Below are 53,946 nucleotides of genomic sequence, written 5' to 3' on the forward strand. Positions count from 1 at the left end.
GCTTCTAATCCTCCTACCTCCACCACCCTGGGACTGGACTGCAGGAATGCATCACCATGCCTAGTGTGTGTGGTGCTGACTGAACCCAAGGCTTCACATATGCTAGCTACTAACTGGGCTGCTTCCCGGGCCCTAGGCTCGTCAGCCCTCACCACAGCTTTGTGAGGTTCAGTAATCTTTCAGTCCTGGCTTGGCAAGTGAGGGGACTGAGACCCAAAGAGATCTGGAAACTTGGTCAATCTTTGAGGTTGCAAGTGTCAAGCTAGAGCCCAAGCCAGGACTGTGTCTCCATAGCCTGGGCTCTTGGCCCAGCCAGAGCCCAAGCCAGGACTGTGTCTCCATAGCCTGGGCTCTTGGCCCAGCCAGAGCCCAAGCCAGGACTGTGTCTCTATAGCCTGGGCTCTTGGCCAGCCAGAGCCCAAGCCAGGACTGTGTCTCCATAGCCCAGGCTCTTGGCCCAGCCAGAGCTCAGCCGGGGCTGTCTCTATAGCCCCAGCTCTTGGCCCAGCCAGAGCTCAGCCGGGGCTGTCTCTATAGCCTTACCTCTTGGCCCAGCCAGAGCCCAAGCCAGGGCTGTCTCTATAGCCTTAGCTCTTGGCCAGCCAGAGCTCAGACCAGGGCTGTCTCTATATATAGCCTTACCTCTTGGCCCAGCCAGAGCCCAAGCCAGGACTGTGTCTCTATAGCCTTAGCTCTCGGCCCAGCCAGAGCTCAGCCGGGGCTGTCTCTATAGCCTTACCTCTTGGCCCAGCCAGAGCCCAAGCCAGGGCTGTCTCTATAGCCTTAGCTCTTGGCCAGCCAGAGCTCAGACCAGGGCTGTCTCTATATATAGCCTTACCTCTTGGCCCAGCCAGAGCCCAAGCCAGGACTGTGTCTCTATAGCCTTAGCTCTCGGCCCAGCCAGAGCTCAGCCGGGGCTGTCTCTATAGCCTTAGCTCTCGGCCCAGCCAGAGCTCAGCCGGGGCTGTCTCTATATCCCCAGCTCTTGGCCCAGCCAGAGCTCAGCCGGGGCTGTCTCTATAGCCCCAGCTCTTGGCCCAGCCAGAGCTCAGCCGGGGCTGTCTCTATAGCCTTACCTCTTGGCCCAGCCAGAGCCCAAGCCAGGACTGTGTCTCTATAGCACGAGCTCTTGGCCCAGCCAGAGCTCAGACCAGGGCTGTCTCTATATATAGCCTTACCTCTTGGCCCAGCCAGAGCCCAAGCCAGGACTGTGTCTCTATAGCACGAGCTCTTGGCCCAGCCAGAGCTCAGACCAGGGCTGTCTCTATAGCCTTACCTCTTGGCCCAGCCAGAGCCCAAGCCAGGGCTGTCTCTGTAGTCTTAGCTCTTGGCCAGCCAGAGCTCAGCCGGGGCTGTCTCTATAGCCTTAGCTCTTGGCCAGCCAGAGCTCAGCCGGGGCTGTCTCTATAGCCTTAGCTCTTGGCCCAGCCAGAGCTCAGCCGGGGCTGTCTCTATAGCCCCAGCTCTTGGCCCACCCCCCACCAATGTCTTTAGGCACATCAGCAGATTTCCTAGGCAAGAGTTAGTTTCTCTTCTAGCGCCCCATTTAGAGGATTGTTCCGCTCAAGATGAGAACCTAAGGAGGTGGCTTCTTTCCTAGGGCTCGTTGGGACAAGTGTTTGGAGATGAGAGGTGCTCGCAGGAGGTGGTGACTGGATCTCTGAGCAGCTCTGCTATATTTTCTACCACATGGGTCCTTTCCTATAGCCTGGATACCGTCCAGTACCCCATGAGCAGCTCTGCTATATTTTCTACCACATGGGTCCTTTCCTATAGCCTGGATACCGTCCAGTACCCCACCTTACACCTTTCACAGGCTCCCTTCATGTGCCAAGATCCTGGCCACCCAGACCTTTTCTCAGGACCTTCCCTGGGCATCCTCAGAAGTTACTTGTGCTGTTCTGAGGAGTAAATGAAGCTGGGATGAAGTCTACCATGTATTTACTCAGGACAACCCCCCGGAGCAAGGGCCAGGCACCCCGGATCTGTCACCCCTGTGTGACATCAGGTGAATTCTTTCCTTTCTCAGGTCCCAGGGTCTCCGGTTTTAAAAATGGAAAGTAGCCTGGTTAGTGTTTGTGCTGTGGCCGACTTCGGGTAGCGGAACTGATCAGCAGGTGTGGCGGGCCAGGAAGGCTTGTCTAAGGAACCCAGTATACCACAGAAGGCCTCTCTGCCAAGAGAAGCGAGGTCAGGCTTGAGAGAGAAGGAAATGAGCTGGGTTGGCGGGGCTCGAGGAGATGGCCCAAAAGAGGTGAGGTTGTGGGTAGAGCCGCTGGGCCAGCTCAGCCCAAATATGCTGGACAGTGATTCGTCCTATGTGGGCAACTCCACGGACTATTTGGGGGATTTGATTGTCCTGTGCCCAAATACCAGCTAATCTCACCCACAGGTCCTGTTCTGAGCAAACTGAGCACTAGTCTCAGGGTGACTGTGAAGGTCTGCCATGTTACCTGCGTCAGTTGCGCCAACTGGCTAGTCCGAGGTGATAACAGCATCTATGAGCTGTCTTCAGGAAACCAGCAACTAACCCCGCTAACCCACGCCAGTGGTTGCCTTGCTTCTTGGAGACTGCCCTTGGATCTGACACATGTCCTGAGCTCAGGACTGGGTGCCACTTAGCCAAAGCAGCTGGCTTCCTGAGAAGACTTGGGAGGAACCCCTATACACACCGGCCTCTGGGACTCAGTCTCCCCCATCGGTAATGTGGGAGGGTTGGACTACAGTAGGCGTGGCCAGCACGTGGTGCCAACGGTGCCACTCCTCGGCTTTCACCCACGGCAGACACCTGCCAATCAATTGCAGCCCCCACCCCCCACCCCAGGGACTGAGATACGTCAGAATCGTTTCCAACACAGAGCTTCAGGCCACCCTTACTAATCAGTTAGATTTGGCATGCATGATAAAAAGCATTTATCCTTGGGATATTAGACAATGGCCATGGCCAAGCCTTGTTCCAGCTGTGGCGATCTAGGACTGTGACTGATGGGGTACTCTGCAGACTCAGCCAGGGCGGAGACTACCCGGTCTCCGGCTGTCCCTGGGGCTTCCCGGGCCTATGGAGTGGGCCTTGCGCCGCTGATCCTTATTAATTTTCCTCACTGCTCCTAACTGTAGATGGCGTCAGCAGAGACTTTTTTAGAAGTCTCACTGAAGGAGCCGCCAAACCCCTCCTCCCTTCTTTCTGAGAGGCTGGGGGAGATGGGTTTGGGAAGACTTCACAGTGGAGGAATGCACTCCACGGGGAGTTGGAAGTTGTTTTCCTTGAGAAAGGAGATGAAAAGGAAGGAGTCATCTTGTAGTTTCCCATCCAGCCCTGGAGCACAGCAGTGGGGACTGGGAACCAATCCCGGGAGGATAGCAAGCCTTGTTAGGCTGTTGACAACTAGGTCCTGAAGCGCACAGCCTTAAGGAACCACTTGCTGGCTCCCCGGCGGGCTCCCTGGCTGATCTGCTCTATTTCCAAGGGGCCAAAGCCTTCCCTGCCGTGGGGCGGCTACTTGGGCTTCTGTCTGCAGAGTGGAGGTTTCGCTTTCCCCAGTGTTGTGCTCTCGGGTGGGCTCATGTTTAGCACAGATCTGAATTTGCTGGATCTGGCAGTTTGAGGTCTGTGGTTCTGCATTCTCCTGCTTCTCAGTTTACAGACGAGCTGAGCCTTGCAGGGGGCCTGGGCAGGGTGCAGACCTGTCTTGGAAAGAGGATGCAGCTCAGAGCTGTAGGAAACTCAGACATTGTCCAAGCCCAGAGCCTCTTGGACTTGAGTGACAACAGTGTTCCAAACCCCTGGATTTGAATTAGACTTTTCCTTCTTTTAAAAAAAGATTTTATTTAGAAATTATGTTTTAGTTCTAGGAGGTCACATTTATGTATTTTTTCTCCCTATGTCTGTGCTATTGGTGTTATATTTAGGAAGTGGATTCCTGTACCCATGCAATGAAGGCTACTTCCCACTTTCTCTTCAGTGTGGTCAGATTTATATTGAAGTCTTTAATACATTGGGAGTTTTGTGCACAGGGATAGATATGGATCTATTTGCATTCTTCTACAGGATGACATCCAGTTGTGCCAGCACCATTTGTTGAAGGGGCTTTCTTTCTTCCATTGTATAATTTTAACTTCGTTGTCAAAATCAGGTGTTCATAGGTGTATTAATATCTGGGTCTTCGATTCAATTCCATTGGTCAACCTCTTTGTTTTTATGCCAATACCAGGATGTTTTCATTACTGTAGCTCTGTAATAGAGTTTGATGTCAGGGATGGTGATGCCTCCGGAAGTTCCTTTATTGTACAGGATTGTTTTGGCTATCATAGGATTTGTCTATTTGTTTTTCCATATGGAGTTGATTATTGTGCTTTCAAGGTCTGTGAAGAATTGTGTTGAATTTTGATGGGGATTGCACTGAATCTATAAATTGCTTTTGGTAGGATTGAAATTTTTACAATGTTTTTCCTGAGAATGTTGAACCTACCTATCCAAGAGCATAGAAGACTTTTCCATTTTCTGGTAACTTCTTCAATTTCTTCCTTCAAAGACCTAAAGTTCCTGCTGAACAGGTCTTTCTTTCACTTCTTTGGTTAGTGTTACCCCAAGATATTTTATGTTATTTGTGGCTATTGTGAAGGGTGATGTTTCTATGCTTCTGTAAAGCAAAGGACATGGTCAATAAGACAAAAAAGGCAGCCTACTGAATGGGAAAAGATCTTTACCAACCCCACATCAGACAGGGGACTGATCTCCAAAATATATAAAAAACTCAAGAAACTAGACATCAAAATACCAAGTAATCAAATAAAAAATGGGTACAGATCTAAACAGAGAATTCTCAACAGAATAATCTCAAATGGCTGAAAAACACTTAAGGAAATGTTCAACATCCTTAGCCTTCATGGAAATACAAATCAAAATGACCTGAGATACCACCTGTCAGAATGGCTAATATAAAAAACACCAATGATAGCTTATTCTGGAGAGGATGTGGAGTAAGGGGAACACTCCTCCATTGCTGGTGAGAATGCAAACTTGTACAAATGCTCTGGAAATCAATATAGCAGTTTCTCAGAAAACTGGGAATCAACCTACCTCAAGACCCAGTGATACCACTCTTGGACATATACCTAAAGGATGCTCAATCATACTACAAGGACATTTGTTCAATTATGTTCATAGCAGCATTATTTGTAAGATCCAGAACCTGGAAACAACCTAGATGCTCCTCAACTGAAGAATGGATAAAGAAAATGTGGTACATTTACACAATGGAGTACTACTCAGTGGTAAAAAACAAACAAACAAAAAACAATGACATCTTGAAATTTGTATGCAAATGGATGGAATTAGAAAAAACATTCTGAGTAAGGTAACTCAGACCCAGAAAGATGAGCAGGGTATGTACTCACTCATAGGTGAATACTAGCTGTAAAGCAAAGGATAACGAGCCTGTAGTCCATGACCACAGAGAAGCTAAATAAGGAGAACCCTAAGAGAAACATATATACATTTCCCATGGGAAAGGGAAATAGACAATATCTCCTGAGAAAATTGGGAGTGGAGGGAGAAGGGAGGGCAGAAGGGGAAGAGGGTAGGAGGAAGAAAACTTGAGGGAACAGGATGGTCGAGATGGGGAAGGACAGAAACTAAGAGCAAGGAAAGAGATATCTTGATTGAGGGAGCCGTTATGGGGCTAGCAAGAAACCTGGTACTAGAGAAATTCCCAGGAATCTACAAGGATGACCCCCAGCTAAAACCCTAAGCAACAGTGGAGAGGATGCCTGAATTGAACTTGCCCTGTAGTCAGATTGATGACTATTTTAAATGTCACCATGGAACCTTTATCCAGCAACTGATGGAAGCAGAGGGAGAGACCCACAGCGGAGCACTGGGCTGAGCTCCCAAAGTCCAGTTGAAGAGTGGGAGGACTGAGAATATGAGCAAAGAAGTCAAGACCATAATGGGGACACACACTGGAACAGCTTACCTGAGCTAACGGGAACTCACCAACTCCAGCCTGACAGGGAAGGAACCAGCATAGGGCCAAACTAGGCACTTTGAATGTGGATGACAGATGTATGGCTGGGGCAGACTGAGGGGTCATTGGCAGTGGGACCAGGATTTATCCCTACTGCTTGTTCTGCCCTTTTGTAACCCATTCTCTCTGGAGGGATAGCTTGCTCAGCCTACATACAGTATGTGTAGGTATGTACTGTATGTATGCCTGGTGCCCATGGACGTCAGGAGAGGGAGCTGGGTCCTCTGGAACTAGAGCTACAGATGGTTGTGAGTCGCCACATAGGTGCTGGAAACCCAGGACCGCTTCATGAGCAGCAAGTGCTCATAACCTCTGAGCCATCTCTCTAGTCCCTATTTTTAAATTTTAAATTATGTTTATATGTGTGTGGGGAGTGCATCAGTGTAGTTGTCCGATTCCCTGAAGCTGCTGTGACCAGCTGTAGTGCTGAGATCTGAACCCAGGTCCTTTGCAAGCTCAGCATGTGCTTTTAACTGCTGAGCCACCTTCCCAGCCTTTCTTCTTTTTGAAACAAGGTCTCATGTATTCCAGCCTGGCTTCCAGCGCCCTATGTAGCTGAGAATGCCTTTGTGCTTTTGCTCCTCCTTCGTCCACCTCCTGAGCTGGGATTACAGATGTGCACCACGTGCCTAGTTCATGCAGTACTGGGCTGGGACTCGGCGCTGCATGATCTCGAAGTTCTCTATCAGCCTAGCCAACCCCACCTCTGGATTGCATAGTCTGTGCTTTTTTTCCTTTTTAAATATTTACTGCTTTACCTGTATGTGTATATGCCTGAGTGCGTATATATGCACCATATGTGTGCAGTTTCCGGAGGAGACCAGAAGAGGACCCTGGATGCCCAGGAACTGGAATTGTAGGAGGTGCTGAACAACACAATGTGGGTGCTAAGACCTGAACATGGGTCCTCTGGAAGAGCAGCAAGTGCTCTTAGCCACGGATCCAGCACCTCTCCAGGCCCCCTTTTTTTCTCTTATATAACCACAAACCCCAAACAAACCAATAAATGGACACAGGCTTAGATGTTCAGTATTCCTATTGGCCGCATGAGTGACTACGGTAGGTTCGACCATAGGCAAACACCCAGGAAGAGCAGACAGCCTCTCTGCCTGCACCCCTCAGAGCTTCTCCATTGTTGGCCCTAGGAAGAGGAATGCAGAACAAGTCCTACACTTCAGCAGTGAGGTCAGGAAAGGATGAGGGCACGGCGTGCCAGGGAAACTGGGTGCCTGGAGACGTGGTTGCTCTCCCTTCATCTGCCAAATGTCCTCTTGGCTGACAGTGTGTCAGCCTTGGACAAAGATCCCTGCAGCTGAAGCCATCCCATCATTTCTTAGCAGAGCTCGATTGTTAGAGTAGCACCAGCCACCTGCCTTGGGGGTTTGTTTGCCCCAGACAGTGCTCCATCTGCTTTTCCTACTGCTGACCAGGGAGCGCAGACCATGAAGTGTAATGTAAAGGAAAAGCATGAGCTGCAGAAGGCTATAGGCTGAGAAGGGCCAGGGCTCCAGTGGCGAACAGACCGAGAGGACGCCTCTGTTCATGGGCCAGAACAGCACAGGCAAGAAGGAAGAGAGAGAGCAGGCCAGGGGTATGGATCCTCCAGGCAACTCCTCATGCCTTCCAGCCCCATTCGAATGCCCCTGCTTTGAAGAAGTACCCCAGATCTGTTCCACCGTGCTCTATTTCCTGCACTCTTCTGGGAGCATGCCATTTTGCAGAAGGTCAAACTTAGCCTTTCTCCAGAACTCTGTAGTTCTACTGAGGTCAAGGGTTTGTCTCTACTCACTGCTGTATCCCCAGCCTTAGTAACAACATCCCAGGACTACAGATGCTCAGAGGAATGGATGGGAACTACCTGCCCTTAGGATGTTGACTCCTCATCAAATTTCCTCTGCTAGTCAGCGCCATCACGGCACCTGGCTCAATCTGTCCAAGCTATGAACGGCCACTGATTTTCACTGTTGTCTCCTCCTCAATTTATCACAGCAGGAGAATGTCTTAGAGGCACCACGGTGCTCCCCGCAACCCCCAGCAGAATCACAGGGGCCTCTAGTAAGGGCTCCAACTGGCAGGAAGCTGACACAGCCAGTCCAGTCCCTGTAAAGCACACAGCCACTTCCTAGGCTGCATCAGCCTGCCCAGAACCACTGCTCTCTCCAGGGACACACAGAGAGACGGATTCCGTGGAAGTCCTCAGGACACTTGAGCAAAGTGAAGTCACTGGGATGATGACATGTGCCATCCCTCCTCCCTTTCCATCATGCTAGGAATCAAACTCAGAGCCTTGTGCATGCTAAACAGTCACTCTACTAAGAAAGACACCCTACTCCTCTTGGTCCTCTTCTTTCCTTTTCCTCTGAATTTGAGTCAGGAGAAAGCCTTCCACCCCCACCCCACAGACTGTGCCCTTCTCCAGAGAATCTGCTCCACTAAGGACAGAGCACACTCAGGACAAAGATACACCCACAAGGTCTCAGAGAACGGCTCCTTTCCCGTCTCCTGAAGAGCCCCAGCACCCTGTCCTAGCCTCGAGACCCTCCGTTTTCTGTGGCTGGATGCTCATCCCTGGATCCAGCGTCTTATTGGCTAGCAGCAGTTCCGTGGCTATGGCAGAGAAGAGCTTACATGGATCCAGGGTAATCTTGTTCTTGCTCTCCAGTCCCCACTGGTCCTAGGCAGGGCTGCTGTGAGACAAAGGGCACTATTCACATTGAATTCTATTTGCACCTGGCTGTCCAATTCTCGCTTCTCCCCAATTTCTCTAACGGGATACAGGCACTGTGGAACCATCTAAACAGCCAGAGATAGACTCCGTGTTCAGGAATGTAGAGTTTCGTGCGGCAAATATTTAAGGTCCTTTCTCACCCGGCCAAGAAGACAGACATCACGGAGCCCCGTCCTGAAGCACTGTCCTGTCCTCATAGGCTGTGCAGTGTGCCAAGGACCCCTGGGGAAAGTTCCACTCGGCAGCACAGAGGACAGTAGTGTATGGCTACTATGATTCAGGCGTTTTGAGCCGGAGACTCCCGACTGTCCAAGGTAGGGCTCATGCAGACATCAGGCGGGGCTAAAGGAGACCTGTGGCTGCAGCTTCTACTCAGACTAGAACACAAGCTGCGGTGGGCAGCTGTCAAAGAGACCAGTCCCACTGAGGGCCCAGCCCCTCACCTCCAGGTGCTGGTCACTAGGCTCTCAAGGAGCAGAGGACGTACAAGAGTTCACAGAGCGCAGGTTTCAGGGTCAGTTGGTCTGGATTCAATAGCCTTTCCCTCGCGCCCTTTCTGCTGGCGACTTCTTCCTCCAGAAGCCTTGTTTCTTGTGAGTAGAGCGGGTTTGCGCCCCTGTGCCGCGAAGATGAGGGACATAAAACCTATGCTTTTGCTCCCTACGTGGTGGTAGTTATCAGCTGGCATGTCTCTCCTGTGGTGTAAGCCCTAAGCATTCTCCTTCCACTCCTTCAGCTTCACTCCTGTGCCATGGACATGGAACCTTCCAGAGGTACCACTGCGCTCTTCCAGTGTCACCTCAAAAGCTTGTCCCAGAGGGGGGAGGTTTTACTAAAGGATATAGATTTTCTTGGCGGGTATCTGCGTCATTTCCTATAAAGCGAGGATGGAGAACTGAGAGCCTCTTTATCTCGGCACCTCTTTGGCTTTGTGAAATTCTGTCTTTACAGGGCCGCTCCTGGAGAGCCGTCAGTAGTGTGGTGAGTCGCCTAAGTTTTACACCACCAGGGGGCGCTGTTCAGCTGGTTTCTGTCCAGCTTCTCAAGGAAGCCGACGGGAATCCGGAGTACTGTGAGTACTTAATGGGAAGGGACAGGCTTTCGCTCAGGGATGTGCGCAACTGCCCTCATCCTGCAGTCTGTCTCCTGGTGGACGGAGAAAGACACTCTTCCCATCCGTTAGGTCACTTACATTTTCCCCTTGTTCCTTCGAGCACCCTTCTATATTGTGACGGATGAGACAGTGTTAGCTAAGGAAGGGACACTTGCCCGTTGCCAACTCCAGATCCTCAAGTTGACCAGAAGGAGAGGTGGCAGAGTGAGGGGGTGGAGGAGGCAAGATCTACCCAGCATAGCTGTCATTCCCATCCTTCCATCCCAAGGGATGACAGTGGTCTCTCCCTCCTCTTGGGGGATATCAGGAAAGGGCTGGGGTTGAGCTTTCATGGAGCTCAACAAAAGATGTGTCTTCCACGAACACTGGCTGCCTCTTTAGGAATGGTACCCTACCAAATGGAAGCTTCCAACACACTCCAACGGCTATGGGCAACTCATTCTGCAAGTCTGCCCAACTCTGGCTGGATCCTGAGCTGCACTTTCACCACACCAGTGAACCCCAGGCCACTATTCACTTGACTTTGGGCATCAGTCAAGCTAGACGCAAGCCTCCTCTAATCCCTTTAGTACCACTTGCCTCAAGGAAAAAGGATGCTGGAAAGCTCGGCGAGAAGAGGAACCCTGTGTGACAGACAGCACATGGAAAGAAGGCCTTTGGAGAGGATCTCTTTTTTTCTAGAAGGATCTCCAGTGGAATGGAGGAGTGGCAGGAGAGGGAGGAGCAGAGGGGGTTCGTTACTGTGCCCAGCTCATTCAGTAAAGGGCAAAGCTGAGCTCTAAAACTAAGAACTTCACCTTAGCTGTCCTGCGGTGGTCCAGTAGCATTAGTACAGCTACTGTGGAACCTGCACCCATGCACATGGGGCCCTAAGTCTTCACAGCCAGGCTGTGACAAGCATGGATGTTCTCCGGATTTCTCATTTCATAGATGAGTAAACCTGGGTTTAGCAGGGCGCCTCGGGTGAGATGACTTCACATCTTCACAGATGTTAGGTCTGCTAAATCAGAACCGTCCACCCTCCTCAGCCTCCCGTGTACTTTGGTGCCTCCGTTTCCTAATGTCAATGTGTCCTCTTCTGTTCCTGGGATCTCTGCTCCTGCTAATTGGAGAAGGGAGAAGGCTTTGCAATGGGATGACAATGTCCAGTCACTCTGGGGTTCTAGACTCCCACTTACCTACCCCTCCCAGAAGAAGTCACAGCTCTAAGATTTCTCCCTCTGTTGGATAGTTTGGGTGGGAGGTAGACAGGAAGGTTCTGGGTGGGGAAGGTCGGCGCTGCGTCACCCCCAGACCAAGAAGGCAGGGCAGTGAAGGGTCAGAGCGATCAATAGTCACGTGCTTAGGACAGTAGTGGAGAGAGCCGACTGTCTTTGGGGAGAGGAGGCGCGCCCCTAACATGAGTAGGGGGCGGGGAGGACGAGCAGGAGGAGGCCGGTTCCGGCAGAAGGCATGGGGTAGGGGGAGGCCGAGAGCACGCGGACAAAGGAGGCGGCCCTCAACCCAGCTGTTTTGAAAAATGCTTCCTGTTTCTTTAAAGGCGCTCGCGGCTCGGGCTGCCTGGGTTAGGAAGGCGGCAGCGGCGGCGGCGGCGGCGGCGGGAGCTGCCTCCTCTCCGGGCGGGCGGCGCTGAGTGATCTTGCGAACTGGGCTTCTGTGTAAACTGAGGCTAAACAAACACAGATGGAGCGCAGCGGGCGTTCTGCTGAAATGCTGGCAGGGCGGCAGCGACTTCTGATGACACTCTGAGCTCTCGTAGAGGGAACGGGCAGCCTCCGAGGCTTCACCTAGCCTGAGGCGCAGCTGCCCCGGGAGTGGGGGAGCGAGGGAGGAACCCGGGGAGGGAGGGTAGGAGGAGAGAACGAGGCGACAAGGCGGCGCTGAGCACCGCGGCCACCGGGCGCAGCCAGGCGCTCAGCGTGCAGAGCGATCTCAGCGGGCGCACGTCCCTGGAAGTCCCACGCCCCTGCCTGGCTCTGTCCGCACCATGAAGCACATCCCGGTCCTCGAGGACGGGCCGTGGAAGACTGTGTGCGTGAAAGAGCTGAACGGCCTCAAGAAACTCAAGCGGAAAGGCAAGGAGCCGGCGCGGCGCGCGAACGGCTATAAAACTTTCCGATTGGACTTGGAAGCACCCGAGCCCGGCGCCACGGCCAGCGCCACCGCTGCCACCAACGGGCTCCGGGACAGGACACAGCCGTTCCCAATCGCAACCCCAGTGCCAGCCTCAGTGGCGCCGGCGGTTCCTCCAGGTGGGGGCACGTACACAGCCAAGGAGCTCAGGGGCATCCGAGCGCCTGAAGTCTCAGACGCGCGCAAACGCGGTTTCGCCCTGGGCACAGTGGGACCGGGACTACCCACGCCGCCACCGGCGTCCCAGAGCTTGGCACCGGGGCGTCCCGAGGCGCAGCCCTACCGTGAGCCGTCTCTGCGTCCCCGCATCTTGCTGTGCGCCCCTCCCGCACGCCCCACGCCTTCTGCGCCTCCTGAACCCCCAGCGGCGCCACTAGAATCCCCCGTGCGCCCTGCGCCCCCCACGCGCCCGGGGGAAAGTTCCTACTCGTCAATTTCACACGTAATTTACAATAACCACCCGGATTCTTCTGCGTCGCCTAGGAAACGGCCAGGCGAAGCGACCGCCGCCTCCACGGAGATCAAAGCCCTGCAGCAGACCCGGAGGCTCCTGGCCAACGCCAGGGAGCGGACGCGGGTGCACACCATCAGCGCCGCCTTCGAGGCGCTCAGGAAGCAGGTATCCCCTCTGCCGCGGGGCAACAGTGGTAGGCGTGGGTGGGTGAGTGGCCCCAGGATTGGAATCAGAATAAAGGGGATCCTGCAGCGCAGGCAGGTTGCGTTATCAAACTGAGATTTGGCCACAGACCTTAGTTTGCAAAATGGACCAAAGCTAAGGATCTCTAGCCCAGACGCATCCCGGTGTTCGCGAGGGCTAACTTTGTCCGCGGGTCTGACTTGTATGGCAGCGAGTATCTGTCTTCTGGAATCCCGTGGGCTGGGTGGGGAATACAGAGGGGAATATGGAAATCTTCCCCTGCCCCCCCCCCCCCGCCCGCCCGGTAGAGGAGGAGAATACCACCTTTCAGCCCTGCGCACTTGGCATGCTTGGGGTCTTGGTTCCTGTGGATGGCACCCAAGAACCTCAACATTAGAAAGATTCGTTCCTGCGGGGGTGTCCTGAAATATAAAGGGCCGTCCGGGGAGCTTGTCAGCCTCTCTTTGGTCCTGGCTTCCATGTTCATTCAGTTTGCTTGTGGGATCTCTGCACTTGCCTGGTCTCTGTAGTCCCTAAGGACCCGCTACAAGCTTGTGGTCCCTCCAAGGACAGCTTCAGGAACTGATCTGTGGGAACTTTCCCAGGAGACCCTGCCCGCCACTGCCCTTCCTCTTCTGATCACATCAGTCACCTCTGCCCAGGAGACTGCTGCTTGGGGCATTCCTTCTTGGGAGGTCAGGAGAAGTCACAGGCTCCTCATGGGGTTGGGGAGGGGGAGGCGGTGGTGGGGACTGCTGTCACCTGGCAGCTCCTGTTGGGGAAGCAAAAGAAAACTTGAGAATTACCCATGGTGGAGGGGGGCAGTTGACAATTCCACTTCGGATAAGCTTGGTACTCCCCTGGAACTCTAGTTTCTCATTTTCTTATGGACGGGTGAATCTAAAAAGGGTGTGGCATGGGCCTTCCCATTCAAGTCATGTAAGGGGTTGGAGTGGGTGGTGGATGTAACTGCTTTAATGGATAAAGTTTTTGTTTGTTCTGCCACTGATTAGCTGTCTGTCTCCTGGAAAGTTACTCAACCTCTCTGGGCTTTAGCCAGTCACAAACCATTTCAGAAAACATCCTCTTTTTGGCTCATACTCCCGTTTTCCTTCTGTGGGTATGGTCAGGCAATAGAGATCTAGTCCATCTGTGACCTGGACATGGAACCCTTGGAAAGAAGTGGCCCCCATGGCTTTTCAGCCTGAGTGTCTCATCTGAGTTTGGGAGCAATGTTTGATCAATGAGGTGGGGTGGCGGTCACTGCCTGCAAATGCATCAGCTGTCACCCTGGGCTGGGGAGCCACCATTCTGCCCTAGCCAGCTGCTGTGTGCCTGCATGCCTGGGCAGTGACAGCCTGTGGGATCTCTCAGGACAGGAGGATGATGGAAGGGCGGGAATTGCCTGTATGCCTGCTCCTTGTGCGGCTAGGTGAGTCTTTCCTGAGCTGGGGACTCACGTGCCCAGAGTCTCCGTTTCTCTGCGTCCAGCCACCTTCCTCAGCCTTTCCCACAGAGAGCGTTCATGCCCATGTTTCTCGTGTCCTGTGGCTTTTGTGACTTTCAACAAGGAATCCTGTTCTACTTAGTCTTAATGTCCAAGTCAGGCAGGAGCGGATAGACCCATTTTGTAGTAAGCAATGCCGAGGCCAAGGAGAAGGTATGAGACTTAGGCATGATCATCTTGTAGTGAGGGGTTAGATGGCAGCAGTTTCTGGAGACCGTCTCTGACTAAAATCTTCCCGCTGGGTGGTACCATTCGCGACTCTCCGTGACGAGGGTGTTACTCCCGTCTCCTTTCGTTTCTGTTATCTGTGAGGCGGGTTCTGCACGAAAGAGTCAGTTCCATGTGTCTCATGCATTCTCAGAGAGAGGCGTGTGTGTGCACACATGCAGTTCAGTGTATGTCTGTATGTTCAGTGCATGTACCAAAAGAATACACGAGCACACCCGTCGTCCCCCCCCCCCCCGTTGCCTTTTCCTAGCCCTAACCATCTGTCCTGTCCCTAGAAGGCCTGCTGGGCTCTACTGGACACCTACCTGTTGTCTAAGGACAGAAACATAGCCAGGGACTGAGACTACACGCACCAGGTCCCCTGTCCTCTCTGGGCTCCAGCTGCTAAGGTTCATCGGGAGGTTATCCACGACCTCACAGGCACAAAGGAATGAAGTAAGGCAGGGGCGGTGAGGAAGAGGAGCATTTCCCAACCATTGGCAGGGCCTCCAGACTGAGCAGGGCTCTGTAAGACGAGACAGTATGGATTCCTTATTATTTTAACCGGCTCCCTGCTTTAGACAGGGTCTCTTTATGTAGCCGTGGTTAGCCTACATCTTTTTAGGCTAGCCTAGAATTTATAGAGATCTGCCTGCCTCTGCCCCCTAAGTGCATAAAGGCATGATATCCAGCTCATTTGAAAATTTTAAGTTGTATTTGTGTGTGTGTGTGTGTGTGTGAGTGCGTGCGTGCGTGTGTGCGTGCATGCAGCTCAGAGGACAACTGAAAAGTTGGTTCTCTGCTTCTACCCCGTGGGCCTTGGGAATCCAACTCAGGCTGTTGGTCATGACAGCATCTGAACCATCTCACAAGTCCTTTTATCATTCGACAGTAAGCACAGAAAGTGCCAGGCTCTGTGCTTAGCATCGTCTGTGTCCTACCTGGTTTTGTGAAGCAGGTGCTGTCATCAGAAGGTGATCCCAGGGTCTCAGGAAGTTTGTGTGAGCTGGCTGAGGTCCTGCAGTGTTGTTGGTGGCCTCACAGGCTTTGTGCGGCACTGTCTCCACGTGCCACCCTTCGGTTCCCAGGTTGGCAGTGTACCCATGGCTTTGTGCAGAGGCAGAGCTGTGCGGTCACCACAGAGCCTGGAACAAATCAGGGTTGGTGAGTCTTTCCGGTGGCCAGTGCTTAATGGCTTTGCATCTTGGCGTATCCACCCCGAGCACCAGGGAACCAGTCAGGCCTCAGCCTGTCACTGCGACCCTCCCAGCCAGGAAGAAACAGCAGAGGGGGCTGTGTGGCTGCTGGCCCAGCTACAGGTGGGACAGAGTCCCTCTGGTCTGAGGAGAGGGCTATGGGGCAGATGGTCAGGCTACCGCACTTGCCACCAGCCCAGCTGCACCCGAGCCCTCCTCGCTGCCTCATATGAAGGCCATGTGTGTGCAGCTGGGCCTGGCCACGTGCAGGCTGCTCCCTGCCAGGTGGGAGGGGTCCACGGGAAAGGCCAGCTGTGCTGGGTAGAGGACCTAAGGGCCTTAGCTGTGGGACTCCATTTCCTGACAGGACCCACCAGCTGGGCTCACCTTGAGGATGTCTAGCCTGTGGGTGGCTTTGTTTTCTCCCTGGAAGCCCCTTGATGTCCCTGGAGAAGTGGCAGCAGCGGGCCATGTTGGGCCCTTAGAAGCTGCATCTCTGCACGAAGGAGGCATTGAGCCAGTGGAGACCAGGCTACCTCCCTCAGTGTGTCTTGGGGGTCTCCAGGGGTCCCACCAGGTTAATCCAAAGTGATCCCAGAAGGGTATGTGGAGGGTGGTCTCATCTTAGCCTCTCTTGGACTCCCAAATCCTCTGAGGTGATAGAGGCACAGGGGACCCTCAGCGGGGTCTGTGTATTCCCCCAGATGCTGGTGAGTGGGGAGGGGGCAGCTGCTTACACTGGAAGCTCCACACGGTTGGAGAGGGTGACAGGACTCTTCCCCTGCCCCCAAGCTCACACTTCCGAGGGAGACTGATTATTGAGATTCCTGTGACATGGATATATAGCTTCGGTCATAAGTTTGCAGGGCTACTTGTCATTGCACTGATAAGGACACGTAGAGAAAGTGGTCAGGGTCTGTCCTCAGGTTTGTTAGACCGTCCAGCTTGGAGGTGACTTTACTTTGTAGAGACTGTGAATTTTAAAGGATATTTCTAAGTAGACCTGGCAGGGATGTTGGACAGGAGGTTTCACAAATCCTCTCCCACAGACACAGGAGACTAGCTTCACACAGAAGGAAACCAGAACGTCACTGTATGCAGGGACATTGTGTGCTTGCAGCTCGGGAGGGGTCTCTGAGGACTGCCCCTGAGAGACTGACAGAGGGCAAAGGGCTTTCAAGGCTGTCCTGCGTGTTCTGGTAGATTCTTGATTTTGTTTTTGTTGTTTCTTTCTCCACTTAACCACTGTGACCCCATTTTGAGAAGCAGCTGTTGGAATGCCCACGTTTCTGGTGAAGAAACAGGTCCTGTTAGGCCACGGTTCTCCTTAAAGTCGGGAAGATGTCCAAGGGACAGCCAGGCCCTCAGGCTGCCCAGTCAGTATTTGCTGGAGCCAAGGGAGGGTCTAGCTTGGGCAGTGGAGGAGGAGTGGAATGTTTGGGGGCCTAGAGGACCTTGTGAAAATGCCAAAAGCTGATCCTTTGAGAAGTTTAAAATCCAGGAGCAGGGGCGACAACTCAGTCAGTAAGATGCTTGCTATACAAACGTGATTCCTGAGTTCATCCTCCCACCTACAGAGGCAGGCACCCTGGCGCGTATCTGTCATCTGGCACTGGGGAGGTAGAAACATGAGGCCCTCTGGGGCTTGCTAGCCAGTCCAGTTCTGCTGAACCCGTGAGCTCCAGGTTCGGGAGAGACCTTGTCTCAGAAATCAAGATGGGGAGTGATGGAGGAGAGCTGACATTGGTGTCTGCCTCTGCGCATGCTCAAACACGTGCATGCCCACCCGCACAGATGTGTGCAGGTACAGCCAGTCTGTATGGAGAAACGGGAGGGAGGCCGCTTTTCCATCCTAGAAGCTGGGAAGTGGAGATGAAGAGTGGGAGCCAAGTGGCCCTGCCTGCTCCTTCAGCTCCAGGCTCCTGACCAGGTGGGGTCCTGGGGTGAATGGATGGGGTCTGTGACTGGCTGAGGGTGCTCACGGAGGTAATGTGCAAGGGTGGGGTCTTCTGGGGTTACCAGCCCAAAGCTCTCTATCCAAAGCTACCCCCACCCCCACCGTAAGCTGAGTGAGAGCACTCTCAAACTTCTGATCCTCCTGCTTCTACCTCTCGCGTGCTGGGGTTACAGGTGTGCACCCCTACTCCTGGCTTGTGCAGTGTGGGGTACTGAACCCAGGATATCAAGGTATGCTAGGCCAGCACTCTACCAACTGAGTTATCTCTCCAGTCCAGGATAGCCAGCCTTGCGGGAGGGGAGGAGAAGGGGCAAGTCACCTGACCGTTACTGTTGCCTCACGTGGCCACCTTGGTGGCAGAGGACTGTCCGTTTGTATGTGACGAGCTGCTGGCTCCAGCCAGGTCTCGGTTGGCCAATCTGAGGCTCAGCATGTCACCTGTTTTCCTCGTGTGTATGTGGGACATTCATCTTCACTTGGGGCAGATTTCAGATAGGATACTGCCGTGAAAGGCTGTGGCCATCAGAAGGACGAGGGCTCAATCCATGGTTGGCTTTCGGTTTGACCAGGACGTTGACCCAAGCGATGGTACAAAGTGACAAGTCTAGGACAGACTGATCCAGAACCTGGCATGGTGTTCCTGGGTCGGCCTTGGCCTCACCTGTCATTTTGGATCCCAGCACAGAGACCTTTCTCGAAGTCTCACTTCTTCCTAGAAGCCTGGGTGTTTGGGGACCCAGGTGTAGAGCTGGCCGTTGAAGGGAGACTTCCAGAGTGTTCTGTAAGTGACAGTAGTCCTGGGTTCCCAGATTCCACCCTGCAGGCAGACATCACCTCCTGGGTCGAGGGGCAGGCAGAGGTGCTGGGCCTGCCCCCGAGACCCTCTTCTCTGGCCAGACTGAGTTTATTTGTTCAAATTGATAAAAGTGTTTTCTGGACTCAGAAAACAGGCAAATCACGTTGTTCTGCCAGCTTTTCTTGGATGGGTTTGGTGATGTGGCCATGGGGAGGATGGGTGTGCTGGTGGGGGCTGGGAGTTCAGGAGAGTTAGCATGCTCTGTAGTCTTCCCTGCCCTTTTGCTCTGGATTTCTAGTCTCTGGTTTCTGTAGGCTGAAGGGTGGTTAGCTACTGTGCCCAGGTTTCTCACCCTCTCTGGAGCCCGCCTTGGGACCTTCTGCAATACTGAATGTTGTCATTTTGTTGACCTCTGCTAGGCTTGCTGTGTACAGTGCCTATGTCACCCACTGAATCCCTGTGAGGTCAGTCTTCTTCTCAGTACACAAAGACACCAAGGTTCAGAGTGAGTATAGCATTCACTCTGTCTTATGCATGGCAGTCGGAGCCGGGTGTTGAATCCGTGTGCGTGCGTGTGTGCATATGCGCGTGCGTGTACATGTGTGTGTGCGTGTGTGTGTGGCGTTTTGTGTGGAGGTCAGAGGACAGCTTCTGCTGGGCCTTTTTTTTAATGTTCTCTTACCGGTCTGACTGTAGTCTAGGCAGGCTGGCCAACGAGCTCCACGATGCTTCTGATTCTGCCTTCCCAGTGCTGAGATTGCAAGCACATGCTGCCATACTGGACGTTTTTAATATGTGTTCCAGGACATCATTTTTGCAAGGCATACTGATGAAACTATCTCCCAGCCCAGATAAAGTTCTATTTAGTTTTATCTTTTTAGAAAAGACTTGTTTGTTTTATGAATGTGAGCATTTTGCCTGCATATGTGCCTGCACACTCCGTGAGTGCCTGGTACTGAAGAGGCTGAAAGGTTACTGGATCCCCTAGAACTGGAGTCACATGTGACTGTGAGCTGCCATGTGGGGGCTCGGAATCAGACCCAAGTCCTCTGGAAGAACACTGTTCTGGAAGAGCTGTCTCTCCAACCCCTTATCACTTCATTTTATTTTTAATTATGTGTCTGTGTGTCTGAGTGTGGGTTTGTACAATAGTGCAGTATCTGAGGAGAACAGAGGGGGCCTTGGCTCCCATGTTGCTGGAGTTATAGGCAGTTGTGAACTGCCCTGTTGGGCTGCTGGGAACCAAATTCTGTTTTTTTTTGGGAGATCAGCATACTGTTTTAACTGCAAGCCATCTCTGCAGCCTCCAAATAGTGTTTTTGAATTAGATTCAAGATATTCTGGAGCTAATTCACTCATTGCCTTATTTAGTCAGCCCCTTGGAAGTCTGCTTCAGGCAGAATTTGGAGAATACTCCTCAGCTGGGAGCCTTCCCCCAGCATATGGGGACACTGGTCACGACGGATGGGGGCCAACTGAGGACTTAAAGACAGAAAGGTGCCATTGCAGCACCACTAAGCAAGGCTGCACTCTTAGGATAGGGTGGGCATGAGAAATCAGAGACGGTTCTAGATGAAGTGAGTGTTGTATTTAGGGGACGGTCAGAGGTCTTGTTCATACTTAATTCTGGGGCATCCAGTGGGGATTTTCATGTTTGGCATTGCTGAGCTTTGGCCGAGGAGTTCTTTCTTGTGGAAGGCACTGAGGATCCTGCACGTGGTGTGATGTTCTGCAGCACAAACCCTCCAAACTGCTGCTCCTCTGTTGTGACAACTAGGAATGTCCCCAGGCCTTGCCATCTGTCCCTTGAGGGATAAAATCATTCCTGATTCAAAACCATTGACTTCAAAGAGCCGCTGCTCCCTAAATACTACAGCAACGGTTCCGTGTGGGCCCCATGCTCGGTGGAGTAATGCGGATACAGATGCTGTGTTTAGATGCCAAAGAGTTATGGTAGGACCAGAGCCTTGGCTGCTGGTGGGACATTTCAACCGTTTGTGTGAACGAACGGTGGAGAGAAGGAGCAGGCCCAGGTTAGTAGCTGTCAGGTAGATTCTGAGGAGTTACATCCATGTTACAATGCCGTGTTCAGTTCCACGTCCGGTGGTCTGAGCTCTATGACAGCTCACATAGTACATGTAGAGGGTGAAAGAAGTCTGAGGCTCCGCCCCCTCTCAGCACACGCCCCTTTATAATTAGTGGGTGATTAGCTGCTGCTGAATCCCAGACTAATGAGTCAAGTCTGGTTGGGGCTGTTGGCATTTATTACGCACCTGTTGTGTGCTGTACTTGGCAGTAACCCAGGTCCAGAGGGCATGGGAAAAGGGAAGAAAGACGAAAACACACCACAGTTTTGTGTCTGTGTATCTGCACTGTCCCCCTGAACATCTTCGGGGTCCCAGGAGAATGTATGATGTGTTTAAAATGTTATTTATTACTAAGTGTGTGCGTGAGTGGTGTGTGCTTGTGGGCACATAAGGGGCAGAGGACAGACAGCCTGGGTACGTGGGGCCCCAGGATTGGCCTCTGGTCGCGAGGTTTGCATGGCTACAGCTTTTCCCGCTGAGCCATGGCTCTTCTCGGGTCTCAATCCTTTGAAGGCAGGAGTGAGGTTTGTCTGTTTGCTTTCTTGTTTCCAGGCAGGATCTTGCTCTGTAGCCCTGGCTAGTCTGGTACTCACTGTGTAGCTCAGGACGGCTTCCAGCTCACAGTAGTCCTCCTGCCACGGCTCCCCAAATTCTGTGCACCTCCACACTTGGCTGAGAGTCGTGTGTTTATTTTAAATTTATTTAAGTTGTTTTGAGACAGGGTCACCTGTGACTTTCTGTGAACTTATGGAGCAGGCTGATTTTGAATTCTTGATCCTCCTGCCTCTACCTCCCGAGTGCTGGGATCATAGGCATACACTACCAGACCCACGGGAGTCGAGTTTTTGCAGAGCATGGTGGCACACGCCTTTAATGCCAGCACTCGGGAGGCAGAGACAGACGGATCTCTGTGAGTTGGAGGCCAGCCTGGTTTACATCGCAGGTCCGGCACACCCAGGACTGCATAGTAAGACTTTATCTTGAATTTTTATTTTTTAGTTGTTGCGGCGTCAAGTGTCCAACAAAGTGAGTGTCAGTGGATGAGTGAGCGTGTGAGAAAAAGCATCAGAAGTGGAAAGAATATCTGTCCCCTCAGAGGGAGGGAGGATGGGGCTCTGTCAGGGCAGAAATCTGTGGTACTTCATCTGCGTTGGGCCTCATCGTCTTCCCTTGTCAAATGGGAATTCGGGCACACCCCAGAGTGTGGGAGTGGATGAGCTGGGATGTGGGAGTGTAAACTTCAGACGCTTAGCACAGGTCGTAAATTCATGTGTCAGACCCAGACACGCAGTAGACAGGCTGCCTCTACCCCCCTGCCAACCTAGGGGCCTGTGCAGCTGCTCCTAACGCCTCCCCCTGCCATTCTCAGGTGCCATGCTACTCCTATGGGCAGAAGCTGTCCAAACTGGCCATCCTGAGGATCGCCTGTAACTACATCCTGTCCCTGGCGCGGCTGGCTGACCTGGACTACAGCGCCGACCACAGCAACCTCAGCTTCTCCGAGTGTGTGCAGCGCTGCACCCGCACCCTGCAGGCAGAAGGACGTGCCAAGAAGCGCAAGGTATGCACTGCACTCAGGCAGCAGCTTTGGGGGGCGGGGACCCTGAGGTGGCGATACCCTGTGTGCCCAGGATTCCCAAGCAGCTGGAGAGCTCAACCTCTTGGAACGTCCTGGTGGACACCTCAGACTCAGGAATCCCCACCTGCCTGGGATCAGGGATGGGATCGTGGGCTTAAAGCTGCTGGGTGACGTTGGATAGCCTGGAGTCCCTAGGTTTGGGTTTGCTTGTTGCTTAAGTAAAGACCTTTGAAGCCCTTCCTGCCCTTGTGTGATCTGAGGCCGAATTATCCATGTGGCCCTGACAGATGTTGCATCAGGATGAGATTGTCTGAATGGGCGGCAGCCCAGGAGATGCCTTCTGCGGGTTTGGGGAAGGTGATTTCGTCCAGATAGTGGGGATGAAACCGCGTGGGGGTTGATGATAATCTGTTCATTCATTGATTTCATGTATTCATCCTGGAGCGATTCACTGGGCAGCTTGGATAGGGCTATGAACTCCCTATGCAGTGATGGGGTGGTCAGAGAGATGTCCCCTGGTGGAGAACAGACAGCGTGGCCCATGCTGGGGCAGGGGAAGGCCAGATGGAAGAGTTACTCTCCTGTCCAAGAGAGCTGGGCAGACATCTTACTGGAAATGACATTTGAGCTGGGAACAGCAAAGAGGCCACCAGGCAGATGACACAGTGGACAGACAGCTCTGGAGGCAGAGTGGACAGACTATGCTAGACCTGATGGATTTAAGGAAATCTGTGGAGGAGGAAAAGGATTGGGCACAACCATAGCTTCCTACTCGTGTGATGCTTCAGGACATCCAGTCGGGGGCTAGGATTTAGCAGAGTTTTTGTAGCTGCCTGGGTCTCTGGTCTCCTGTTGTGCATGGAGAAAGACAGAGAGTGGGAGCCAGTCTGTCTGTGAGCCGCCTGGAGGTCCTGGGAACAGGAGCTGGGGACTCTGGTATCCTCATCCAATCCCCTGCTTCCATCCTCTTGGCCTGCCCCTCCCCCAGGCTCTTTTTAGGTAGGGAACCTATGGCTTACCCTGATTTCCCAAAGGCTGCGGAGGCCCCAGCCAGGGAGGCCCTCCTCAGGGGGTGCTACCAGCCCTAATTGTACGTTGCATTCCTGGGAGTGATTTAGCAGGGCCAATTAGGAGAGGCCCTCATCAAGTGGGTGAGAGAGGAAGCCCCACTGGCCACTCTGGGGCCAGCTTTCCTGCCTTCCTCGGGAGAGTGACATGGGTAAATGAAGGTGTGATTGATGGCCCCATGCCGTGTGCTCAGTGACAAAGGAAGTTGGTAAACTCTTGGTGAACTCCTGTGGCATTCAGCTGTTGGTGTGTGTCCCTCGGTGGTGCAGATAGGCAGCCTAGGCAGGCTCCCTACTTTCCCCTCTCCTCTCTGACTCCTCCCCACCTCTTCATACCCCCCACTCCAAGCAGCGCCAGCCACCCCCCTTCGCTAGTCTTTTGATTGGAGTAGACAGTGCACTGCACTGCAGCCCCAGCAAGGGGAAAAGGCCGGCAGAGTGAGGATGCCTCTCCAAGCCATGCTTTGGGAGAGCTGTGACATCACAGAGCCCTTCCTGCAGCGCGGATGAGGCAATGAAGTGGTAGGTTGTGGATGAGTTACACGGCAGCGCTGGCTGAGAGCTCTTTCCTAACCCCTTGAGTTTCCTTGATATTTGGAACTAGTCACTCACTCAAAGATAAAATGTGTTCATGGATCTTGTAAGAGAACGAGGAGACAGTCCTGCCTGTTTGGTGATTGATTCGAGGATGCCTTCCGTATGTTCTGGAGTGGGAGATTCATGTAGGAAGCGCATACATATTTAGATATGTCCGATCCACTCAAAGTAGAGCCTGGACCTCACTGTTCCCCTTGGCTCTTGTGGCTCCCAGGCCCTGCTTCTGCTCAGGGTTCTCCTTCTTATGTAGAGAACTACCCCTTTGAGAAGTCTCATGAGGCAAGAGGGGATGGAGGGTGTACTCTAGCCCCAGGGCTCAGCACTGCCATGGCACAGGCAGGTGTCTGCCCCTTATAGGGCATGTGACCACTGCAGGAGCCCTTAAGCAGGTGATAGAGGGGGTATTGAAGTCCCCCTGTGTACACCTACTCCACGTACCGTACCCTCTTTGTGATAGTCATGGGGGTGTAGATAAGAAATTGTTTGCCACATTGTCCCTGCCACCTAGTGGCAACAGGACATTGTGGTTGGAAGATTTGGAAGCCAGGCATGATCAGAGTGGAAGAGACAAAATCTCATGAAGAATCCTTGTTCTCCACATGGGTCTCCAGCCACCAGGAAGCCAAGGATAGAGTCTGCTCTGCCATTGGGAGGACCAGGCAGATTTGCCCAGAGTCCTGTTGGGCTCTAGAGAGTATAAAAAATTAAGAGCTAGAACCTTCCATGCAGGTGTCTGCTTTGCCCTTTCTGAGTCTAGAGTAGCATGTGGATCCATGTCCTAGGCTTGTCGTTAACATTACCCTCGAGGAGGCTCTGGAATAGGGCACATGGGTCTTAGCGAGCTCTGAATGACATCGTGAGTATGTGCCCTCCGCTTGGCTTCTGGGCAACTCAGGATCACTAGGGGCCCTTGCTGTTCTTCCATGAAAAATGGGATGACCGTCCCAGGCTCCACCTACCAAGGCTGAATCGTGGTTGGTTGCTGGCCCCTTCACATGTCTGTAGGGGATAATTTCCTGGTTCCCCTCTGCCTTTGTTCCTTTCTGTCACTGTAACAGAATACCACAGCCTGGGTAGTATGTGAAGAAGAGAGGTTTATTAACTCTTGGATCTGGGCTTGGCAGTAGTTCAGTGTGGGATCCTGATAAGGGCTTTCTTTGCTTTATCTAACCTGGCCAAGGGCATCACACAGTCAGACAGCAAGTGTGTTAGCTCAGGTTTCTCTCTCACTGACAAAGCTGGTACTGTCGCACAGGGCCCCACCTTGGTGACCTCATCTCATGTAATCAACTCCTAGAAGTCCCTGCCCCCATGTCATTGACATCATGAGTTCTGGAGTTGAGTTTCCAATACATGTAAATTAGGGCACATGTGTTGTGAAATTGAAACCCCATTACAACTCATTTATATTAAAAATTTAATTCCTGGAGGCAGGGACGGACATGTGCTGTGTTTGTGGAGGTCGTCAGAGGAAAACTTGTTGGTTCTCTCTTTTCTACCATGTAGGACCCGGGGATAAACTCAGTTCGTTGGGCTGGGTGGATGGCGTGTTCACACTCTGAGCCCTCTCACGCTGCCTGACTCTGCTCGTTTAACTGAAGTTTAAAAACTTAAGCGGTGCCTAGCAAGATAGCTCATACCTGTAATTTCAGCATTCTGGGAGCTGAGGCAGGAGGATTGCCAAGAATTCCAGGCCAGCTCCGGCTACAGAGCGAGCCCCCCTGAAAAGCCCTAAGTGGAAAGAGTAGTTCTGACTCGAGACCACCAGGAAGGGCGGCAAGAGGCTGGGGGCAAAGACTGTGAACAGATGTCTGCTCTGCCTCTGGGATGCTGGTGGTCTTGGCCACTGTGACTGGTGACAGTTTGAGCCGGTGGATCGCACCCTGAGCGACCATGTCCCGGAGAAGCTGGGTAACCCTCTTTCAGGACATCTGTTTGAGAGCCTGGGTCCAGTGGCTCCTGACCCCCGACCCCGTGAGCCACCCTGCCCTTCAGGTCTGCAGTAGGGAGAGTCGGCACTGAATTGGTCCACCCCCCAAGCCTCAGGTGCACCCCTCTGTCCATCGCAGCCCTTCATCAGCCACTCTCCTTTACTAGTTGTGAGTTTTCCCCACTCATACGCCCTAGCAATGCAGAGAGCCCCGTGAGAGGACGCTCCGTAGGTGCAGGACGGGAGGAGGGAAGGCCCCAGGGAGGGCTGGCCCCCTCTGTGCTGTGCAGAAGCTCAGCACCTGGTCCTGCACCTTGCTCCTGCAGCTTCAGCTGCTATAGTGGCGGCTTCTGGGAGCCTCTCAGGAGGAGAAGGAAGACAGAGAACCAGAAGGAGGACCGACCTGTTGCTTCATACCTGGGCTCTGTGCCACTTGCCCAGCCTATGGAATAGGAGAGCTAGTACCCCCAGTCCATGCATCCCCTTGCAGGGATTTCAGGTAGCTCAGTTACTTCTGCTGACATCAGTGGAGTTCTTTGAGTCTTGGGAATGAGTGGTCATTAAGCCCCTGCCGAAGCTGCTCCCAGACAGTGGGGTGGGGTGGGAGGACAGGATGAGCAGCAATCCATTGAGGAAGCCAGGTTACCAGCCTGCCTGTGTGGCCTGCAGGGCTAGGAAGTGAAGAAGCAGCCCCCTTTGGTGTGGGTGCCTGGGAGTCTGAGAGCTCTCAGGCAGGTAAAGCTTTTCAGACAGCCCTCTCTATCTGCTGCCACCTGGGGGAGCTTTTTAAGGTGATGGCAGGTGGGGTAACAGACCGTCAGTTCTGGCGATGGACCAAGGGCAGACTGGTTTTGAGTGGTCGTCAGTGCTGGAGAGGGGAGAGTCAGTATGAGCTTTGGGTGTTCCAGGCTGCTTCCTATCCAGGTGGCTGAGCCCTGGACAGTCCTTTTGTGGGCTGCTCACAGAGCCTGGGTACATGTGGCATAGTCTCAAGAGACCATCCCTGGCAGGGTTCAGCTCCCCCAACTCTGTGTGGGTCCGAGCACTCACGAGGGCCCTGTCCTAGCCTTGTCCCCAACCTGCCTCAGAAGTGGTCATTCCCACAGTGCCTGGCTCTCCCCTTCTGTGAGGCCTGCCTCCGGGCACTGACTACTTCCCACGTGAAACTCAGAGGCAGGCTAGAGTGGTTCTCAAATCCAAATCCTCTAGGATAAGTCATTGAGTTAAATGCCATTTGCTCTCAAAGCCTGTGGAGCCCCTCTACGCTGGGAAAAAGGAGAGGTGTGTGGGAAAGCCCCATCCAGTTCCCCTCCAGTCATAAAAATGGATGCAATTTATTTTTTCTGGCATTCCAATTACATAGATGTTTGTCGCCAGCTGTTCCAACATGGAGGGTTCTTTCAGCTGCCATTTCTTCTCTCACATTTGACACTGTCAGGCCACAAGTCTGGCAGGGCCCGGGTTGGAGGGATCGTTAGCTGGGGGGCCTCCCAGGTGAGCGGGGCTGGCTTTCCTTGCCATGGTCTGTGATGTTCCCTGGGTGGTCTTAGTGAGGCAGAGACTGGGGTGCTGCTGTCCCATCCCCGTGGATCAGAACTCCGCCTTTCACCCCACAGTGTCGGATGAGTGAAGACTCGGGAGCCTTGGTGTAGTGAGAAGGCAGCAACTACCCCGCATGCGCAGACACGAAAGCGGTCTCCGCTGTACAAACTCGCCATGCTTCGGACATGGATACAGAAAGATGTCTGTAGAACCCCGCATGCGCAGACACGAAAGCGGTCTCCGCTGTACAAACTCGCCATGCTAAGGACATGGATACAGAAAGATGTCTGTAGAACGGGGATGAGCCCCTGGAGTCCTACAGGAGTGCTGCCGTCCCTGACATGTTTGTGTTTAACTGTGAAGTCAGCAAAACGTAGGACTTGGGGGGCTAGACCAGGTTTTAAACCCTGGCAGTGGCACTTCTTTCTTGTGCCCCTGGAATTGTTATTCAACCTTTCTGATCTTGAGTTCTCTTCACCACGAAGCAAGAACAGCGTATCTTTCCTATTTATATGGGAATAAACAAAGCTGTGTATCAGAAAGGGGCTGTCCTTGTCTCTAAAGGGGAATCTCTGAATTGACAGCTGCAGGGTGACAAGATCGAATCCAGCCCCAGGAAGGAGCATCTCCGGAAAGGGCAGGACCCAAGGCCGGCAGATGAGGACTTGTCCTTTCGAGTTAGAGATTCTCCCTTCTCTAGCACTTGACGGAAACATTGGTTCTGTCCTTTAAAGTAAGGCCAGCAAACAGTCAGTCCATAAATCCTAGATTTCAAAGGGCGCGGATCTATACCAAGAAACCTAGGCAACATTTGGTGCCGAAGAACGCCAATAAATAGACGACCATCAACAGACATTAGCCATATGGTGAGGACCACTGTGCACCAGGCACTGCACCTACCATTTCTACCCCTGTTGATAATACTCGTGAGTCAGGGGCACTGCCCATACTGCACAGAGTGGAAACTGAGGCCAAGAGAAGGCCTGGGCCATCTAAAAAGTAGGCTTTCTTTCTTTGGTTGAAAACTGCAAGCTCTTTCACCCCTGAAGTCTGCCCAGGAGCGCCCCCCCCCCCCCCATGTCCTGTGCCCTACCCACTTGGAGCCCTTGTGGAAATAGGCATCTGTAGCACGTGGAGGTTCCATTTAGCTACAGGGAGCCAATAGTCTGCTGGTGGTGGCAAGGAGAGGGGTGGGCCGGGATTCGGGGGCGGGGGGGGGGGTGTCATCAGCTCCAAGCACCCCCAGGGCTGCGCCGCCAGTGAGGCCTGACACCGGGTTAAGTCGCCTGGCGGCCTTCGGCTGCAGCTGGGAGCGCCGCCTGGTTCCCATTCGGTGCTGTGGTTTTGATTAGCTGCTGGGAGAGGCGGGCCTGGCTGCAAGTCTATGGGAGCTCCGCAGGAACAGCGGGTCCCCCCCCCCAGGCCGCCCGCCCCCCCTCCTGGCAACCCCAGACTCCAGATGTTCCGAGCGCTCGCTGGGAAGGCCTGCTGGCGCCACGGAGGGCAGAGGGCAGGGAAAGCACGCGAGCTGGAAGCCCAAGAACTCAGTCACCGCAGGCCTTGGCAGCCCGCCCGGCCCTCCGCTGGCACATTCCCCAGCTCTCCCCTGGCCATCTGTTCCCAAAAAGCCCTTTCAGAACCTCATCATCACTCAGGATACAACAGCGCGAGCAGCTGGTTTGGAGGCAGCAGCGAAAACCGTGCAAAAGGTTCTTTGTGAGAGAGGAAACTCGCTTATGAATAACAGGGCTGGATGCCGTAAAAGTTGGCGGCTGCAGTCCGTGTTTCTCAGGCGCCGCTGTTTGCTCTTGACTTTTTATCTCTGGTTTTTATTCCTCCCCACCCCCACGCCCTTGTTTGCTTTCAGAGTTTTTCTTCCTTTTCTGGCACCAGGTGTCAGTTCTTCCTCCTTGTGAGTACCTGACGGCCACCTAATAAGTTCTTAGGATTCTGTCAACTGTTTTTGGTCTCAAAGCTGTTAACCCCAAGGCTGGTGGGAAGTGACTGCTTTCCCCTGGTTAGGAAGAGACTGGCAAGCAAGAAGGTCAGGGTGTCTAATGGGAGGGTAGCAGCTGGGGAGACAGCTCAGCCGTCCAGAGTTCCCACCACAGCACAGTCATTAAGAGCCAAGTGCGGCCACCATGCGTTGGTAAGGCTCAGGGAGAGACCCTGTCTCAAAAAAGAAAGGGAAATGATGTGCCAAAGTGAGGGACATGTCCTGATGTTAACCTTTGTCCCCCACGTCCCCGTCATGGGTGAGCGCACACACACACCTGGATCAGCGTGGCTAGGTCCTGGCCTGTTCATTGCTGAGGTGTCTCCAGAATTCCTGGTCCTAACTTGTCGCCCTTTGAGGTCTAACTAAACAGGGGCATTGAGGTGGAAAGTCATTCCATTGTCACCCTGACTGACCCCAGCGTGCAGAGCAAGCCCTGTGCCCGCAGGGGCTGGGTTGAGACCACCACGGGCTCGTCAGGAAGCAGCACAGGGGAGCCTTTGGGAGAACGGTGGTAGCCATAAACACCCCAGTGCCTGGGCCCCCACAGCTGACTGCAGCGTGACGTGAGGGCCTTTTTAAAGAACCGGCTGCTGCCACCGTCGCCGCCAAGCGCTTCTGGGACATGTCTGCTCAGAATCTGGGCACCTTCTGGGAACAGTCACCAGGTGGCCTGTCCTGGCGGTGGGGTCCTGGGCAGGGCTGGCAGCTGGGATGAAAAGAGAGAAGAGCAGTACTTCCCCGTCTCCCTGGCACCCCTTGGGACAGGGAACAGGGTCAAGACTGCCCTGTAGGGGTGGAGCTGGGGACTTCTGATGTCAGTGTAGTGATGGGGTGGGGGGAGGGCAGGGCTGGAGTTCCCTTTGCTTCCTCAGTTCCCTGACTGCTTCGCTGTTTGCTGCCTCCCTGCTGTCTCTTCGAGCTCAGAGTCTGTCAGCCCCTCACTCAGCCGCTTGAAGTGGCTGCCTGCGGCCTGTTTGCCCAAGTCCAGCATTCGGGTCTTTGGAGAGCCTGTTGTGTTTCTTCTGAGCTTTCTTTAAACCTCTCACCTCTTTCCTCCTGCCTTACCCTCTGCTTTCCTCCCACCTACAGTGGGGCAGATAGGGCAGGACCAAAGGTTTATTTTATCATAATTTCTGGGCCATTAATCTCATGTCCAGAGGAACTTGGCGCCAGCCCTTGGTCCTCCCTGTGTGGCCTCTATGGGGGTGGGGGTGTCTGAGTCTTAGTCTGGACTGGTTTTAGTGCTGCTTTGGGGGCCATGAGATTTTGTTCAAGAGTCTCAGGCTTGACTGGAAAGAGGGTTCAGAGGTTAAGAGCACTGACTCGTCCTCCAAAGAACCAGGGTTCAATTCCCAGCACCCAGGTTCCCAGCTCACAACTGCCTGTAATACTCCAGGCCCAGGGAGTCCACAGCCCTCTTCTGGCCTCTGGGTGCACGTCACGCATGTGGTACACAGATGCACATACGACAAACATTTTTAAAAAATGTCTGTGGCTCATGCTGGGAGGTGCTCCAGGGGCTGACCAGGGATGGACAGTTGAAAGGATATAAATTTGGCTTGTGAATTCTGTTCCTCCCCCACATTTTCCACACGAGGATTCGGCTTTCCTGAGGACCTAGGACAGAAGAGTGACTGCTGATCTTATGTCCCTGGGGACACGGTGGCACTGGCCCCGTGACCAGGAATTGATTTCAGTTCTAGCTTTCCAGAGGACAGGGTTTGGGGAGGGTTTCCTGCTCACTGCGTAGTCCTGATGGCCCTCAGTGGAGGCCTAGGGCAGGGCGGGTTGACTGGCCCTGGCCCAGGTTGTCCCCTTATGCCCACCCCAGGCCTGATAACAGCTTCTAGGAGAAAACACAAGCCCTTCCCTCCTTGATTTCCCAGTGTAAGTGTTTCTAAATGACAAAGGTAGGAGCCAGTCCCTCCTTGAAAACATGCATGACTGCCCCAATCCTGGGCCGGCAGTCCAGCAGCTCCAACTCCAACAGAGTCCTCCAGAGCCACCCCAGACCTTCTGCTGGAGGCCAGGGGCAGCTTCCCTCACCCGTTCAGGGTTCCCAGGTATTCTACACAGGAAAGACAATGTCAGACTCAGCAGGCCTCCTGACTGTCCCCTACTGCCACCCCCACCCCTGATGACTCAGCCCCAGTTTGATAAGAGTTTCTGGACTGCTCTGGGCACATGCTAACCTTGTGTAACCCTCCCAGCCATCTGATCTAGCTCTGCCTCCCCCCGCTTCCTCCAGGAAGCCCTCCTGGATTCCTACTCTGGTTTCCTCATGGGACCTGTAGGACAGCTTCGGGGATCCAGGCTTCTTTTTCTCTCTTCCTCATGACTACACCGTGGCTGCCATAGGGCCAAACACTTCAGCCTCAGAGTACACCCAGAATCTGGTGAGGACAAGACCAAGAGGAAGGCTTCTTTAGTGCAGTGAGTTCTGCCTAGATATGGCCTACCTTCCCTGAGGAGTGGCTGTCCTTGAACCCGAGAAAACCATCAGGGCCTGTCCAGGGAGAGCAGGGAGTAGCCCCTCCACAGGTCAACCCAGCAGAGTTGACTGGACAGGGCCGGTGTTGTGTCCTTGACCACCATGGCAGAAATCTGTTTCCCTAGCTCACCTAATACTAACCACATCCTTACAAAGCTGGTGCCCCAGCCTCGCTTTCAGCTGGTGCATCCAGGTTCAGAGAACATAGTTGGCCAGCTCCCCAGCGCCCTCACACCTCTGTGCAGTTACTAGGTGTTCTGCGATTCGCAGAATCCCTCACATCATTTCCGGATCCCACCACCTTGTGGGGTCTCTGTTATTTAGGAGTATGAAATGGCACAAAGTCACCCAGGCCAGAGCAAGGCAGGACTGGGCAGGACCCACGCAGGCTGGTACATCAGGCTATGACCCCTGCCCTTTGACGCACCCTTCCCTTTGGGCTGCCTAGCAGTGTGGGCTCTGGGGACAGGAGTCTGCACTTCAGCACAACCGTTTGTGTATGCTCTGAGCCTTGGTATTGCCTTCAGCAAGCAGAATCTTCCTCCTGAGATGCAGATACAGCTGTCCTGGGGGCAGGGGCTGGAGGGTACAGTGGCTATAAAAAGGTTTTCAGAATGGGGTCCTGGAGGACAGGGCTGGCTCATCTGAAAAGTGACCAGGAGAAGCCAAGTGTCATCCTAGCCTGGGGCATTCCCAAGAACTGACGCTAACGCAGGGAGAGAACTCAAGTCTGTTGAGAGAGAGAGAGAGAGAGAGAGAGAGAGAGAGAGAGAGAGAGAGAGAGAGAGAGAGAGAGAGCGCGCGCGGGAGTAGGCGTGTACGCTGTGCACATCTGTCAGGATCAGATGGAGGTCTCCTGCAGACTGTACCATTTTCTAAGGTGGGAACAAGGTTCATTTCAGAATGCAGTTATTGATGGTTTGAAACTCTGCCTTCAGAGATCAGGAGCCACTAGAGGTGGGCCTGTGGAGCTGCTTCCCCTCACAGTAGCAATACTCCACACCTCTCTTTCCTGTTCTCCTACCCCTAAAACCTTGAACAGGAAGGGCACGGATAGGCACCAAAAGGTTATTTATAAAAGGTGGGCCACTTTGTACCTTCCCCAACATACATACGTTAACCTTTATATATATATACACACACACACATACATACATGCATACACACATACATACATTTTTGGTCCATGTATCCCGAGATGTCTCCAAACTTCTATCTAGTGGAGTATGACCTTGAACTTTCGCTCCTCCTGCCTCTATCTCCCCAGAGCTGAGATTACAGACGGGCTCCATCCCAGCTGCTTCCTCAGTGCTGGGATAGAACCAGGGCTTTGTGCATGCGAGGCAAGCACTCTGACAACTGAGCTACACCCCAGCTCATGTAATTGTACTTCTTCGGTCTTTTTCTATCCCTGGGTAGAAGATGATGGAGATGACCCAAAGGGCCCTGCGCTTTTATTGAAGACTAAGTGAGTCTCGGGCTCACTCAGGCTTCGTCCGAGGTCCTAGGATTACTTCAAAGGATAAAACAGAGGCCTCACCCTGGAGATCAGAGCTAAAAGACACAAATGTGATAACGGAAAATCCAGAGGGGGCCCTGTGTGGACAGGAGTATGTCATACTTAGTGTGTGTGTGGCCCTTAACACCTTGACTCCAGGGTGTCCGGGCTCTGAGCAGCCAAACAGAAACAACCCGTTGCAGCAAGGCCATCTCTGGGAGCCGGCGCAGAGCTGGCCAGTGGTCACAGCACCAGGAAAGAAGCAGAAGCCATTTCCTGATAGAGCAAAGGGCTCCATGAGTGGCAGGGGCTGTGAGTGTCAGTGGCCCAGGGACCTGTGCAGACAGGTGATACTCCTGGGCTTGACCCTGTTATCCAGGAAGAAGTTAACTGACATGCTCAGGTCCTACAGTTAGGAGATATCAGATTCGGAAGGCAGACGCCCTGACGCCACCGGTTGGCACCTTTAATCGCTACAGTGGATTGCTTGCTGGGAGGGTGGCACTCCATGTGTGGACGTCTATGAAAGGAAGGAAAGAGTCATTTCCCTCAGCTCATTCTTAGCCTTTCCTTAGCGTAGCTAGAACCTCCTTTTATGGTGTAATTGATAGGGTGTCAGGGAAGAATGAGCCCTGAAGAAATGTCTCCACCTGTACCCACATCCTACAGTGCTCCGGATTCTAGCTAAGGCATGGGCTTAAGGATATTAGAAGAGACAAGGGAAGCGGTATCTCGCTCATGTTAAAACCATATTTGCAGGCTAGGAATAGTTCAGTTGGTAGTGCTTGCCTAACACGTGTGAAGCCCTGAATTTGACCCCAGTATCAGAAGTATTGACTTATGCCTCCAACCCCAGCACTTAGGAGGTAGAGGCAGGAGAAACAGAAGTTCTAGTATATAGCATGTTTGAGACTACCCCAGGCTACTAGTGAGATCTTATTCTCAATAAGTAAGTAAATAAATAAGAAAATAAAACAAAACTCCATGTTTTTGTGGAGCTCCAACTGGCTTTTGCTGAAATCACTTATTTGGGCTACACACACGCACACACACGCATGCACACACGCACACATGCGTGGTCCATTTGTGTCAGGCTCTTTCAGGTCTTCTGGGTACAGATAGGAATTTTTACAGACGCCTCCTGTACAGCATGAATTTGTTTTTCTGTGTTGCTCAGCTTTGCCCCCGGCTGTCACCTTGCTGGAAGGATTGGGAAGGGGGGCACTGAGATGCAGACAAACAGAGTAGCTGTCCTCTCAGGGTAGATCAGTTCAGGTTCCTGAAGTCCTGGCCACTCCAGAAGAGGCGAGCATCTGAAGGTCAAAGCCAGGGTCTGCCTTGCTCTGCTGTTGTCTAGAAACGTGAGAGGCAAGAGCCGTAGCCAGCCTGGCAAGGATGGGTGTCTCCAAGGAGATGCTGTGCCCTTCCCTGTGTCTGTCAGATTATTTAAGCACTGAACCCCAAGAGATTGGAATTTCCCCAGGGACTAGGGTGTGTACACACATAGGGTGTCTGTGAGGTCAGGCCCACTTGGGAAGATGGAGGAGTGGGGCTTTTCTACTTGGTTGGGCTCTGTTCACCCAGTCTGGTGCTGCAGGATAAAGTCCCCAGCCCTTGGGGGGCTGCTGGGAGTGAGCCCGCAGGACTGGAGGCAGCTGGGAAGCTGTAGCTACTGTGCCCTATAACATTGCCCAGGCCAACCCTGCCCTCACAGGGCATCAGACCAAGAAAGACAGATAGACTGACAGACCCAGAGAGACAAACACAGAAGAGGCCAAGAAAGAGTTGGCTCGGGGAGACACAGGCAGAGCTCTGAGAAACAGATCGGCAGCCAGAGAGAAGGCGTCAGCATGGCGTGGCAGTCCCCTGCAGGCCCTGGGGGCTCCTTGCCGGCTGTGGTCCTAGCTGTGGGTGTGCCAGGCCTCTCCCGCCACCAGCCAGGAGAAGGAAAAGGCTGGACACAGCTTGTCAGACCACTTCTCAGGAGAGACTGGAGCTGAGGTGGTGATGTCGGGCCCGACCACACCTTAACAGAACTGCTGGTATACTTACCTCCAGTCCTCTCTGTTTAATAGATTTGGGGGATCACTGGACCTCTTTCTTCTTTCCTCTTCCTACTCTGGCCACGGTCACTATCTGTTTAATTGGCCCCGTGACGGCAGACGGCAGGAGTTAGTTTGTTGGGACTGCCAGGACCCAGGCTTTGCCCACAGCAGCTCCAGCAATAGGGTGATTATGCAGGGCTCACTCGTCTGCTGAATGGACACAGTAATACCCACTTCCCAAGGGTTGTCTCAGTCAGTGTGAGCAAGGAATGAAACGAGAGGTTCCTGGCACGTGGCCATGCTTCTAAAAAGACAGCACTGAGCCCTAGTCCCTCACTCTCCTGTCAGGCCATGGGAAGATCAGGGTGCCTAGGGCCATGTCCATTGGGAGTTCAGCGGAGGGGTGGGCAGAGTGAGCATCTCCACTAACAGCATCCCAGGCTACAGACAGATGGAGGGGACTGGGAAATAAAGGGCCTTGTTGGGAGTAACAGCTCATTCTTTCTGGGTGGGAGCTGATGGGCATGAGGGGGTGACTTGAGCAGACCCTCAGTATTCTCTCCGGGGCAGTGCCAGTAAAAACACAAGCCATCGTCCCCACTGGAGTTTGCGTGTCCACGGGTAGGGTATTCCCACCAGTCTCCAGAGCCAGTGGTCAGAGTGCTGGTCCAGGTTGCCTGGGACTCAGCTCTACCTCTGACACATCAGCATGGAGAGGGATCTTATGCCCACCTGCTGTCGGCTTCCAGCATTGTGTAACAACTGTTGCCCCTTACTGACGGGAAAGTCCACCTCTCTTCCATTCCCTGGCTTAGAGGTCTGGCCTGAGTCATTGGCTTCAGCAAAGGAAGGGTGTGCCTTCTTGGATCCAGTAGTCTCGGTCTTGGGACCTAGGACCTGTGGGTCACATACATTAGCCTCACAGACAGTCCAGGACAATGTCTTCCCCGGGGAATAGAGGGTACTGAACAGGGTTGACAGCTCTTCTGTGAGGAGGGTCAGGAAGCAGGGCAGGGCCTCCGACTCAGTGTCTGTCACCAGGCTACCATGTGGCAGCAGCTCAGTACAACTGGTTGAATGAATACATTCTTCGCAAGCTTGACTCTCCTGGCTCCTAGAGGCTTCTTCTGTGACTTTGATGTCCTAGGCTCCCAAGAGATCTGAGGGTCCTCCCAGCCAAGACATAGGGTGGGCCACAGATTGCTATCATGTCCCTGTCCTATCTATGTCCCCAGTAAACGGTGGCTAACTGCAACTGCTCCCAAATTCCCTGCCTGCTGCACGGTGTCCAGGTCAGGTGGGACAGCAGTGGCTAGCGATGGGTGGACTCTGCCTGTGGGCTCAGAACAAACCTGCAGTTCCAGCTCAGAAAAGATGTGAAAACAGACCTGGACTGTTAGGGGGCTGGCTCAGCAGCAGTTCGTCTCTGGCTTCTGTGCAGGCACACACACACCCACACACACTAAAGATAGAGGAAATGAGGGGCTGGGGAGGTGGCTCAGCAGTCACAGGTGAGATGCCGCCAAGCCTGAGGACCTCAGTTGCACTCCAGGAGGAAGGAGAGACCAACTCCTGCAATCTGTCTCCTGGCTGACACGTGAGCCCTGTGGCCTGTGTGCGAGCACACACACACACACACACACACATGCATTCACGCACACACAAGCACGCGCACACACATGCGCGTGCACACACAAGTACACACACATCCCGAGGCTTACCTGGAGGCCCCACAGCTGACTGCATTTGTGTAACAGCGAATGGGGAAGATAAAGGACGGCAGCAATGCACTTGATGGAGAATTCTTCCCCCTCCCCATGTTCCTATTGCATTGCAGCTTTTTAAGGTGCTTAAAAATCTGCTTGCTCTTTTTAGGACATAATATTTTTTTTTAAAAAAAAAAACTCTCCAGATTTCAAACTCATTGGATATTTTTTCACACACATGGAAGATTGTATCCAAATTGCTTATGTGAAGAAAAATGCATGATTTGAAAATGGTGGAAAATTGGTTAAGTTAGGTAATTGGACATTTTAGACGAACGATGAAGTTTTAAAACCTAGGAGGGAGCTGGAGACTGGAGAGATGGCTCAGTGGTCAAGGGAACTGGTGACTGTCACGGAGGACCCCCACGTGGTGGCTCACACAGTCTATAACTCAAGTTCCAGGCGATCTGATGCCTCCTCCTGGCCTCTGTGAGCACCAGGCACACGTGTGGTGCACACACATGCAAGCAGGCAGAATATTCACACATACAAATAAATTATAACTTTTTATACACATGCACATGTATGCACATATGTGCAGCGGCACAAATATGAAGGCCAGAGGACAACCTGTGGACGTCGCTTTTCTCTGTCCTCCACTCAGTTTCTGGGGTGGATGTAGGCTGGTCACCAGCTTGGTAGCAAGCGCTTTCCCCCCTCCCTGGCCTGAAATCAATGTTTAATGTTCTCAGAGTGACTCAATCACCCTGCATGACACAGGTCATCAAGAGAAGAAAGCAAAGGACTTAAGGCTGGAGATGCTCAGTAAGCAGAGGGGAGAAGGAGAAACTGAGGTGACAGATGAGCTGGCTGAGGTCGCTCTAGGTCACAAGAAAAGATTCGGTAAGGGACAGCCGGATTAACGCCGGGTGCTGGATGCTCCCCCTGAGAAGGAACGTCCTGTGGTATGAGAGAGCTGCACTAATACACCGAGGCCTGCGCCTGAGAGGAGTTGTGTTTGTTCTACACGCTTTTACAAAGATGGCGCCGGCAGCTGGAGTTGTGCTGGGCATGGGGCTACCTCAGTCAACAGAGCTGTCCATTAGCCCCCGTGGGGCTGCTGTTCTGACCCCCAGATGAGTAGACAGGGGAAACGTGTGTGTGATGATCTCATCCATCTCCATACTGACCGGATGGGAGCCATCAAACCAGGCATGCTGGAATAGCCAAAAGCAACAGTGTGCAACTGTGCTTGCTTCCTTGCCCTCTGCCCCAGCTGGTGGGTCCAGAGGAAGCAACCGACCGAATGAAGACTGAAGCTAACCCAGGCGGCTCCCTTTGCTGGTCTGGGGTAGGATGCTCAGAGCTGGGCATCCATCGTCAGCTGAGAGCTTGCAGGGCTTGTAGCTGGAGCCAGGCTGCCCTGGCCACCTTCGCAGTGTGGCTAGGAGAATAGTTCCAGCCCTCCGCTCCTTCTCCAGACCACAGTCAGGCTGGATGAGAAGGGGCTCCAGGCCCAGTCCACGGCAGGGCCCGCCCAGGCAGCCAGTGCCTGGATGACGTGGTCATAAACCATGCTGTGGACCACAGATCCTGTGCCATCCCTATGGGTTTCCTTTCCGCTACTTAATCCTTCTCCTCAGACTCAGTAACAAAAAGCAGATCTCTGTTGGGGCCAGCCGTGCACAATGGGCTGGGAGAATGCAAGCCTGCGATTTACCACATCAAGACCCTGCCGGCCTCTCACTTTTCCTTTTCCCCGGCTTAGCCACTATTAGCTGGACAGCCTTCCTCCCCCATGGCCTGGCTCAATCACCCTCCTTGGACCCTGCATCCAGCATGGCTCCAACCTCTTAGTTTGGATCTTGGACCATGTCTTGGCTATGTTCCTACCAGTGTTCTGGGGCCTCCGAGGCAAGACATACAAGGGTCTGTGGTTAGCAGCTCTCCAGCTCCATGGTTTGACTCCTTACTGCTTGCTCTCCAAAGCCAGGCTTCAGTAGGAGCAGCTTCTGTTGGGAGGAGAAGCAGGGTCCATCTGGGTTCAAACCCCGTCACTGCTGGTGTGGAGCACTCAGCCCACGCTCTGCGTGGCCCAGAGAACCCTAACATGCCAGCGCTGTCAGATAGAAGGTTTGCTGGACCGTCAGCGTGCGTTGCTTGTTCAGGATTCTTGCAGAATGGGAAGCTGCATCAAGGTCTCTGGGCGTTTTCCTATGTTCTGGGTGAATTCTTGGAACCCTCATGAACTTCTGTGGTCATTTTCACACACACACACACACGCACACGCACACTCAGGCAGATGCCCCAATGTATTCTTGGCTTGTCCTCCTCTTCTGTTCCTTCCTGGAAGGTTAGACTTGGAAATGGCCTGACCCAGTAACTCAAGGGTCTCAAGATGTCCCAGGTTCCTCACTCGTGGGCCCTCTGTGTCTTAACTTCATGATGTTCAGAATCACAGACCTCTGTTGGTTTGTTTTCTGGGTTAGGATTCTACAGGTCCATTCTCATTTTTGCTTAGAAGGAAATGGAGGGAATGAATTATTGATGTCCCTCAGTTGAGTCATCTGTCAGAGGTGGGAACCTAGAACTGGAGAAGTGACTTCAGATCACCTGTGTGGCGGGTGGTGGGCCTCATGACTTGTGGCATGCTCTTGTCTAAACAGAACGGGGAAGATGGTACAAGTCATGGACAGACAGTTATTTCCATGGGAACCAGGGAGGCCCATCGTCCACCCATTCCAGCATCCTGTAGTAGCAGGACTGACTCTCATGTCCCCGAAAGGTGTGAATCTGGGGTTCATGATGTCAGCACCAGATGTCCCTCAGCTTACAAGGCTTGACGTCCTCGGTGTAGCAGCCCATGGAGGTGGAGAGAAGAGGAGCAGTATGTGCTTTGGGGACAGCTAGTCTTGGATCAAATCTGGCCTTAGTGTTTAACTGAAACTCTACCTGGGCAGGATGCGCTTAATGTCTCCAGAATGTTCCGTAAGCGTCGGCATCCAGCTTCAGGGTGAGTAGAGAATGTTCCTGATAATGTTTTCTTTTGTTTTTCAGGAGTGACCAGCCACAGACTAGACCACGGATACTGCTGTGGGTCTCTTCCCAGTCGGGCCTGAGGAGAAAGAAGCCGAGGCCACCAAGACAGCCAGCCTCATTTCCTGCCTTCTCCAAGATGCTACCAGATCCTCAGCCCACTTACTGCCTCTCAGGTTCACCAAGGACCAGGACAAGGGCAGCCTGCTTCCTCTCCGTCTCCTGCTGTCCGCCAGCCATCCAGGGTTACTTCAGATTTTGCCTTCTGACTGGTGGTGCAGACTATTGCCAAAGATTCTACAGAGATTGTCCAAGGAAACTACGGGGTGAAACCCCAACAGAGCAAAGCCACAACACCATTGCTGCCTGAACACATCCACCTCAAGCCAAAGATGGATTAGCACTTCTGCCAGGAACTCATGCAAGGAGTGGACATTTGGTGACCTTCGGAAGCACTTAACCCTCTGAGCCAGTGCTCTGTCTGTGCTGAACCCCGAGCTGTCTGGGTACAAGAAGGCTTTCTAGGGCTGTGACAGACAGGCTGGGTGCCTTGGTGTGGTGGAAGGTGGGGTCTGAGATCTTGTTTCTTCCCATTAGCCATCCAGGCCTCTCACCCTATGCCCAATATTCTTTGGGTCCTGGCTCCTTCCTGGACTCCAAGACTCCTGAGAAGGAAAGAAGGGGAGAATGAAGAAGCAATATTGCCCCATAGCCTACCCAGGAAATGCCCCAAGACAACCTGTCTGATGGTCTTTGCTCCAAGAGCCTGCTCCACCAGGTGCTCACCAGTGGCCAGTCTCAGGCTAGCACACGAGACAGCGTCGTGCTGTAGGTCAGCTGCCTTTGAACAGTCCAGGCAGGAGGACTTAGGGAGGAAGGGACCAGGGGAATGGGCCAGTATGTGGGGAAGGGGGCATGTTCAAAGCCAGGGCCTGCTCCATGTGCTACAGAGGCCAAAGCTGTTCACATCTGTGTGCAACCATCTGCTTCAAATTGAAGTAAAAGCTGCAACATATAAAGAAAGTACTGGTGTGTGTTGAGTGGACTTGGGGGCAGGGGAAAGGACATTGGGTATTCGTTAGCTGGGGAGTGTGAGGGAGGGGTGGGGACGCCCACCATGGCCTTAGGCTAGACTGTGCTCACGAGGGCTGGCCAGATCATGTGAGAAGCCCTCTCTATTTCACCCTGCACTTAGCCCCTCACCTCAAGATTTGTGAGACCAGGCTCAGTAATGCCAGTTTCCAAATGAGGAAAACAAGGTCCCAGGAGACAGGGCCAGTCATCAACAGAGACAGTCCTTGAATCAGGACGGCCTGGCTCCACACCCCGGGCTCTTGAGCCCTTTCCAGTCCAGCACACCACTTTTGGGTGGCCTTGTTCCTTTCCTTTCCTTTGCGGGTCATTTTGGGATAGAGATGGAATGGAGAAGACGGTAAGGACTGTTGGGTGTCAGGTACTGTGTGTGTGTGTGTGTGTGTGTGTGTGTGTGTGTGTGTGTGTGTGTGTGTGGTGTGCCTGACACGGTTTTTCCGGAGAACACAGTCTGCGGTCCTGGGCAGGGACAGGGTGCAACTGCTTAGGTTAGGACAGGCCTGCAGGGCTTGGAGAGATAGGTGACTGTGTGACGTAGAGCATCTGGTCTAGCTGACGACCCAAGTTAGGCTCCCCGGACCCACACTGGGCAGCTCACAGAAGCAGTAACTTCAGGGAACCTGAGGTCTCTGCAGGCACCATATTCACATGCACGCAGACACGTCATTAGAAAGAAAAAAAATCTGTTTAAAAAAAAAAAGAAGCAAGAGAACAGGCATGCTGCAGACTGTTCCAACATCTCTGAAATCTGTAGCCTCTACTCAACTTTCTTCAGCTCCCGTCCTGGCTGGGGTGCCCAGTCCCATCCCAAGACCATCCGTCCCAAGACCATCCATCCTTCTTTCTTGAGTCCCTGTTTCCTTTTCTGTGGTTTCCCACGGCACGGGTTTCTTTTCTGGAGCCCTGTGCTTGCGACAGTGGAAAGAGCTCCTTTGAGTTCTAACTGAGCACCGTCTGCTGCTGGGTCTCTGGCTCCCCTGGGAATTTTAGTTCTCGTGAGTCAGACCCTGGGGCTGATGGGGAGGTTGGACTCATCCAGCAGCAATGACCCAGGTTCACGCCCTTTTATCATGGGCCACAATTTTCCTTTCTCATAGAGATAAAAACCTCACTTCACCCTGTGTCCCAGGGAAGCAGGCAGAGCCCACTCACATCCCAGATCCCTGACAATTCTCAAGGGACTGACATCCCCAACTCTCTGCCTTTGGTCTCTTGGGTCAGCTCCCTGTGTCCCTGAAACGGGGCCACACAAGGCAGCCGCGTGGCGAGCGGTTAGTTTTTGCCGTATGTACAAACCACAAGGAGCAGGGCATCGCCTTGACGTCCCCATTTATGGGGTTCTTCTCATCGCATTTCTAGCGTCGTAATTCCCCCGGACGCTGCATTTCTGGGCCGTGACTCACCCCGAGCCTGTCCTACAGCTGCGGCTCAAATCTGCTCGACACAGAACTGTAATGTATGGTGACCAGTGGATAGGCCGTGAGGCAGGGGAGTAGCTAGCATGGCTGGTCCGCTGCCTCAGCTGAGGGTCTTGGTCTTGTCTCCATGAGGATTGAGGCTCCCCCCAAACCAGACACGTTCCCACTCCCAGGTGCTGTCCCGAAGATTGGTTCAGACGCAGTAGACGGGCCACAGAGTAAAGGATGCCCCCTCCCCGACACGCAGGAGCAGTTAAGACCATGCCATAGACCATCTTCAAAGCCATCCAGTGCACAGACTGCATGCCTTCATCCTCCAGGACTGCATTTCCAGCCTTACAACCAAAAGTTCCCAGGAAATTCCCTCTTACATCCACACACAGGCATGTAATACGCACCACACACACTTGTGGTACCTGTGTATATGTATATGCATGTGTGCATGTATGTATGCATACACAGTATGTGTGCCCATGTCTGTGCAGCTATGTGGGAGACCTGAGGAAAGTGTTGCATGCCCTCCTATACCACTGTCCTCCTTGTTTCTTTGATGCAGGGTCTCCCACTCACCCTGGAACTTTCAGCCCCAATGTCTTCCTGTCTCTGCCTCACTCAGTGCTGGGGTTTAACACATGCCAGACGGTGCCCAGAATTTTTGTGTGGGTTCTGGGGTCCACATTCCAGTCCTTGTGCTTGCAGAACAAGCCTTCCTAGCCACTAAGATGCCTCTCAAACCCCCACACATAGTTTTTAAGAAATAATAAGGACCTCCAGATCTGGGAGTGAGCTCAGTGGGTAGAGTGCTTGCCTAGCACGCATGCCTTCAGATCCTATAGGACATGTGCTACTGCTGGTCCTGGCAACCTCAGCTCCAGTGTGATCTTTCAGGGTCCGTCCTTGGCTTGGAGGACAAGACCCAGGAGCCAAGCCTGAGGAAGCTGTTGGCCAGGAGGTGGCAGCCACCCCTGTGATGCTTCATGGGTTCCAGTACCACAGCTCTGTGTGTGTGTGTGTGTGTGTGTGTGTGTGTGTGTGTGAGAGAGAGAGAGAGAGAGAGAGAGAGAGAGAGAGAGAGAGCAAGAGAGAGAGAGAGAGAGAGAGAGAGAGAGAGAGAGAGAGAGAGAGAACACTATCCAGAGACGTTAGAACAGAGCCTGTGGAGGAACGCTCACCCAGGCTGGCTAACGGCTCAGCAGGTGAAGCTGCCTGCTGCCAGATCTGATAACCTGAATTTGATCCCTGAGTTGCATATGGTGGAAGGAGAAGAAAATTATCTTTTTAAAAAGGTCCCTCAAATAAATAAATAAACAGATAAAATAATTTCAAAAGAAGCGGTCATTCTTCGATTCTGGATGAACGCTTTTCCTTCACAGTGCAGTGACGTGTGTGGCTAGCTCCCTGGCTCAGCCAGGCAGACTGGGCAGGAGAATACCCCTGGCTTACCTCCCCAGGACAGGGCACTGGAGAGGGGTGGGGGTGGGAGGGGGATGGGGGTGTCAGTGCCTGAAAGGTGAGTCACCTCCTGCTCTCTGCTGTGGTGGGGAGCTGAACAGCAAGCCCACAGGGTCCTGCCTACTCACCCCTGGCCTTGGTTGTTCTACAGAGCCTGGAGGAGATTCATGGCAGGGAGCAGAGGATGAAGTCTGTTGTGTTCTAAGCATGAAATGAAGAAGGTTCTGGAAACTGGCTTAGCACCATGAAGAAGGGAAACAGGAAGTGTTGTACTTCTCCAGCCCAAAGCTGTTCAGAGGGTGAGATGGTGGCCGGCAAGAGGGAGTGTGTGTGTTTGCGTGTGTGTGTGTGTGTGTGTGTGTGTGTGTGCGCACGTGCACGTGCGTGTGTTCATCCTTCCCGGGGCAACAGGCTGATCTCCAGGCCTATCTTCTTTCATAACTCTACCTCCTCCTGCCGCGTGGGTTGGCTGCTCTCACGGTCCTTCCCTCCACAGGTGCTCACTCTCCTCAGGTCCAGGGCCTCTCTTCTCTTTCTCTTCCTTTATCTGGAACCATTTTACCTTCTTTGGGTCCTGCCCCCCCGCTCCCAGCCCGGTCTCCTAAGTGTGTCAGTGTTGGTGGCTGCAGGTTGTCGTGGGTGTCAGAGGCCTGGTGTAGTTCCTAGCCCTCCTCTGATTGGGTGACCCTGGGCAAATGAGTCCCCCTCTGAGCCTCAGTTTCTCCTTCGGGAAACAGGAACGATAAAGTCTCACTCCATAATTCTATCTCACTAGACAGTTATCTCCCGACTGGCCAGCAGTTAAATGCAGGTAGCCCCGCCTCTGAGTTCACCACGCTGTGCCTGCCCTGCTGGGCACCCCAACGAGGGGAAGGAAGAAGCATTTTGCTCCGTCTGCTTTTCCACTCAACGTGGCCTCATCTGGCCTGGCCTCTCCCTGGCCCCTCCCAGGGCCGTGTCCTTCCTCTGGCCCAATTCTTAAGTCAGGAGACGTCTTCCTCTTTGGAGCCCCAGCACTATTCCCAGGAGCCGGTGCTTGAACTACTCGCCTGCTTCCCCTGGGCCAAAGCCTCCGCCAGTGAGCACGGCTGTGCTGTGATGGAGACTTAGCGAAGGGACCTGCTTTGTCCTGGCTGGGTGAGAGGCTCTGGAACACAAGGGCATCCCATTGTTCTGGAGGAACAGCTGCCTGGGTGCAGCTGCTCAAGGCTGTCACCTGCTGCTCTCTTGCTCTCAGAGTCCTTTCTGCGTCCCTCCTCTAAGGAAGCACACAGTGCCCACCCACAGCAGTGGAAGTTCTTCTCCCGACCAGGCCCCTCCCACCCTCTCCTCTTCATATGTTCATTTGCAGTGTTCAGGGCACAGTCGCTAGTCCTCATCAGACACATCCCTCCCCGAAGACCCCTGTTATCTTGGCTCCACATCCCATTCCAGACACTGTCTGGTTCTGGTCACAGGAAAGCTGAGTTTTCACTGTCACCTCCAAGGCCCTGTGCCATTTGCCCCTTGTCCCTCCTTGAATTTACCATCTGCCAATACCGTCAACCATACCCCCCCTTGTGTGTGTGTCTAATACTGCCATCCATATCCCCGTGTGTGTGTGTGTGTGTGTGTGTGTGTGTGTGTGCGTGTGTGTGTGTGTGTGCGTGTGTGTGTGTGTGTGAAGGTCTCATGTAACCCAGGCTGGCCCTGAACTCCATATATATCCAAGGATGACCTCGAATTTCAGATTCTCTGTCTACCTGCCAAGTGCTGAAATGACAGGTTTCTCCACTCCACCTGGCTGATGTGGTGCTGGGAATCTGACATAGGTCTCTATGCATGCCAGGCAAGTGCTCTGTCCACTGAGCTCCAGCCTCTGCCGTGTGGTTTGCTGACACACTAGACTCAGCATGCCTCTAAGATTTTGCATTGGCTGTTCTTATTGTTCGGGATGCTCTGTGCTGGTCAGTTTCATGTCGATTTAGCACAGCTAGAGTCATCTGGGAAGAGGGTCTCTCACTGGAGAAAACGCCTCCATCAGACTGGCTGTAGGCAAGTCTGTAGTGCATTTTCTTAAGGTTGATTGTTGGTGCAGGAGCGCCCTCACTGTGAGCCATGCTGCTCCTGGGCTGGTGGCCCTGGGTGTTAAAAGAAAGCAGGCTGAGCCAGCCATGGGAGCAAATCAGGAAGCAGCACCCTTCCGTGTCTTCTGCTCAGCTCCTGCCTCTAGGCTCCTGCCCTTATTTCCCCCAGACACGGAGTATGAGCTGAGAATTGTAAACCGGAATAGACCCTTTTCTCCCCAGGTTGTTATGCTGTGTTTCATCACAGCAATAGAAACTCTAACCAAGACAGCCTCAGATGTCCCCATGGCTAGTTCTCTCATCTTCTGTTCTTCAGTGAAATGCTATTTGTGATGTTGAGTCTTCCCAACCAGACGGGATTTAGAATCACACGAAGACACATCTCCGGAAGACCCACCTTGAGTGTGGGTGGCCGGGATGCTGCCATGGATAAAAAAAAACAAAGTAGACTGACACCAGCGTCCATAGCCCTGATTGCTGAGTGTGAATTTAGTGTGATCAGCTGCCTCACACCCCTGCCTGCATGCTTTCGTCATCATGATGGATTGTCCCCTCAAATAATAGCCCAAAAATAAACCCTCCCTTCCTGTCCGAATTTGCTTTCTGTTTCTGTGATAAACACCATGACCAAAAGCAACTTGGGGAGGAAATGGTTTATTTCATATTAGAAGTTACAGTCCATCACGGAAGGGAGCCAGGACGGGAACCTGGAGCAGAGACCACTGAGAAACCCTGCTTCGAGTCTACAATCAGCTTTCTTTCTTACACAGCCTAGCCCCCCCACCTATGACTAGTAACACCCACCCCCCACCTATGACTAGTAATACCCACCCCCCACCTATGACTAGTAACACCCACCCCCCACCTATGACTAGTAACACCCACCCCCCACCTATGACTAGTAACACCCACCCCCCACCTATGACTAGTAATACCCACCCCCCACCTATGACTAGCAATACCCACCCCAACCTATGACTAGTAACACCCACCCCCCACCTATGACTAGTAATACCCACCCCCCACCTATGACTAGTAATACCCACCCCCCACCTATGACTAGTAACACCCACCCCCCACCTATGACTAGTAACACCCATCCCCCACCTATGACTAGTAACACCCAACCCCCACCTATGACTAGTAATACCCACCCCCTACCTATGACTAGTAACACCCACCCCCCACCTATGACTAGTAATACCCACCCCCACCTATGACTAGCAATACCCACCCCAACCTATGACTAGTAACACCCACCCCCCACCTATGACTAGTAATACCTACCCCCACCTATGACTAGTAATACCCACCCCCCACCTATGACTAGTAATACCCACCCCCACCTATGACTAGTAATACCCACCCCACCTATGACTAGTAATACCCACCCCCCACCTATGACTAGTAATACCTACCCCCCACCTATGACTAGTAATACCCACCCCCCACCTATGACTAGTAATACCTACCCCCTACCTATGACTAGTAATACCCACCCCCACCTATGACTAGTAATACCCACGGTGGACTGGGCCTCCCTACGTCAATTAGCCATCAAGAAAATACCCCCACAGGCCGGTCTGGTAGAGGCAGTTCTCTAACTGAGGTCCCTTCTCTCCTGGTGACCTTAAATTCATGTCAAGTTGAAGCTAAAACTATGGCCCTTTCTTTAGTTGAGTTTGTCATAGCAACAAGAAGAGTAGCTAACATATGGGTCTTCTCCAGGAAGCCTTTCCTCACATACTTAAACCCCGCCCTCACCCACGCCCATGGTTGACCAGCGTCTTCTCTTAGTAGGTAAACTTGTCAGGAGGCAGGGTTTGGGTTTGTTTTGTGTGCTGCTGTATTTCTGGTATCCAAACAGCGGGTGGCCCATAGTGACTGATGAACAGATACCCACCAATTAAATGAAGGGGTGCTTCAGTACAGGTCCTGTGTCTTTGTGTTCTGGGGTTTGGAACTGGAAGTGGGGCGGTTCTGTGACTGTCCTTACAGAGTGTGCTGAATGTTCATCAACAACTCCAGATGGCTTCTCCAAGAGTTACATCCATCCGTGCCCATTCCCTTGCCTGGCAGAGACCTTATCCCACTTGAGTGTTTGCGAACCTTCCAGGGAAGGGGGGCATCTCACTGTTTTAACTCTCGTTTCTCTGAGCAATAGAAGAGAACATCTCTCACGCTTGTTGGGCACTTCAACCTCTGGTTCTGGTGATGGCCTTGCTCATGGCGTTTGTCTGCTCTTTAGAAGGGGGGGGATGACTTTTAAAATGGGATTACAGATAATTTTGACACTTCAGGAAAGTTCCGGAACTGTTGCTCTAGTAGGAGAACCCTCCTGTTTCTCTACTGACTGACAAGTTGTGGAGGCCCCGATGGACTTTCGGATGAAATGTGTCTTCAAGTTTTTAAAATAAGTCTTATTAATTTTTACCTTTGTTTGTTTCAACAACTCACATAGCTCAGTTCTTGAACTTACCATGCATCAAGGATGACTTTGAACTGTCAACTTTCTGCCTCTATCTCTTGAGTATCAGGGTTACAGGTATATGCCACTGTGCCTGGTTTATGGGGTGCTAGTGATCAAACCCAGGACTTCATGCACACTGGGTAAACACTGTATCAAATGAGCAGCTTCCCCAACTTCTAAAGTGTATTTTTTTCTTTTATTAGTTCTCTATAATGAGATTGTGTTACTTAAAAACAAACACACATTAAGAAACAATGGTAGGAAAGTCCTGTCCTGCCATGCCAAGTGGAAAAAGCATTTACAATTAAGACATACCTTTTGATTATAGCTGCATAAAAAAGCTCCTGTGTATAGAAAGCCTAGTGGTGGGTCAGCCAAAATGTGAAGGGTGGAGTTGTAGACAATTTTTCCTTACTATGGGGACATCCAAGTGGGGGAAGAGGAGAGGAGGGTGAGTCACTAGTGGGGAAGGAAGAATTTCAGAAGTGACATGCTTGGTCATCACATCCTCCTCCCATACCCGTGCAGACATCACTAACCAATCACTTAATCTTTTAATCTTTGTTTTTTGAGACTGAGTCTCTCTTATCTATCCCAGGCAAACCTTCAACTTGTAGGTGGCCAAAATGACCTTGAACTTCCAATCTGTCTTGACCTTGTGAGTGCTGGGTTTGGCACTTTATTTGGTACTTGGAATCTAATTTAGGAATTCATATATGGTAGGTAAATACTCTACTGAATAAGCTGCACCCCAACCCTAAACCCTTTACCATTCCTTCCTGAGTAGGAGAGTGTGGTCAGAGTCTGTCTACACTTGATTTCATTGCTGGGTGCTTAGATTAAGCCTTCTCTGGCCCCAGTCCATGCCTTTGGTACCACACTAGACTCACTCTGCTTTTAGATTTTATCTTTTATGTATATTGATGGGTGGTTTGCCCACAGAAGCCAAAAGAAGGCATTAGATCCCTTGGAGCTGGACCTACTGGTGGTTGTGAGTCACCTGATGTGGGTGCTAGAGACCAAACTCCAGTTCTCTGAAAGAGCAGCAAGTGCTCTTAACCTCTGAGCAATCTCTCTAGCTCCCAGCTGTAATTTCATGCCTTGCTACTCTGTCGGCTGGCTTAGCCTGTCTAACCAGGCCCTGGCCCTGCCCCCCCCTGCCTCCCTTGCACTTGGCATTCCTCAGAGACAGCAGGTTCAGAGTCATAGAAATGAATATAGGACAGTTATCTACTGCATGGTGTAAGCCCAGCTAAAAATCTGTTGCCGTGAGAGAAAATGAGACATGACTATAGTTTCTGCCAGAAGAAGAAGAAGACGAAGATGAGGAGGAGGAGGGAAGGAAGAGTAGGAGGAGGAAGAGGGGAGGAAGAGGAGGAGGAAGAAGAAGGATACAGCTGCGCTATGAGGGTGGGAGAAAAGGTGAGGTGGAAAAAGAAAGTATAATTTACCTTCTAGGAGACTGTCTTAGTCATTGTTCTAGCTGTGGAAAGACACCGTGACCAAGGCAACTTGCTAAAGGAAGCATTTAACCGGGGCTGGCTTACAGGTTCTGAGGGTGAGTCCATGACCATCATGGTCGGGGAGCATGGCAGCAGGCAGGCAGGTGTGGCGCTGCAGCAGTAACTAAGAGTTCACATCTGATCCACTAGGAAACAAAAGTTCAAATATATGAGCTCGTAGGGGCTGTTCTCATTCAAATCACCACAGAGATACAAACATATTTTCAACTGATATTCTTTGGGGATCCTCATAGAGTATGGTTGATGAAGATTGCAGCTGGATAACATCACGATTGTGGCAGCTGACAGTCACCTGGAAAGAGCCATTTTCCAAGTCGTGAACTCCATGAAGCAGTCCTGTTGAATGGCCCTTGAGCAAGGGATTGAGCTTTTTCTGCCTGAATCAGCCACTGTGGAAGCAAACCTCACACCCAGCCAAGCCTTCAAAAGGCTGTCATCCTGTACTATGCCTTGTCCACAGCTTTCAAATTCCTGACTCACAGAAACAGAAGCAACAAATGCTTATTGTTTGTAACAAGTACATTTTGCTGTTATTTGATATAATAAGACAACTGATGTGATGTGGGATTGCCCTCTGTGTGCTGTGAATATGTTTTATTACCACTGGTTAATGAATAAAGCTGTTTCAGCCAATGGCTTAGTAGAGCAAAGCCAGGCAGGAAATCAGAACAGAGATATAGAGAGAAAGCAGGTGGAGTCAGAGAGATACCACGTAGCTGCCAAAGGAGAAAGACACCAGAATAAAACCTTATCTGGTAAGCCACAGCCTTGTGGTGATACACAGAGTAATAGAAATGGGTTAATTTAAGATGTAAGAAGCCTGAGCTAATAGGCCAAACAATGTTGTCTTTAATATAGTTTCTGTGTGATTATTCAGGTCTGGGCATCTGGGAAACAAAAGAGCAGTCTCCTCCTATACCGATGTGTGTTCTAAAAGAGCTAGGTTGATCATTCCTTCCCCTTTACCCTCTGGGTGGATGGTGGCCATGTAGCATGCCATCTTGCATCTTATGGGTGAGGACAATATGTTAGAGATGGGAGATCAACAACATGAATGGGGGCTGGACCCTTGATGGCATCATAGATCAGGGCAGAATAATAGCTCAGTTTCTGTATAAAAGATAAGTAAACATCTGTATTAATTAAGCCAGCTCTTCAAAACCAATGCTGAGCCTCTCTCGTGTGCTGCACATGAGTTGCGTGTGTGTGAAGCTATAACCTCTGTCCTGGGTTATTTGTCAACACTCAAGCAGTCTTCTATAGGTCATTTTTGTCTGTGTTTGCATCTATTCCAAATTTATGTGTTAAAGCCTAACTGATGTGATTAGATGATGAGAGAAGAACTTTCATGAATGAGATTTAGTGTATTTCTGGAGGGCTGAAGAGACCAGATGTCCCCTCTTTCACCATCTGAGGACACAGCAATAAGACGCCATCCATGAACTAGAAAGCAAGCCCTCATCAGTTTCCAAGTCTGCTGATACAATGATACATTGACTATTTCCTCTTCCTCCTCCTCTTCTTTTTTCCCAGTCTTCTTTCTTTCTCTTCCTGTACTTCCTGCTTCATGTCCTCTCCTCCTCCTCCTCTTCCGTCTCCTCCTCCTCCTGATACTGCTGGTATTATTTTGTTCTTGCAAAGCTAGGAGTTGAACGTAGGAATTCCTATTGTTAATCAGGCACTCTACCCCTGCACTACGTCCCCAGCTCTCAATGGGACTCCTCAACCTCCAGGACTGTCAGAAGTTAAACTTCTTTTGTGGAGTTGCTTGTTGGTTGGTTTGTTTTTAAGCAGCTCCAAGAGCTAAGACACAGCTGTGCTCTTTTACGCCAGTGTCTTAGATAGCATGTCTGTTGCTGTAATGAAACACTATGACCAAAGAAACTTGGGGAGGAATGGGTCCATTTCATCTTACAGTTGAAGTTATCAGGGAAGGAACTCAAGGTAGGAACTGAAGCTGAGGTTGTGGAGGACTTCCTGGCTTGCTTGCCCAGGAAGTAAGCCCACTGCAAGCTGTGCCATCCCCTAAGCAGACAGTCCTGGGTGGTACAAGAAAGAAGGCTGAGCAAGCCATGGGGAGCAAGTCAGTAAGCAGGGACCCGCCATGGCTTCCACTTCAGATCCTGCCTCTAGGTGCCTGCCTTGAGTTCCTGCCCTGACTTCCCTCAGCAATGGACTATTTTACCATTCAGGTTCACCTTTCCAGAGATGGCACTACTCACAGTGATCTGTGCCCTCCACATAAAGCACGAATCAAGAAGATACCCTACTGACTTGCCTACAGGCAAATCTATGGAGGAATTTATCTCCATTAAGATTCCCTCTCCGCGCTCAATGACATATAAACTAGTCAGCACACCGGCGAACTTTGCAGTTGCTGCCATCATCTCTGTGTGCTGTATGGGAATACAATTTTGGAAGCTTTGGGTTTCTCTCATAACAACCAAATTTTATCCTGAAAAACATCCTTCAAAGCAATTTGCTGATTAGTCCAGTTGATGTGTGTCAGTGGATTTTCATCAGGGGCTGATGTGTCCTAACCATTCTGCAAGTGAGCATTTTCGCAATTATCCTGGTAAGCTTTTATTTTTTTCAGCTTGGCACAAGCTGGAGTGTCTTAGTTACTGTTCTATTGCTATGAAGAAACTCTATGACCAAGGCAACTCTTTTCTTTTTTTATTATTTTTATTGAACTATATATATTTCTCTGTTCCCCTCTCTTCCTCTCCCCTCCCCCTTTATCCTCTTGATCCCCATGCTCCCAATTTACTCAGGAGATCTTGTCTTTTTTCTATTTCCCATGTACATTAGATTCATGTATGTCTCTCTTAGGGTACGTCCTTTTTGTTGTCTAGGTTCTCTGGGATTGTGAATTGTAGGCTTTTTTATTTTTTGCTTTATGTCTAAAAGTCACTTATGAGTGAGTACATATGATATTTGTCTTTTTGGGTCTGGGTTACCTCACTCAATAGGATATTTTCTAGATTCATCCACTTGCCCACAAATTTCAAGATGTCATTATTTTTTTCTTCTGTGTAGTACTCTGTGTAAATGTACCACATTTTCCTTATCCATTCTTTGGTCGAGGGGCATTTAGGTTGTTTCCAGGTTCTGGCTATGACAAACAAAGCTGCTACAAATATAGGTGAGCACATGTCCTTGTGGTATGATTGAGCATCCTTTGAATATATACCCCAAAATGGTATTGCTGGGTCTTGAGGAAGGTTGTTTCCTAATTTTCTGAGAAATTGTCATGCTGAAATCCAAAGTGGCTATACCAGCTTGCACTTCCACCAACAATGGAGGAGTGTTCCCTTACCCCACAACCTCTCCAACACAAGTTGTCATCAGTGTTTTTGATCTTGGCCATTCTGACAGGTGTAAGATGGAATCTCAGACTTGTTGAGATTTAAATTTCTCTGATGGTTAAGGATGTTGAGCATTTCCTTGAGTGTCTTTCAGCCATTTTAGATTCTTATGTTGAGAGTTCTCTGTTTAGGTCTGTACTCCATTTTTTATTGGATTATTTGTTCTTTTGATGACCAATTTCTTGAGTTCTTTGTATATTCTGGAGATTAGCCCCCTGTCTGATGTGGGGTTGTTGAAGATCTTTTCCCATTCTGTAGGCTGTTGTTTTGTCTTATGACCATGTCCTTTGCTTTAAGGAAGCTTTTCAGTTTCAGGAGGTCCCATTGATTGTTTCTCTCAGTGTCTGTGCTGCTAGTGTTATATTTAGAAAGTGGTCTCCTGTGGACCAAAGCAGCACTTATAAAAGATTTGAAACTTACCTACACTTTCAGAGGGTTGGAGCATGGTCATCATTGTGGGAAGCAAACAGGCATGACACCAGAGCAGTAGCTGAGAACGTTACATCCTGAACCACAGACAGTGGGCTTGGTGTGGGCTTTTGAGACCTCAAAGGAACACACCTCCTTCAACAAGGCCATAACTCCTAATTCTTTCCAAACAGTTCCATTACCTGAGGACCAAACATTCAGATATATGAGACTCTGGGGATCATTATCATTCAAACCATCACACTTGGGA

General features: G+C 52.0%; 1 protein-coding gene across 3 annotated transcripts; it reads left to right on the forward strand.

Moving 5' to 3' along the window:
• The first annotated feature begins 11,387 nt into the window (after positions 1-11,387).
• On the forward strand, positions 11,388-40,895 carry Atoh8 (atonal bHLH transcription factor 8). Of its 3 annotated transcripts, XR_012911642.1 has the most exons (4): positions 11,388-12,620; positions 21,758-21,949; positions 25,284-25,542; positions 26,925-27,063. XR_012911642.1 is itself a non-coding variant. In XM_075983834.1 (3 exons), exons 1-3 carry the CDS (start codon positions 11,856-11,858, stop codon positions 25,296-25,298), a joined length of 972 nt encoding a protein of 323 aa, XP_075839949.1. In that variant the 5' UTR covers positions 11,388-11,855; the 3' UTR covers positions 25,299-25,777. The 3 variants fall into 3 exon arrangements, 2 of the variants coding, with proteins under 2 accessions (XP_075839949.1, XP_075839950.1); XM_075983834.1 differs by lacking the exon at positions 26,925-27,063 and having other exon boundaries at positions 25,284-25,777; XM_075983835.1 differs by lacking the exons at positions 25,284-25,542; positions 26,925-27,063 and adding an exon at positions 39,900-40,895 and having other exon boundaries at positions 11,393-12,620.
• The last annotated feature ends 13,051 nt before the right edge of the window (positions 40,896-53,946 follow it).

Source organism: Microtus pennsylvanicus, chromosome 8 (genome assembly GCF_037038515.1).
Source record: "Microtus pennsylvanicus isolate mMicPen1 chromosome 8, mMicPen1.hap1, whole genome shotgun sequence".
Classification (NCBI taxonomy): Eukaryota; Metazoa; Chordata; class Mammalia; order Rodentia; family Cricetidae; genus Microtus; species Microtus pennsylvanicus.

Excerpts from the sequence above, each read along its gene's own strand:
- Atoh8 (XM_075983834.1), top strand. The coding sequence starts at position 11,856 with ATGAAGCACATCCCGGTCCTCGAGGACGGGCCGTGGAAGACTGTGTGC. Across the intron at positions 12,621-21,757 it reads TCGAGGCGCTCAGGAAGCAG|GTGCCATGCTACTCCTATGG; the intron begins GTATCCCCTCTG and ends TGCCATTCTCAG.